Source organism: Papaver somniferum, chromosome 10 (assembly GCF_003573695.1).
Source record: "Papaver somniferum cultivar HN1 chromosome 10, ASM357369v1, whole genome shotgun sequence".
NCBI classification, from domain to species: domain Eukaryota; kingdom Viridiplantae; phylum Streptophyta; class Magnoliopsida; order Ranunculales; family Papaveraceae; genus Papaver; species Papaver somniferum.
Genome location: NC_039367.1, coordinates 142,088,197 through 142,160,285, shown reverse-complemented (window position 1 = coordinate 142,160,285; position 72,089 = coordinate 142,088,197). Strand labels below are relative to the sequence as shown.

The window sequence follows — 72,089 nt, the reverse complement described above, 5'->3', positions numbered from 1 at the left end:
TCTGCAAGAGGGATCGGGCGGGAAAAGAGATCCTTAGTGTAGCCAAAACTTTGCCTATGGAACCCTGGATGATGCAGCCGATCACCTTCTCATCCAAGGACGTCCCATCGAATGTTCAAGCACATGGATATCCCTTAGTAGTTACCTTACTCATCGAGGAGTGGGGGGTGAAAAGGATACTGATGGACAGTGGGAGATCAGTCGAGGTCATATTTTACGACACGTTCAAGAGGATGGAGCTATCAGATGACGTTTTGATCCCTTCAACTTATCGGATCTACGGCTTCAACGATACAGTGACAGTGTCAAAGGGGGAGGTCACTCTCAGAATCTCGGACGGACAGGGATACTTGGACACACTTACTACCTTTTGTGTAGTGGATGTCGTATCGCCCTATGAGGCTATCCTTGGCAGACCTTGGATCGCGGGTATCAAAGGTGTGGCATCGTCATACCATCATAAATTAAGGTTCCCATCTTACCGAGGGGTTGTAGAGGTACTGGGCGATCCACAGGCTGCAAGACAATGTATGCAGATGGATATTCAACAAAATGAGGAAAGGCGGTCAAGACAGCGCCGAGAAAAGAACAAAGCTAAGGAGGCTAAAGCAACGGAAGAGTTAGAGAAGGTAATCTCACAATCCATTGCGGCCTATAAAACAGGCGAGCTAGAAATTTGGTAGCAATCAAAGGAGGCAACGTCGGTCGAGGAATCAAATCCTAACTTATCGACCATAGAGGCTACCCGACAAATCAACTTAGGGACCGAGGAGGAACCTAAGATAGTAAAAATTGGAACCTCACTATCATACGAACAAACATAACAACTAATAACCTTGTTAAAGGAACACCTGGATGTGTTCGCCTGGCAGATGCATGATATGGAGGGAATCGATCCAGAAGTAAGCTCACACCACTTAAGAATAGATCCTAAATTCAAACCAATCCGACAAAAAATGCGGAGGATTGCACCCGAGTTGCAGGCAGCGGTAGAGGCCGAGTTAAAAAGGCTACAGATAGCGGGGATCATTCAGAAGGCTCAATATCCCCAGTGGATATTTAATATGGTGATAGTCCCTAAAAGGAGTGGAGGGGTCAGAATATGTATCGACTTCAGTGACTTGAATAAGTCCTGCCCGGAGGATAGTTTTCCCCTCCCCAGCATCGATCAATTGGTAGAGTCCATAGTTGGGTACAAGTCGATAACACTGATGGACGGGTACTCGGGATATAATAAAATTTCCCTAGCTCCCGAGGATCAAGAACATACGTCTTTATTCACACCTAGAAGGCTATATTGCTACACCAAAATGTCGTTCGGATTCAGGAACGCCGATGCCACTTATCAAAGGTTGGTGGAGGACATGTTTGAGGACAAAATACACGACACCGTCGAAGTCTATGTGGACGATGTGTTAGTCAAAAGCAAGGTGGCAGGCAATCATATTGATGATCTTAAGAAAATATTTTGAACCATGAGAAAATATAAGATGCGAGTAAACCCGGCCAAATGCACCTTTTGGGTTACCTCGAGTAAGTTTCTGGGATACATAATCACTGATAAAGGTATAGAAGCCAATCCAGAGAAGATTAGGGTTGTGTTGGAAATACCGTCCCCGGTGACGATCAAAGATATACAACGGCTAAACGGAAACTTGGCGTCACTAGGGAGATTCATCTCACGATCCTCAGATAAATGTAAAGATTTCTTCGGGACGTTAAAGAAAGGAGAAAAATTCAAATGGAGAGAGGAATGTGAGGATGCCTTCCAAAAGATTAAGCAACATCTCACAAGCCTACCAGTTTTGCAAAGACCCGAGCCCGATGAAGTGCTTACCCTATATCTCGGGGTAACAGGTTACGCCATAAGCGCAATTTTAGTCAAGAGTTTGGGGACCGAGGAGAAGCCTGTGTACTTCATAAGAAAACCCATGAACCCGACAGAGAAAAATTATACTAGAATTGAGCAGTTAATACTAGCCTTGGTATTTGAAACACAAAAACTTCGAACATACTTCCAGACCCACAGAATTCGAGTTCTTACAAAGTCTTCCATAGAGTCAGTGCTCGATAATGCAGCGAGGTCAGGACGGATTTATAAATGGAGTACTCAAATCAAGTAGTTTGATATCTTTTATGAGATGAGAACATCAGTAAAGTAACAGGCAGTGGCCGACTTCCTGGAAGATTTCCCTTTAGACGATGAGGAAGGAGTTGAAGATATCCCGGGCATGGAAGAAGACCGAGAAGACCCCTCCGAACTCCTTGAAACTTGCATCCTGACGCCATGGGAAGTCTTCGTCGACGGGTCGTCCAACAAAGATGGGTCAGGCCTAGGTATAGTCTTCACCACACCAAAGGGGAAGAAGATGGTTCATTCTTTCAGGCTAGAGTTTAAGGAAACAAACAATGTCACCGAGTATGAGGCCGTGATGCATTCTTTACGAATGATAGTGGAAATGGGTATCCACGACGTGCGACTGACCAGCGACCCCCAGCTAGTCATTAGGCAGATCACTGGGCAGTATGCTATACATGATCCAGTATTGCAGAAGTATTGGGAGCTCGCCCAATTCTATATCGGCCAGATACCAAACATCAAATTCCGACATATTTGTAGGAAAGACAATCGACATTCAGATGCACTGGCGTATATCGTCTCCATGCTAACAGACTCAAGTATTGTAGGCATCATAGTCATGAGAATCATGATGCCATCTGTCCCTGAGCCAGTAGACACAAAAGAATATGTAGCGGTAACTACAGCTGATAAATACGAGAACGGCGATTGGCGAAAACCCATTCACCAATATTTGAATACGAGAGAATTTCCCAAGGGACGACCCTAGATAAATAAAATTAAAAGCAAAGCGGCGGCATACGAATTACGAGACGGCGTTCTGTATAGGAAATCCTACCTATGACCACTATTGAGGTGCCTAAGCAAAGAAGAATGACACTCAATCTTGAATGAATTGCATTATGGGGCTGCGGGCAATCACAGCTCGGGTCGAAGCCTGGCATCCCGAGCTAAGAACATGGGATATTTCTGGCCATACATGAATGACGATACAAAACACATGGCATTAATCTGCGATGAATGCTAAAAATTTGGAAAAAAGATACATGCACCTGCGGTAACTTTGAACTCAGTAATCATCTCTTGTCCCTTTGCCAAGTGGGGGATCGATATCGAGGGGCCCTTACACGTCGGGTCGGGGCAGAGAAAATACTTGATCGTGGCTACTGACTACTTCACCAAATGGGTGGAAGCGGCACCACTAAGGCACATTCGAGCTAAAGACGTCTTTCGCTTCATCTGGGAGCACATTATCTGTCGTTTTAGCGTGCCGACGGAAATTGTCTCGGACAATGGACAACAAATCCAAGGAAAGAACATTGACCTGTTATTTAACACCTATAACATCCGCAAAAGCAAGGCTACGCCTATTTACCCACAAAGTAATGGGAAAGCTGAGATTACAAACAAAACCATAGCCGACAACCTAAAGAAAAAGTTGGATGGAGAATATGGCGAGTGGTGAGAGGATCTCTACAATGTCCTATGGGCATATAGATCCACCCGCAGAGACGCAACCGGCTTATCACTTTTCATGCTAACATATGGGACTGAAGCCATCCTGCCAACTGAGGCAATGATACCCACTACAAGGACCGAGGCATGGAAAAGGAAAATCTCGGCAGACCTCATTTTGGCTAAGCTCGATGATTTAGAAGAAACTAGAGAAATGGCCCTACAAAAAATGGAGAACTAGCAAAGGAGATTACAACGCGAGTACAACAAACGAGTTCGACCAAGAGAATTTCAACCTGGACAATTGGTATTGAAGGAGCTACCCAGTTACGAACGTTACAAGAAGGGTGGGAAACTGGCGGTCGGCGAAGGGGCGTATAAGATATTGAAACCAGACGGAACACCCGAGACAAGACCGTGGAACACTCAACATCTGAAGTTATATCACCCATGAGAGGTGCATAAGCAGGTATGATATTCTGTCATTTATTTCCTTAAAAATCCACGTGGGGTAGGGAAGGTGACAATTGCGTGTAATGATCATTCGTACTCGGGGCGACGACGGTGTGCAAGTGCCGAGGTAACTTACACTCGAATGGACATTCGTACTCGGGGCGACGACTGTGTGCAAGCGCCGAGGTGTCTTACACTCGACTGGCTATTCGAACTCGGGGCAGTGGCAGTGTGCAAGTGTCGAGGTAGTCTAAGGGCCCTGGTGGTTGGAAACCAGTGGCCGATTGTCGGGGCTCGAGTACCCGATAGTCGAGAATACAACATTTCTCCCATCGCAAGTGGCCGAAATCACTTGCCCAAGCTAGTTAATTGTTAACTTCTTGGGATATCGAGCCAATAAAACCTAGGAATGACCGAATACCCTACCACTATATCAAAATGACGGTGATAAGATACCTCAATCAGGACATGGCATTGGGACCGATGACCCTCCCTGTTGAGTGAGTTCGACAGAAATGGACTTTCTACTAACTACTTAAAACCATTTTCATGCAGGAAAACGTCGACATATTATAACAAAACAATGAAAGGTAATCGTAGCAACAAGCATAAAAATGTCAGAAACTGATCAAACAAACCGGTTGGCGACGCAGCACCCATTGAAAGAAGATGTTATAAAAAATAAGGATGTTCAAACGATTTACAGCCCGACATAAGGAGCATAATAGTGGTGCAGCACTACAAAAGATCTACTCAGGCCTTTGGCGGAACTGATCCCGAACCAGCCTTCTTAGCAGCAACATCGGCTCGCTTCTTATCCATGACCGCCTTCACACCATCTTTTACCTTGGCGATAAGCTCGGTGTTGAACTTCTCTTTCTCGGACGCAATATCCTGAGTCAATTGAAGCGATTCCGCCTCGGCAATGGCTACCTGCCCGAGTAGCTGGGTCTCCCTCTCCTTTAGCCGAGCGGCTTCCTCCTCCAACGACTTCACTTTTCCTTGTTCAACTTCAAATGATAAAAGATGATTAATAAAAGGGGCACCAGCATCATAACATCAAAACATGAGCAAACACAACACCATGAGGGCTACAACACCTTCAAGCAAGGGAAAAACTACTTTAATGGTTTCCTCGGACTTAAGTAGACTACACTCAAGAGATGAAATCTTGGAAGTTAACTCATGATAACGTTGTTCATTAAACTCATTTATGGGGAAATATTTCTTATGATCACTCCAATTGGCCTTCTGTCGAGCATGTGCCATCTACAGACCCAACAACTGAGCCCGAACCCATTCTAACTCCTCGGATACTTGGCTAAAGTTTTGAAGTCGCCCTTGTAACTCTTGATTTGACCTATCAGCAACGTCTTTTTCCTATAGAATGCGCTGACGATCAGCACGCAAGTCCATGTTCTGACGCCTTCAACGTTCACACTGGCCTTCCAAGTTATCGACCAACAGAGCCCTATCGGAGGCAATACCTTGGGCTCGGGAAAGACTCGCCCGCATATTATCTAACTCCTCGGGCATATATTCAAAGGTCTCATAGCGGTATAGTTTATCTCGGAGCTCCTCAAGTTCGGCTTCTTGACGATCAATTTTGTCATCCTTGTTAACGATTCTTTGGCGGAGATTCTCAACATGGCTCAGCTCAATATCTAGTTTTCTCTTTAACAAACGATATTTTAAGAAGCTGCATCGGCATCTATACTAGACATCTCGGCTAACAAGATAATACTAAGTTCAGGATATTTTCACTACGGAATCAATCATAGCTACTTAAATTTTGAACAAATACCTTGAGTCTCGGCCAATCATTTATCTAACTCTCGGGCTCGATACTGCTCTTGCTTTAATTGGATACAAAGACTCTCTTTCTCTTCCAGCTCCCTTTGCCGAAGAGCAGCATCCAACAACTCCTTATTGGCAGTCTGAAAACATTATGAGCGTTAGAAACCACCCCATGTTATAAATGTACGAATAAAGAAACACAACTCACCATCTGATCAAAAGTGCCCTTCAGACCGGCAGAGTACATAGATACAACACTGATCATCTGATCATCAGACATATAGGCAAAATCGGGAGAAGTAAGAGCCCCTAGAGAATTGCACATCAGACCTGAGATATTAAAGAAGGTAGTCCCACCCAAGCTCGGGGAAGAGATAACAGGAGACACATTTTCCAACAACACGCCCTCAGAACCAAGATTTTCTTCACCAGCACCAGACCCTTCTGCCAGCGTCGGATACTCTTTTTCGCCCGCACCACCAGTACTATTCTCCTCTTCAAAAATATCTTCATCTTCCTCACCATCAGAAACAAGGAACACAACACGATCGGAGAGGGTGACACTCCTACCAGCAGATTGCTGGGGCATAACTTCCCATGGGGCAGATTCATCGCCTTTCGATTCTTTTCCCCCTCCACTAGGCTTTCCACCTACAACGGTAAAAGAAACATCATAAGATTTCTGAGAAAACTTCATCAGAAAATGAGACAAGGGAAGCCGCTCGTCGGGGTCCTCACCCTCAGTCGCTGAAGTACTCTCCACATCTCCCTGACCATCTTTCCATTTCTGCACATGAGTCATCGTTAGATCCATTCAAGGCAACAAATAGGGGAAAGTACATGTATTGTAGGTAGAACGGTATATTTGTTACCTTCCCTGTCTCTCCCTCGACTCCTGTGCTAGGACCCCTATCCCTCTTCTTGGAAACCTAAGCCTTAAATTAACTACTTTGAGACTGAGACTGCAAAACAACAATGAATCAAAACATAGCCCATCGGGATACTCGGGCCGACAAAGTCAAAACAAACAAGGCAACTTACTCGATCAATATTGACTACCCAGAACGGGTAGGACTCGGCTGGAGAAGGAAACTTTCCATTGAGAAGAGGACCATGAATAGCAAGTGGAACTCGGTCCCAAGCTACGTCACTGGTATGTCGGGCATGATTGTTAGTCGTCTTCCCCTCAGGGTCCTCGTCCAAAAGAAGCTTCTTGAAACCTTCAGGGATAGTCTTATTACGGTGAGGACTAGAAGCAAAATCGGCAAGTTCACCATTAGTGGAAGTCCTACTCCGGTATTTTACAGCGAAACTGGCGGGAGTATAGTCGCCTGCAGCGGACGGATCATAGGTTGACCAGGTGGTAGGAGTACACTCGCCCCGGCTTCGTCTCTCCCACTCGTTTATAAGGAGAAAAGTATTTCCATTCCACTGAGCTAAGGCACGATGAGGACGAAGCTTCGAAAGAGTCTCATACATAAACGTACAACTAGGGTTTTATAGAGGGAAGCGTAGCCCAATCTCCAATTGACCTTTGGTGATGACGGTCGCCTCGGCCGAGTGAGGGAAATTCATAACATCACTTTTCTTCAGAACGCCTTTTTGGCCCGACAAGAGCCTGATGTCATAACCGTGAAGATCAAAATCATTCTTCAACTGCTTGATGAACTGATCATCAGTCAAGTCCTTGGAAACTTTCTTGTCATTCCTACATAAAAATGAAGGAGAACCATCAGAGAGGATATAATTAAGGGCATAGGAATCATGATTAGAAGGACTATCAATAAGAAACAAAGAATCAAGAGGAGCGCCATCGTCATCAGAAAAGGTATAACTCACACACCTCTTTTTTGTCATGGAAGGGGTTGAAGAAGCCATTGAAGAGCAGAAACAACAAAACTTGGACTGAAAAATATGAAGACAATCTGCGAAAACACAACATCAGCAATAAGGGGAGTCGAGAGATGAACGAAGGATGATTCAGTTTCTCAAGGAAATTAGAAAATAAAGAAACAATGGAGGTGCAGTTGAGGGAAGAAAGAGAAGGTGGTTCTCTGAAAAAGGTGAAGTGAAGGACTAAGGGTTTAAGGGACGGATTTATACCCTCAGTAGTGGTAACCTACGGAGAAGGTCAAACAGGTCATAAAGACGACGGTAGTGGGGAACATCATGGCGTAAAATGCGGCATGGGAACGGACGTGGAAGACGAAGAAGTTTCTTCCCCTCGTGTCGGTCACACGAGTGAAAGAAGGGGTATAAATGTAGGTGTAAATAATCCACAAATCCAGGTGGGAAAATCCTAGGTAGTGAAGCATCAATAACAGATGAACCGCGGAGCACCAAATCACCTTACTTGGCATTGGCGCGAGAAAAGAGATACCAAAGGAACCCGTGAAGACAATACGTGTAAAGGTCGGAGGTGACTGAAGAGACGACCATCGAGTACAAGAGAAATAAATGCACTGACGAAGTAGTTGAAGAGATAAGAATAATTTGGTCAAAGTGAGACTCGGCTAAATATATCAAGGGCGACATCGGCAGCATTCATTAAGTAGACGACATCGGGCAAAGTAAAATCAGGAGAAGGTATTCTAGGCTCGGCCCAGAATCTCGGGCCAAACTCCATTCCTAACTCGAGAAGGACATCAAGAAAGATGCACACAAGGGATATAAATAGAGGGCTATGTAGAGAGTTGAGAGGAAAGTAATCAGTGAGGGAAGAGATAATACTAAGAGCTTGAGAGTTAGACTTGTGATCTTGTAAGAAGAGACATCCTTTGTAACCTTGAATCAAGTAATAAAGATCATCCCTTACCCCCGTGGACATAGGTTATCATACCGAACCGCGTATATCTGGTGTTCTTGTGCATCTCTTGCTTGTTTACTTCATTAGCTGTGTGTATGTGTTTCTTTGAACGTAGTTGTAGGATTTTCCACATCTACAGTGATATTGCAAGTCAATTATGTGTTTCAGATACGTGTTTCATTCAAAGGACACTAACATTTTTTTTAATCACGTAATCCAAGTCATATTATGGAGATCAAATAACAACATTAATGAATTTATAAAGACTTGATATTTGAAGAAAAAACAGCCAAACATGTTAAAAAAACAAAACAAAAAGAAACAAGACGGAAGGTCATCTTCTAATACTTAGTGTCGTCTAAGTGGTTTAGGGCTTCCGTAATTATTTATTAACTAGATTTGTGCCCGTGCTACGCACCGGACATATTTTTTTTTAGCTTGGTGTGTGTGGGGCTTCGTCCCGCCCGTGACGATGTATTTGATTTGGTGTGTGGCTTCGTCCAGCCCCGTGACGATGTATGCTTTGGTGTGCGGGGAGCTTCGCCCGCACCATAGCTCCGCATTTTTGATCCGGTGTGCGCAGGTCTTCGCCCCGCCCCGTGGAAACGTATTTTTGATTTGTGCGTCGAGAAAAATACATTAAATAGGTGGAAAATATATGCAGACTTTATTTATTTTTCTCTTTCAACTTGGTGTGCGCGGGGCGCGGGGTAAATACATTAAATAGGTGGAGGATATTTGCAAATTTTATTTATTTTTTCCTTTTATTTTCATAGAAAATGTATGGATTTTTTTCTTCTTTATATATTAATTTGAAAAAAATAGTCATAGTATCAAAATTAATGGATATCCAAATTGAATTTGGACTTCCATAAAATTTTAAACATGGTAAGTTATGTTTTCCTTTTAGGTTTATAATTTTTAAACGAATCATACGGTTGCCAAGTGTCCTTACCTAAATATTGTCACTGCATGAATTCTAAATTTAATTTGGTCTCCTTTTTTTAATTTTTTTTCTATTCTTTTTAAACCAATCATACGTTGACAAGTATGCTCACCAAAACACTCGTTTCACAAAATTCAAAAAATCCTATTTCGGCCAATAGGAAACAGGACTTTCCTCATCATTCAACGTGAAAATTTTATTTGTCTAGACCTTTAAGTCTTTAGATTCAATGCAAGGTGTACTTGAATCTTCTCTATCTTCTATGTCATCTAATTGAAAGCCCGGCTCATAAGTTTTCTCTAGCTAGCAAACATCTTCTTCATTTATAAGTATCAATTCACATCTATAAAACTATTCCAGAATAGTGTACTCAATGTTATTGTTTTTCCATTAACAGTTCACTCCAACATCTCAACTTTTATCTGATCCCAATGCTTAATTTTGCATAAGGTTCTCGAATCCACGTTTTGTGAATTTGTAGCTACAAACTTGTTGTCTCAACTGTTTTTATATGGGAGAATTAAAATAGATGCTCATCCAATTTTATTGTTCCAGTGGTTGTTATCTTTTCATGACTGAGCCACATCTAATATATGTTGCCAAAATGACGCCTACATGTATGGTTCAACTACCCATCTAATACCTTTAAAATCCTAAGCTCTTTAAGCTCCACGTTGAACGGTGACTCTAACCCTCAAACAAAATTGCTCTTTTCATTTTTCCTTAACAAAACTAGTCAAATAAAACCAAGGTGACCAAACATGTGGTACAAAAAATTCAGCCATATTATTTTTAATAAATGAAAACCATTTAATTAAAAAGTGACACAAAAACTCCAGGTCAAATAATAATGTGCAAATTTAGTTTTTATTACTTTAAAAAAAGCCAAACATACCCTTTTTACCTTGTCTTCTTCTTTCTCTCTTCTTTCTTTTTTCTATTTATGCGGTCTTCATCTCCCCACCACCATTAACACCAGCAACAACAAATATCTCTCCATGAACACCATCGCAACATCTCCGTCACCACCAACAACAACACCTCCGTCACCACCAGCAGCAACACCTTCGTCTCCTCCACGAAACCTTCGTCTCTTTTTCTTCTATTTCTATTCAGATCTATCACCAACAGTAGCTCCGCCACCATCAAACCAACCGATGTGTCCAGATCCGCCACCAACAGAACCTCCGTCTCCTCCATTAACACCATCATCACCTCCTTCTCCTCCATTAACACCATCATCACCTTCTTCTTCTCCGTCTACAGATTTTCCATCAACAACACCACCTCCTCTTATTTATTTTTTCCCACCAGTACATCAGATCCGCCACCAACACTACTTCTACCTCCTCCTTTTATCATCTAAAACCACCACCAATACCTTCAAATCGGCCACCAACAACACCTCATCTACAATCAACACCAATACCTGCAGATCCGCTCCCAACATCACCTCTGCCTCCTCGGTCAATCCTCTACAATCACCACCACCACCTTATGATGTTTTCATCACCAGCAAATGATGGTACATCTTCAAAGTCGAAATCAGTATTGTATTGGGAAATGACAGATTTATGATGAAACCAAAATTGGTTTCATCAAATTCTGACAGTCTTGGTTGGTGAAAACAGTAAACTAATGATGAAACCAAATTTGGTTTCATCATAAACTTGCCTATTTTCTGTCATGAAATCAAAGATTTTAATGATGAAAATTAAGTTTATGATGAAACCAAATTTTGGTTTCACCTGATTTTTGTCTAGTTTATTCGGTCTGACTTGGAAGACGACATGTTTGGTTTCATCATTGATGTTATGTTGGTGAAATGACAACATGTGGTTTCGATTGTATGTACAATGGTGGTTTTGATTATATGTGTGTATGAATTGGGAGAATGTGTATAGCAGGGTCTGGTACTGGTACTCCAGGTATTGATGAAGAAGTTTTGTTGTTAGTGGTGTCCTTAACTGAAGTTATGGAAGTGATAAAGAATGGATTAACTGAGTAAGGGTGGTGCTAATGCAATGAGAGTTGTAGTTGAGCTTCAGGTGTTGCATAAAGGACTGGTATGGGTTACAATTAAAGAGGTGTATGTCTGCATTGTTAAAAGTGTAATGAATTGGCTGATGTTGATGAAACCTAATTAGGTTTCATCGTATTTTTTTCATTTTGTTGAATATTAATATCTGTGAAGCCAATTTTTGATGGTGGGATACAGGTGGATTATTTTTTGTTGAAACTAGTTGTAGTTGAGGGGGTAATGGTAGTGGTGGTTGTGGTGCTGGTGGTTGTGGCAGCGATGGGGATGGTGCAGTTGACGGTGGTGGTAGGTTTCATCTTATTGTGGATTGTTTTTTGTTGAAAGTAGTCTTAGTTAAGGAGGTAATGGTAGTGGTGGTTGTGGTGATTATGGTTGTGGTGGCGATGGGGGCGGTGCAGTTGACGGTGGTGGAAGGTTTCATCTTATTGTGTTTCATTTTTTCTTCTTCTTCTTTCTCCTTTCTTTTATGATGAAACCAAAGTTTGGTTTCATCTTATTTTGGTGAAACCAATTTTTGGTTTCATCATTTTTCTGGTGGTGGCGCGGTGGTGGTCGGTGGAGCCGGCGAAGGTGGTCGGTGGCGGCGGCGACGACGGGCGGTCGTGATGTTGCTGGTGGTGGGTTGTTGTTCGTGGTGATAATATAATAAAATTGAAAGGTTGGGTTGATTTTTGTTTTTGTTGGGGTGATTTAAATAATAGAAGGGTAATGTAGACAGTTTATGTTAAATGGGGTTTTTGTGAACATTTTGTTTTGATGGAGTTTTTGTGCATGGATGTGACACCTTTGGGGTTATAACTCGCGTACCGTTCAATCGGTGAGGTAACGATCATCCTTACAGAAATCGAGTAATCTTTGAATCTTAAACCTATATTGATATTCGTTCATCCTAAACCTTCCCTCTACGTTTCTTCTACAACAAACCATGGATCTTCATCATCAAACTAACCTAAACCCAATATTACAGTCTAAAATCTGGTAATATCCTTCTCTTGCTTTCTCTTTTTCGGAGCCCTAACAAAATAAAAAAAAAACTTTCGCTGTGTAATCTAATTAACTTTTATTTTTCTTTCGCTGTCTAATCTAATTAACTTTTATTTTTCTTGGTTTATTGCAGAGACCTACAACATGTTATAATCGAGTTTTGCGTATATACATAATCCGACAGAAAAATCCATGAAAACATGGTCTAATCTCTGACGACCAAGGTACTGTTAGGTTTTTTTTTCTCATACATAATATTTGATATTTACCTGCAAACACGACAATTTCTTTATTCGAGTTACTTTGGTTTGATAGTGATAGTGTTATCGTAGTTCCGATTTATGTTGCTGTGTTGGTGATTATCATCTGCTAAATGTGTGTATCTAATCTAGGTGTTCTGATTTATGTTGCTTTGTTGGTGACTATCTTTGCTGGATGAATGTACCTTGGTCTGACCAAGTTTCTTTTCGGATTTGTACATGTTTTGTGGGTTTTAGAACTAAAACTCATTGGTCATTGCAGCAAATCACAGTCCATGAGATTCCGGAGGATCTGTGGTTCAAGAAACGTCTCAAGCCCCCTGTGTTTGAGGGGAAAGCTTTTACAAACTTGGATCATGTCTATGCTGCTTTCGAGGGCTTAGAAGTGTGTCACAAGAGGCTTTGATGCCAATTCATGTGGAAACTTTATAATCAACGTTAGGAGAGACGTTAATATTTTTTTTGATTGATTGAGTGGTGCTATTATATTTGTGGAGACGTTTTGCTTAGCTCCACCACCGTACTGCTCATATGAAACACAAATATGTCGATGCAGTGGAGGTAAGCATCTGAACTAATTGAAACAGGGAAGAATAATTGAAGCTAAATGAGCTTAGATGAATGTTAGGATAGGTGAGAAGAAACTGGTGGAAGTATTGCAATGTTTGTTCTTGCAGTGGGTTGAACTGAAGGCTTCAGAACAACAAGAAGATGATGGTACAGAGAGTGCATTTTCTGTTGCAGTTGCAGTCAATGGCAGAGGTTGTTTTCAATGGTTCAGGGTGGTATTGATGGCATGAAGAAGAAGAAGTTGATGCTGCCTGAGTTAAGAAGATAAAATGAGATTGCAGTGGAATTTTTCACATGGTAAACATGCTTACTTTAAGGGACTCTGACATATTATTATATGAAATTTCTAATAACCATGTCGTTTACACTGATTACATATGTTCTGACACCATTATAATACTGCACATTGAATGCTTAATGAGATGCACTACAAAAACTAGAAAAGCACCACGAATATTTGGGACTGCTTTTCAGTGGCATGTTAAAGACTGACCAGTTGTATGTTTATGTCTTTTAAAAGATTTATTGCCATTAAATCACGTTTTAGAACAAATTCCTTACTATTTAATAGATGTGTGTAAGCAATCAGATTTCTTAGCTAATGAGATTTCTTGGCAACCATTTTCTACTATCACTACGGGAAAAATATACATCTACAACTGGAGATTTACATCGTAGAAAGTCATATGTTTTACAACTGGTTTCAAAGGAAGAGTTGCCGTATATCATCACTGCCAACCCTTAGAAACAAGGGGTTGCGCTAAGAAAACAAACGACAACTCCTTAAGCAAAAACGTTGTGGCAACATTTAGCTATAACAACTCTGTTCCATAAAGGTAGTGACTAAGCCTATCACAATTTTCACAAGAGTTGTTGAGGAACACCAAAATATGATGATGAAAAATAGTGTTAGAGGGGAGATTCGAACATGAACCTACTGCATGGAAGTCTGGCTCATCAACCATCCTTACAGTTCACAAGTTTTTTTTTTCTTTTTTTTTTAATAAAAACGTATAACTGAAGTAAAAATATAGAATGTTGGAAAAAATGAGATTAGAAGGGAGATTCGAACATGAATCTACTGCATGGAAGTCTAGCTCATCAACCATCCTTACCGTTCACAAGTTTTGGGTGTTTTTTTTTCTTAATAAAAATGCATAACAACACTTATAAGTGTTGTTGAAGTAAAAATATAGAACGTTGGCAGAAATGATGATGGGGGGATTTGATCCTCAGCCTCCTGCATGAAAGTCTACACCACTAACCATTCCTACACTATCACAAGTTCTGTCAAGTTTGTGGTTCTTTAATATACTAATTTTAAGATAACCCTTTATAAGAGTTGTGAAACAAAATATAATGTCCAAAAAAAATGCTCAGGTGACTAACCCGCAAAATATTATGAAGGAATCTTACTTGTAAATGGATGGATTCGTCGTTCTTACCAAGTTTCCGACTTAGAGTAGTCCACTCACGGCCAGGTTTCGATCTCGGAGCCTGGTTTGCATACAATATGGAGAAATAGGGTTTGTTTAAGGTTTCGTAGAATATTCCGAAGGAATCTTACCTGTAAATTGATGGATTCGTCGTTCTTACCAAGTTTCTGACTTAGAGTAGTCAACTCGCAGCCAGGTTTCGATCTCCGAGCCTGGTTTGCATGCAATATTCATAAATAGGGTTTTTTTTAAGGTTTCGTAGAATATTCCGATAGAATATTACCTGTAAATGAATTGGTCGTTCGTAACAAGTTTCTGACTTAGAGTAGTCCACTCCTGGCCAGGTTTCGATCTCGGAGCCTGGTATGCATACACTATGCAGAAATATGGTTTGTTTAAGGTTTCGTAGAATATTCCGAAGGAATATTATCTGTAAATGGATGAATTCGTCGTTCTTACCAAGTTTCATACTTATAGTAGTCTACTCCCAGCCAGGTTTCGATCTCGGAGTCTGGTTTGCATGCAATATGCAGAAATACGGTTTGTTTAAGGTTTCGTAGAATATGACGAATGAATCTTACCTGTAAATAGATGGATTCGTCGTTCTTACCAAGTTTCTGACTTATAGTAGTCAACTCACGGCCAGGTTTCGATCTCGGATCCTGGTATGCATACAATATGCAGAAATAGGGTTTCTTTAAGGTTTTGTAGAATATTCCGATGGAATCTTACCTGTAGATCGATGGATTCGTCGTTCTTACCAAGTTTCTGACTTAGTAGTCCACTCGCGGCCAGGTTTCGATCTTGGAGCCTGGTTTGCATCCAATATGCATAAATAGGGTTTGTTTAAGGTTTCGTAGAATATTCCGAAGGAATCTTACCTGTAAGTGGATGGATATGTCGTTCTTACCAAGTTTCTGACTTATAATAGTCCACTCCCGGCCAGATTTCGATCTCGGAGCCTGGTTTACATACAATATGGAGAAATAGGGCTTGTTTAAGGTTTCGTAGAATACTCCCAAGGAATCTTACCTGTAAATGGATGGATTCGTCGTTCTTACCAAGTTTCTGACTTAGAGTAGCCCACTCGCGGCCAGGTTTCGATCTCGGAGCCTGGTTTGCATCTAATATGCAGAAATAGGGTTTGTATAAGGTTTCGTAGAATATTCCGAAGGAATCTTACCTGTAAATGGATGGATTCGTCGTTCTTACCAAGTTTCTGACTTAAAGTAGCCCACTCGCAGCCAGGTTTCGATCTCGGAGCCTGGTTTGCATAAAATATGTAGAAATAGGGTTTATTTAAGGTTTCGTAGAATACTCCCAAGGAATCTTACCTGTAAATGGATGGATTCGTCGTTCTTACCAAGTTTCTGACTTAGAGTAGCCCACTCGCGGCCAGGTTTCGATCTCAGAGCCTGGTTTGCATACAATATGGAGAAATAGGGTTTGTTTAAGGTATCGTAGAATACTCCCAAGGAATCTTACCTGTAAATCGATGGATTCGTCATTCTTACCAAGTTTTGTGTGTGTTTAAGGTTTCGTAGAATATTTCCATGGAATCTTACCAGTAAAATGGTTGGATTCATCGTTTTTGTGGACTTTCAGACTTCTTGTTCATAGTTTGTAAGTCGTTATACCGAACTTGAAGTTTGGATCGACACTGAGCTTCATATTCATCAATTTCGATGATGTATCATGCTAATTTTGAAGTCATAACCCTCTCAGAGCTTCGTGGTTCATAGATTATAGGCCATTATACCAAGTTTTAAGTTCGAATCGACATTGAGCTTCATATTTATCGATTTTGATGATGTATCATGCTAAGTTTGAAGTCAGAACCCTCTCAGAGCTTCTTGGTTCATAGTTTGTATGTCGTTATACCACATTTGAAGTTTGAATCGACATTGAGCTTCATATTTATCGATTTCGATGATATATCATGCTATTAATGTGAACTAAAGCTACTTCATGACATGTATGACTAGTCAAACTTACTTCATGACCTATGTAACTAGTCGAAATTCAAACCGGAAGCACAAAGAGAAAGCACAAAAGCACAAAGAAACACACCAATTATCGGATTGATTTCTTATTTTTCAACTTTATTCTTATACATTTTTTGGATTTTTTTATATCAAAATGTCGATAAGAATGTGCTACATTTATTCATATTTTTTTTGGATTTTTTTCGTGTCGAAGGTTGATAATCAAACCGAATACATGAGCTCGTATTAGCACAAAATGAAACACATACTTTTTAATCCGCATGAGCATCCTAAATACAATCTCAACCGTCAAGATCTTTTCTTAATCCTTATGAGCATCTCAAATACAATCTCAACCGTACACCATTTTCATTCGGATTCACTCTTTTCTTCTTTCTTTTTTTTCCGAATCATAACCCTCCTTCAACCACTAGAACCTAATTCCTATCTGTTTTTCTCTCAATCACCACCGCTGAAGAACACCTCTACTCCACAGATGACGGCGGCGCTCCATCACCACCGCTTCTGTTCTCTCGACCCCTCTTCTTCATCATCTTCTCTCAATCTCTCTCTTGAACTCCCCCTTTCTCTCATCCGCAACAGTCAATATTAGCAGTTCATCAAATCCAGATCTGAACCAAATTCTAATCAACCCCATCACTGATTCAAGTTACACAAAACCAAATTTCTTCTCGGTAACAATCAACGGCGGCCCTAACTCAAGTTTCCTTCAAATCTTCATCACATAACTCAATTCTTCCATCTCTAGAAGTTCTCGATTCATCAAAATCTTCTTCTCAAAGAAGTAGGATGTGATGCCGTAACATTTGCTTATGGAGTCTGGTTTGATTGCAGGCCGTTTGGACTAGGGTTTGTTGATGATTGAGATCTTCATCTCTTCATCCCACTCCTAACATCATCTTCTTCAGTAGGAGAAAACATGTTGGACTCAACCAATTTCGAACTCACCACCGATCCTTTATTACTCTTCCTCCGCTCAGAGTTTCTGCAGCATCATCTGTACAAGAAGAAGCATCTCCTGTCTCTCCTGGTAATCTCAACACAGTGATTTTATTTAATTGTTTTGATCTCTGAATTCGAATTGAATTTGAATTTTTGGAGATAAGTTAAAGTGTTGTTGTTTTGGTTGTACAGATACATATGGGGGTGTGGAAAATTTGGTGATTATAGGTTCTGGTCCAGCTGGATATACTGCTGGGATTTATGCAGCTCGTGCCAATTTGAAACCTGTTGTGTTTGAAGGGTATCAAGTTGGGGGAGTTCCTGGTGGACAGCTGATGACTACCACTGAAGTCGAGAATTTTCCAGGGTTTCCTGATGGAATTACTGGTCCAGATTTGATGGATAAGTAAGTAGACTCAAGTATAGAATGTTGGAGTTGTTTGCTGATGGATAAGTAAGTAGACTCAATATAGAATGTCCATTTAAAATTTATAACCATTTCGGAGTCCTTAAAATTGAGCCTCCTACGCATTTCAGAAAATTGAGTCTTTTCTTTTATTTTAATTTTTTGCAGATACCATTTGCAGATACCTTGAGGATGTTCTGTATTGGATTCACCAAGAGGCGAGAGAAACAGGTCAAGAGAACCTGTAATGCTCAATCTAGCCAGATCCGACAGGTAGAGTTATATATTTCAATTTCAATGTTTTCTTATATTTTTCATGTTATTCATTTGTGTAAATAGGTAACATCTGTACTTTGTTTTGTCAGATTCGTCGCAAGATGGTTGAAGTCATGGTAAACCAGGCCTCCTCGTGTGATCTTAAAGAGTTGGTGGAAAAATTCATTCCTGAAATGATTGCAAAGGAGATTGAGAAGGCTACATCAAGTATTTATCTATTGCAGAATGTGTTTATTAGGAAGGTCAAGATCTTGAAAGCTCTAAAGTTTGATCTTGGAAAGTTGATGGAGGTATATCTCACTCTTGTTTTATGCTTTCTTAGAAGACGCTTTAACTTAAATCTTTACGTGATTTATGGTATTTTTGGAGTGGCTGTTTAAGTTTCCGTACGAAGAACTTTTTTTTAGCACATATATATTATCTGGAAGTTTAGAAAATTTGAAGTTGTGAAAGAATAGACGGCCTCGTAACCTTGTAGAGAGCTTTCTGAATAATTATTCGAAAGTATCCAGTAAAATAGAAGTTTACGGAATGCACCTGAAGTTTAAACTTCAGTTCTCACTCTGAACTCTCTGTGAAAGGTTGCAAAGCAAAGCTGATGTGTATGCGGTGATTGTTTTATTTTCTAGGTTCACGGTGACTACTCTGAGGATGTTGGTGTGAAGGTGGATAGGCCTGCTGAGGAAACAGTACTAGAGGCTGAAACTGAAGTTGTTGGAGCTTAGGTTCATGGTAACTTGTGCAATAACATTTTGATTAAGACAAGTAAGTTTAAGCAATAACAGTACATGAATGGTGATTGCTTTGTCAGTAAAACATTTCTAAGAGTCGGGTTCGATGAGAATGGTAAGAAACAATCCACCACTTGTGAAATCTACGTGAATGTATTACCTACATGCCGACATAAACTTGTAAAAGCTGAAGGAAGTGGTCACTGACCTATGTTCTAGTTCTATGTGAATGCATTGTGAGAATATATTTGGCGATTAGCAACACTGAAAATAATCTAGTGTATTTGGTGAATAATTACATTGTAAATTGTTGAATTTTTGTTGTTTATTAAGCTAGTTCAAACTGGTGGAATATATTTGTTTATTTGGTTCAATCCTTTAATGGGTGTGGCTTGTCTTGTTCTAATTTTTAGCTGGAGCGATTGATCATGAAGTTCGTGGATCTCTTGCGTTGCCTATAATCAACCCTGAAGACCAATCTTGTCGCATTGTCCTTGAGCTTGTCACTGTGAACGAGAAGCCTAATTTGATCCTGAGTTTGATAATTTTGTCGCGCTCTTCAGGTCTGTTATGCTTTCCTTACATTTATGTATCTAGTTTTTCTTCTTTGTAGTGATGTTTTTCTTTATTTTTTCTGGTTCATTGATTTAAAGTCTAATCCAATAACAGATTCTAGATTTATTAGGGTTAATCTACTAGTTGACTTGGAAAGATCAGAACTATAATTGTATTGGTTTGTCCTCGAGATAGTGAAAATATGGTGTCATTTGATTTGGCGTTTCACTAAGATCATTCTCCTATGTTCCTTTTGCAGAAAACTTGATAAAGTTTCCCCAGAACCAGCGCTTTCCCCGGAGGAAAAACGCTGCTACATATGGGCATCAAAGAAAGCCCTGCCGAGGCTGTCGTAGCAAAGAAAGCCCTGCACCTGCAGCCAAAAAGAAAGAAGAGCCCAGTGATGATAGCTCTGATGAGAGTGATTCCAAGGATCTTATTGTTTTAATGCAAAAATCTGATTAGGTATTTTGATTCAATTAAACATGAAGTGAGAGGGATAGTCTTGAAACTTCTGATGGACATGTATTTGAGGAGAGGTTTCTGAGGTTTGAAACCAAACATCTATATCACTGCCTTTTTTTGAATGTGTGTTTAACACTGGCAGGTTAACTTGAATGAATGTAAATGTATTACACTGGTAGGTTAATGTGAAAGTGAATTATTTTCTGAAATTCCGTTTCAGCTATGATCTTTTTTTTTTCAAAATAGTTTTATGCACACAACTTCTAACAAATATTGTTACTTCAAATATTACAACCTCTAGGGATTTTGTGTTAGATATTATGACTACACAAGACAAAGGTTGTGACAGAATGTTCTACAACTCTAGCAAGTGTAGTGACACTAGTATACACAATATTAATAGATGTTGTGTTTCCGTTTTCAACTATACAAGCCAGATATTGTGAAAAGGTTTTCATTTACTTTACAACATAAGTTTGTGTTGTCCAAGATAGTTCGACAATTCATACAAGTGTTGTGCAAATATTATTCATAATACTGGTAATTGTTGTTGTATATGTTTCTACGATATGCTACTTATGTTGTCCACGATTGTTCTACAATACAAGAAAGAGTTGTGTTAGGTTATCAAAAAAAATTGAAAGAGAATCACAACATTGACAAACTATTATCGAACCATGAATCACATCACCCTTTACAACACTTGTCATCCATTGTAGAAAAACTTGGACTTTCTACAATACCCCCGTTCCACAATGCATGAAATGGAGTTGTCGTAGGGGTACTGCAACTCTTATCTTGTGTCGTCAATGATGATTTTTCTCGTAGTGTATTATGTGTTGCAGGGGCTGTTACATTGCCTTTTCTTAAGGACACACTGGATTTCTTGAAAGAACTCCTGGGAACATAATCTGGAATGAGATATTCAAAATTTAGAGAATTAATTAGGGCATACAATTTGACGTTTGCATTGACGTGGACGGGTGGCGAGATAGATAAATACAATTAACGATGGGAATGGTCATGCGTGTATAGCATGGTCCTTTGAATGTTACTGATATTTAGTCTTATAAGCAATTTCAATGACGACCTGTTGGGACTAATGATCTGTGGAGTGTGTTTATCTAAAAATCGTTGTTTTTATTCATTTTTCAGATTTGAGATTGGTACCACTTCATCTATTAATAATATGGAGTTGTAGCAGTGCTGGATTTAGGCAGTCAAGTGAATGTAAAATGTAAGCTATTGATGGGAAATGGGCTACGAGTGTATGGAAACCATGAGGCTTGCCGTCATGAGTGAAATGTTTGGATCTAACTTTTATATGTAAGTTAAATTTCAGCCTAAGCTTATGTGCTTTATTCAAGTTACCAAGGTGTTTAAAAGGATCAACGTTATTACCTTACAACTCCTAGCAATTCCATTGGAACTAACTCGCAAGATGTACCAATGCACACCTCGTGAAATATTGAATTTCATGGTGCAGAAGTTGCGAGAGAAGAGTGAGAAACCCAGTTCCACGACATAAATTGCAGCTCACAGTGACAGACAGTACCACATCAGCTGTAATAATAGTTTCGGGACCAGCTGCAGAACCACTCCTTGATAATGTAAGAGTAGCAAGACTCATGGAAATCAACAGCATTGACATAAAGGTATGAAATACATTCTCTCTTAGGTTCTAAGTAGATCGCATATACTAAATTAATCTAACAGTTGCATTGCAAAAACAGGAAAATATGGCAGAGTATGTTCCCGAAATATTGGATACACTGGGGAGGTCATTCATATTCGAAGTGCACCTCAGTGAGAAATCTTTTGGCTACAGTAATGTTTCAGTCAGGAAACTATATCCGATAAATTATGATCTGTAAGCTAAATACGAACTCCGCAATATGCAGCAGGTAACAAAATTCAAACACAAATTATAGTTCTAATCAGATATAAGGAAAAAAAACTAACGGATTAAATTTGGCTCAGGTATTACCAACCAATGAAAGTGCTAACATGGATGGAGATGAAAATATGGAAGAAATAATAGCATTGGCGGACTTAGCAGCAAAGGGATTACAAAATAACGGTGCCGCAGAGACTGGAAAGAATGGTGAAAATGAAGACAAATGCTGCTACAAGTGCTAAAAAGTGAAATTTTTTCTTAACCGCGTCTGTTCGCAAGTAAACTTAATGAAACTATACTTGGCTCCCTGAACTGAGACGGCCTGATGACTGCTATTATGTTAAGTATATACATGCACCATATACCAGCTGGCGCAGACAAACAATCCCTAACCTTAATCTTATCTACGCAGACAAATAAACACAGCCTGTAGTTAAATCAAAATGTATTAAACTGAAGCTATTTCAATACATTTTCAACAAATCCATACACAATCTTATTCTTTACTTGGTTTTTAAAATCAAAGTACTTGAAATGACATAAAACAGAAAGTCTTAATTCTCTTTTTGCAATATGCAATCAAATGCACTTGCCAATAACTTAAAAAATTTTGTTAACTTCCTTGGGTTGAGAAACAGAGGACTTCCAAACCGAGCACAATTACAGATGATTCTGGTGACTTGCCTGAAAGAGAGAAAAGGCATCAATTACAAATGATCCGTTTAAGACGATGTGGTAGAAAGCAACGTGCGACTTACCAAATCAAAAATTCTAAGCATACATTGGGACGGGGCGAGGCGAAGCCGAGCCAAGCATGCATTTGGACTGGACAAGGCGAAACCGAGCCACACCAAATCAAAAATCTTAAGCATGCATTTGGATGGAGCGAGGCGAAGCTGAGCCACACCAAATCAAAAATATGGTTAAAATATTAAGCATACATCCGGACTTACCAAATCAAAAATTCTAAGCATACATCGGGACGGGGCGAGGCGAAGCCGAGCCAAGCATGCATTGGGACGGAGCGAGACAAAGTCGAGCCACACAAAATCAAAAATCTTAAGCATGCATTGGGACGGGGCGAGGCGGAGTCACATCAGACCAAACCAAAAATACAGTTCAAAGTAAAAAAATTATGGTAGATGATTTTCGGGTCTACCCGGACGTAGCACGGGCACAAAATCTAATTAGTATGTGAAATTCTAAAAGATTTTGACTGAGATGTGAAAAATTAAAATTTCCTGGATCCCATGTCTGACAATAAAGTTCATAAACGGTGAGAGTCAAACTCGTGAACTCTCAACGTTCCCCAAAGAGAAGGTGATGGGATACCACGGTACTACAAGGTGGTTCATCTCTTCATCTTTTTCTTCAATTACTGAATTCAAATAAACCAAGAGCTATAGTAGCTCATACAAACCCATCATAGACTTCAAACCGGAATTCAAAATACATGCAATATTAATACCGGAAGCTAAAGGAAACATAAATCCTAAGAAAACTAGAGTAGTACTTAAAAGGTGATGTGAGGAAGCATGGAAGCTATTTACTTAGCGAAATAAAGTATGCGGATTCCCTCAAATGACCGGTGGCTTCGACCAGCTCATGATATGAAGACATTCTCATGACATCTCTTGTGTGAGTCAAGTTGATGTCTCTGACTCAAATGGATTCCGAGCTGCATAATTAGTTCCTGCATTATTAAACAAACTCCAAACATTTGGATCGAATCTCGCCTTTTCTTTGTTTGGAAGCAACTCCGAAACATTCACAAGTACGATGGAATATGCCATGCGGGCATTCAACATTCCTCGATAAAAGTAGCTCGTTTGGACGTTGGTTGTATAATATACTTCACCAAAGGTCGGAGTAGTGCCTGATGTTTTAGTGACAATCAAAGGTCGTCTAGTGCACGGAATTACTTGATCATTGAGTTCCTCGAAAGGAACGTATGTGCTAGGAAATGCAGTTCCACTCATCCATGTCTCTCTGTCAGCTGATCCACCTCCAGCACCACAACACTCTTCAAGTTTAGCTTTCAACTGGAGAACTACTTTCTCAAGAGACTGTTTATCCTTCTTCTCTCGGTCTAGTTGTTGTTGTACATTTGATATTTCCTCTTTCCATATATCGAGATCTTCAATCAACTCCTTATTCTTGTCTCTAAGGCTAGCAATTTCATCTTTAGAGTCAGAAATTGTTTTCTCTAGAGATACTCTCTCAGCCTTTACTTTTTCTAGATCATTGATAAGCGCGTTCTTCTCATTCTTCAACTTTATGACTACATCATCGATTATAGACTTCTTATTATTCTTCTCTCTTTGCAAATCGGCATTTGCGGCTTCTAGAGCTGAAACTCTTTTCTCCAGATCAGCTTGTTTCTGGTTACCAGCTGCTTTCACCTTTTCAACTTCGTCTTTTAGAGCGGATAGCATAGCTTGTAATTCTTTAACTGTTTCTTCCGGATCTTGTTTCTCTGTATCTGAACGTCTTTTAGCTAGACTCCAGATTGGCGAGTTTGGTTCCTCATGGGACCAGGTACCAGATTTGCTCTGATCATCCCAAGTGGCCGCCAAACCTTGAGAGTTTATAAACTTCCAGATCCTGGCATTTTCAGGGTAGGCACTTATTAAAGGATCAAAATCGCTCATTTTATACCAAAGAAAAATGTTTAGTGAAATCTAAGTCTTCTCTTTCACCAAAATCACTCATCTGAAAAGGGCTACGAGAGTCTTTCCTAATCCTCCATATCGAGAATAAATTAGCATTAGGCTGATAGTATAAAAACAACTGAGGATCGGTATACCACGACATAATTACTCACTTTGGGACTGACAAGGAAGAACTTAGTTTGTGAAAGAATAGAGGTAACGATATGAAAATTTCCTGATCTCCTAAGAGCAAACACTATGATATGTATGGGGAATATGTCAGCAGACGCTACGTGTATACAGCTCAGAATACAAATTAACAAGTATTAACTTGCCCATCACGACATGAAGTTTGTTCCTATGATCAAGCATTTTGGTGGTATCTGATGATGAAATCTGATGCACTCAAGTGCCCAACAGCTATATGAAATTAGTATTTTTCAACTGGTGGAGAATGGATGAGTTTCTCTTGCATATCTTAATTATATTTAGGGCCGTCTCATACATACATTTTAGTAAACTCAAACATGCATGCATGATCACCATACAATCCGTATTGGTCACCGTGATGCTTACATGATCAATTCAGCTCATATTTAAGGTTTTTTTTTTTTTTTTTGAAGCATTCATATTTAAGTTTTAATATGTGCATCTTAGTGATGAGGTAGTTGAGGCGCGCAAGAACGTGCAACAAGCTTCTCGATCGTGATAACCATGTTATTGAATGATAACGAGAAAATGGACACATAATGGACGGAGGGATGTAGGGACAAATGGGTCCGCAACCCCACTTGATTATGAAATCTCATAAATTTAGGCTTATAATTTTTGTAATTTACATGTCTTGTGGGAGTAAACATGCTTTATAAAATTGAATTTTATTTTTAATGGGGTCAAAATTATAAAACTCATGTAAAATCAATAAAAATACATCAAACTAGATTTTGTGCCCGTGCTACACATCGGGCGAACCCAAAACTATCCATCACTTCTTTTTTTTCCTTTTAACCATATTTTTGGCTTAGTGTGATGTGGCTTAGCCTCGCCCAGTCGTGCATTTTTGATTTGGTGTGGTTCGGTTTCGCCTCGCCCAGTCGAGCATCTTTTTCTTTGAGCCATATTTTTGATTTGGTAAAGCTCGACCTCGTCTCACTCCGTCCCGATATGATTTGGTAAAGTTCGGCTTCGGCATCTGCTTCGTCTTCGCATCGTCCCGTCCCGATATGATTTTGTAAAGCTCGGCTTCGGTTCGCCTCGGCCCGTCCTGATTTTATTTGGTAAATCTCGGCTTCGGCTTCGCCTCCCCCGTCCCGATTTAGTGAATTTGGCTTCCGCCTCGCCTCGCCACATTCCGACTCATATCCTTGGTTCATTACACATTGCTTATTTGACAACTTAGATAAATACCTTAATTACTTTTCAAAATTTAGATTAACATTATCATCTTAATTACTCTTTGTTTAGATAATTCATATGAAATGGTTTTGAAGTTCAGCTACATGTTAGTCTTTGAAACATTAGAATGTTTCAAATAATGCATAATCCAAGTCTTTTCATTTGAGCACCTGAACAATTTTGATAGTTTTGTGAAACTAATTCAAGAAAATTTGCTTTATATTGACTCACGCAAAGAGTAGCGTATCAAATAGAGATATTTTATCCAACAAAAAGACCTAATTTGGGTCCTTTTACACACTAATATTTAAACAACCAAGAGATAAGCTTTATTTTCGTTAGCAGCAACACCAGCCCGTGGAAGTCATTCGGTTTTTTAAGTAGACGCACCACCAGCATGTCTACAAAGACATTTAGTTTTCTAAATAGGCGACGTGTCCGAACTTTTATCCAGGAGGTGCATCATGGTAACACTACTGGCATGTCAAATACCATGGTGGTTGCCTCTTCAACTAAATTAGTACGTGAGCTGCCATATTTTCTAACAGTGAGAACTACAGGTTGACATATAATAAAAATACTGGTATTTCATCATCCACAAAAACTAATGACTTACATAAGTATCCATATTTTTCCACTTTTTCAATAAATTGATCATAGAGCTCTTAGCACAAACTCAAAGCCAAGTACAACTTGAAGGAGGTTTCTAACTAATATGAAGCTGCGAAGCAATCAACATTTAGGAGTCTAGGACCATAGAGTTTCATTGTTGCTTCTACCCACATCAACAACTGAAGCAATTATCAAGCTGCACAAAAATGAATGTTAATTTACCTGGATTCAAAATATCTCGCCAAAGTACACACAGTAAAAAAAATATCTCGCCAAAGTATACACAGTAAAAAACGGAACATCAAAAGCAAAGAGGATAGAAAGAAACCCAATTCATAATCTATCTGTAAGTATTATCACACATTGATATTAACCTAATCAAATTGATATTACTCCTATTTGTAGGAACGATCGGCATTAACCTAATCCAAACCACAAAATATGGAAACCCTCCTCTCTGTTCCTGCAAACAAAAAATAATTAATTGAAAATCTAATAAAAATGTATTAGTTTTTATCGTGGTATCGTTGAAATTTCAGCAAAAAATAGAGAAACTCAAGAGAAAGAGAACAGAGGGAGGAAGAGGTGTGGCAGAAGATTAGGGTTGTAAAACAAAAGAAAATAACGAAATCAGTGAAAATATTTTTATTTTCTAAAGTTTAACCCCTAGACCAATAAAGTCTCGCCAAGTGTCCACACCATGTTAGATATTGAAACTCTTCTCTAAGCGAATGTAAATACTCTCTTCTAAGCGATTCTCTTCTCTAAGTGAACGGTGACGCTCCCCATTCAATGTGGGGCACATATGAGTAAGGATTTTAAAGGAGTTAGTGAAAATCTTTTTATTTTCTAAAGTTTAACCCCTAGAACAATAAAGTCTCACCAAGTGTCCACACCACGTTAGATATTGAAACTCTTCTCTAAGCGAATGTAAATACTCTCTTCTAAGCGATTCTCTTCTCTAAGCGAACGGTGACGCTCACCATTCAACGTGGGGCTCATATGAGTTAGGATTTTAAAGGCGTTAGATGTACGACGTAAAAACAAAAATACGATCTAAATTACCATATCTCATTTAACTAAAATATTTTGTAATTTGATTTTCACTTAGTGAATATTAAAAAGTCAATAAAAATGTCAAAAGAAAATCGAGCCGGCTTCGGCCGCATACCGGGTAATATATATAAATTTTTACCATATTAGTTTGCCCCCACTTGGGAAAATGTCTGGCTCCGTCAACAGATGCTTACTCACTACTAATTTTACATTTGTTGGTGTTGTTTCATGCCTGAGACATTATGTGTGGACTTTGGGGTTGTTGGATTTCAACAAAATATGAAAAATAGAATTTTCGTGGATAAAATAGGAAATATGTGGCAAGACACATGGGAAAGGGTTTGTAAACGAAAAACCCCTCGAAACAAATGCTACCTAAAATTGCCGACCCCTTATAATAAAAACATCTCAACTTCTTCTCCAAATATTATTCGGGAAAGACATGATTATTATTTCATATTATTCATTTTATTTAATTAGTAATCAAGTATTTAAAGAATAACAATAATTATTTTGTTGATTAACATGCTGTAAATTCTCATTTTAATAGTGTGTACAATACATGTATAACATTTCCCCATAACCCGCTTTTTGGGGATTTGAGATGTCGTCGTAACCTAATCGTGTCGTAGTGAAAATACGATGTGGTCGGTCGCATACTCCAAATATGTGTTGGTCGGTCTTAGTTTGTTAACACGTCTTGCAAATTCGTTATTTGTTGTTTAAACTGTTATGCGGGGTTTTTCATCTACAAACTTTTTTCACTTTTTCCAATAGTGGATGCTGATTTGAGGATCTAGACGAGGTTGTTTTCAAGGAAAATCTTTTAATGTGAGAAAAACTAGGAATTTATTTTGTTAAAAATTAATTTGTAAACGTGTAAATAGATAAAGAGGGTATATATCCGACTACATTGTAACATGAACGCTGAACCTTAAAATACGTGGCTCGACTACATTGTAACCAGAAGGTTCGTGTCTTACCTGTGTCTCGTATCCGTGTCCGTGCAGCATAATGCTCAAGTTTCAAGCATTATATAAGAACGACGAATTAGGCAAAGTAGAGATGTGGGAGAGATCAAAAATATCTGGTTATATCCTAAACTTTGTGCACAACCAAACATGAACCAAAAATAATTTATGTGACATGCCATTCAACATATGAACCTTATGATTTTAAGATACCTACGGTTACTAAGAGCATCTCTAATAAAGGGTGGAAAAAAAAACTCATGACACACAAGATTTTAGACCCTTATTTAGCATAAAGTCAACTCGAATAGTTGAGTCCTATCAATTAGGAGGGATGTAATATTAAATATGGATGTGTTAAAAAAAGTTTTAAAGGTGGATAAATATGACATTTGGATTCACCTTCATGTCATATTTTTCATTAATTTATTTTTGGAAAAGTACACGTCTCATGGTTATGGTTTTGGGACTCTTGCTTTTACCACCTTAGGTGAGTTGGGTGATGGTACTATAGACTTTCTGAAACGCTTGCACAACTATATATTGCTAGCCATGATGACAATGTTCGGGTCGGAGAATTTCTTTTTCATAGGTTAGGTGTAGTTATTCAAAAAGGTGTAGGAACTCAGCTTGTTGCTAGGCTTCCGACGAATTTCTTACCAGAAGATAGTCTTTCTGAATTGTAAGTAAAAAAAATAATTAATTATTTAAAGTAATACTTTTGAGGGTTAAATCTTATACCATTAAAACTTACATAAAATTGGTCAAAAAGACCAATTGCAACAAATCCTGGGTGAAATATATTCTTAGGTTTAGATATTGTTCATATAGCCAAAAAACAGAAAAATATTGTTCATTTAGCCAAAATGGATATTTCACCCAGAATCTTTTTTATTAATTAATTAGAACAAACCAATATGTCCCTATCTTCTACAAATATTTACTGGGTTGTTTAAGAACAGAGTACAACAACAAAAAACAAAAAATAGAGTACAAAAAAAAATTAATTGCTCTGTTTTACGAGTTAATTGCAAGCAAAACAGAGTACTAAATCAGACCAAAAAACAGAGTACTAAATCAGAGAAAAAAACAGAGTACATAAAACAAAGTAAAAAACAGAGTATGTAACACAAATACACACATAAAACAGAGTACATAAAAAAGAGTAAAAAACAGAGTTAATTGTTCTGTTTTTGCTCTGTTTTGCTGTACAAGCAAAACAGAGGTTGTACATCAAGCTAACATGAAAACTACGACGATTGTTATACACTTCCAGATACCCATAATCACTTCCAGATACATGGTTATACACTTAAATCATCTCCTCTAATCGATTCTTCAAATACACTGGAAAAAAAAACGAGTTCATACACAGTTAATAACTCCTGTGGTTGACCTGATATGATTAGGATACATATGAAATTAGCTTTCTGATAACAAGATAAAAGGTTATGGAAACATATATTTTACCCTCAGAAAATTTTGAAAGAATTTTCAGCAAAAGTGCTCCTGGCCAGCCTGCAGATAATTAGTGAATCAACGGTCAATGGAACTACTCGGATTTGATCAAATTGCAAGACATTTAAAATGCAGCCGATTTAAAAGGAAAATTTAATACATACTTTTGATTCTGTTATTTCCCCATAGCTAGCATGCTCCTTCGCCACGGCCACTGGTGAAGAACTTATGCGTGACTTCAACTTTGGAAGTGCTGTTTTAATATGTTGCACTAAAATCTACAAGTAACCGATTGATAAGCATAAGGTATAAATTGGGATTGAAACAGAACTAAAAGATGTCAAGAACCTGATATGTACAAGTTCAGATGCACTAAGACTAGCACTATGAAACTGCTTCACTATAAAATGAGATTGCTGGTTAGTAAACACACTACTACTACTACTTAAACACGTACTCACACATTAAACCTGGATGAAACCAGTTTCATCCTAGTTTAAAAGTGCTGAAACAATATACACCAAAAATTAAACCTAAATAGAACTGATATCACACTAGTTTTTACTATACTAAACCTGGATGAAAACCATTTTCATCCTAGTTTAAACAAGCTGAAATTATATACAACACAAATTAAATCTAAATGAAACTGGTTTCATCCTAGTTTATATTATATTAAACCTTGATGAAGCTGGTTTTCATCCTAGTATAAAGATGCTGAAAAATATACACCACAAATTAAACCTGGATGAAATTGGTTTTCATCCTAGTATAAAGATACTTAATTACATCAAATAACATGAAAACTAGGACGCGGACAAATAACAGAATCAAATAACATGAAAACCAGTTACATCCTATTTTTATGCTAGATGAAAACCAGTTACATCCTCCTTATTATCATCTTTATTAAAACTTCAAATATGCATGTATCATATGAAAACCAGTTACATCTTATCTTAAATCTAGATGAAAACCAGTTACATCCTTAACCATTTAGCCATAAAAACACACTTGGGCATTTCTTACAAACACTTGTTGCGGCACGACTTCGATATCCAGCTACAAACCATACAATACACATAACCAGATGAAAACCATTTTCATCCACAACATAAACTTTAAATTCATTACAATAACCAACTAAAATCCAATTACACTAAATTTGAAATCAATTACAATCAAAAACACAATTAAGGTTAAGAAATTCACCAATTGATTAATGGCATTTCAACTGACTTCAATCCAACCAAAAATTCCCCAATCACATCACATCTTTGCTGATTTCAACATTACCTCATCCTACCAGCATAAAGTGAAGATGAGAAATAGAATATCGATGAAGAAATTTACTTCCAGAGAAGGCGCCGTTGAAACTCATCATGACAGAAACAATCAGAAATTAGATTCAGAATTGAAAGATAAAGAGGTATCGATGATTAGGGTTTCTTAGGGTAAAGTCTTTTAACATCTTTTCCAAGGGGATTCAACCAGAAGAGATTGAATTGAGAAAAGGTCATACAACACCGGGAGTTTTCATAAAATAAAAAATCCTAAATCAAACATGCAATTAATAAGTAGTCAATTCTCGTTTAACGAATTCAAATCAAACATAAGAACCCTAATGCTATACCGCCTTTACCCAAAATCAGATGAATTACCTCTTGTTGTTAGTTTCCAAAATAAACAAAGACATCGAGTGGTCATGGTGTCGCTGTGAATTGGTTGTGGTGGTGTTTCTGTGAAGAATGAAGAAGAAGGATACGTTGCAGACGCTGATGGAGAGAGAGATGGTAATGGTTTTTTTAGATCTGGTTATGTGGAGGCGGAGAAGACGAGAAAAAATGTTAAGTAGCAGTGATAGAAAGGGTAGTTTAGTCTCTTCACACTAAAAATATTCCACTGGCTATTTGATCCAGGCCGAATCCTAACTGTCTATATGGCCCAGAAAACTCCCTTTTTTGGTTATATAACCCATTTTCTGTAAAACTTATCAGGTGACCCGTCAAATTAAAGGTGAGCCCTGCTAAACTCCCAAGGGGCGGGCCCACTGGGAACCACAAGATCCGAAAATCTATTAGAGACGGGTTTTTTCGTGATTTTCTTGACGGTTCGTCTAGAACCACTAATAAAAAACATGGTTTAATATCACGAAATAATAATGGGACCTCTTAAAAATTAATTGTTTTCTTTGCCTTGTGTGAAACACAACCTAGCACCTCCTTTGGTTGGAAGAATTAAAATTTTGAGAATGAATTAAATTCCAAAAGACTAAATTCAAATCCAAAAATTTAGTGTTTGACCAATCCAATTACCGTTGTTTTTATTGTAGAACCAATTCCATTACACTATTAAACCAATACAATAAATATGTATTATTTTGGAAAGAATTGGATTCGTAAGAATCAATATTTCTTAATTACACATGGTTGATTTATTCAAAAAATTGGTCACATTCCAGATCAAGAATGCAATTCTTTGAACCAAACATACGGCAAGTGTGTCGAGGCTGCTGGGAACTAGTAGCCGTGACTCGCACCATTGTCCTAACAAAATGTGTTCATCACATGACACGTTGTTCTGTCATCTCCTACTCCCAACCGTCAACGGCCTGTTAAAAGTCAACAAACAATGTCACTGACCATTTCACTGAAAATTCCTCCTTTATTAAAGTTAAACCCCAGAAGAATCCTCTCTTGTACAATTCCATTACCAGAAAAAACCATGAGTACTTCATCTTCAACCAATGTAATCCCACAAGCTTCTTCTTCATCTTCATCAATAGATGTAGAAACCCTAAGAAGAAATCGAATCCTTTCTAGTAAACTCTATTTTGATGTTCCACTCAGTATGGTCCCTTTGATTTACTCATCTTCTTATGATATCGCCTTCTTGGGTATTGAGAAATTGTAAGTATTTAACTGTTTTCTTACTTATTAGATCAAAAATTGAAGAAATTGTGATACAAATCTCATCTTTTTGTGGCTGAATTGATTTTTTTAATTTTTTAAATGAATTTGTGTATAGGCATCCATTTGATTCATCAAAATGGGGTCGAATTTGTAAGTTTCTTGTAAAAGATGGTGTATTGGAACGAAGTCGGATTGTTGAGCCTTTGGAAGCTTCAAATGATGATCTCCTTGTGGTAATTTTTCAATCTTTTGAACTCTCGTTATCATTTCGTCTTTCTTTTTCGTTTTCCTGCGGTTCTTAGTGCTAATTACACTGAAAAGGTAACAAATTCATATTTTTAGAACTTAGGAATTGGTAAATGTTGATTGCAATTTGTAATTGTAAAAGCCCCTAAATCGCCTTCAGAGAATTGCTTACTTCAGATACTTGTAAACAGGTACATACCGAATCATATTTGAGTAGTTTGGAAAGCAGTTATAAGGTTGCTGTCATAATTGAGGTATGTGGAACTGCATATTATCCAAAGCTGTGAATATTTTAGATGTGGCAAAATGATGTAATTTGTTTTAGATGTTTTGTTTTGGCAACATGATGTTGCATTATACATATTGTAGTTTGCAGTGGAGCTTGATGTATTTTGTGGATTCAAATACTTTTCTTGAATGAGCAATTAACCGATCTTATTGATAACTTTCATGTATTCTTTAGGTCCCACCTGTTGCATTACTACCAAATTGTCTTGTGCAGCAAAAGGTTCTCTACCCGTTTCGCAAGCAGGTGAAACCCCATTGTTTTAATGATTTTCCTCTATTCCCTATTTTGTTAAAGATACTGATAATACGTTACAACAGGTAGGGGGAACTATTTTAGCAGCAAAGCTCGCAAAAGAGCGGGGATGGGCAATTAATGTTGGTGGAGGTTTTCATCATTGCTGTGCAGATAAAGGAGGTGGATTCTGTGTCTATGCGGATATATCTCTTTGTATTATATTTGCATTTACCCGGTTGAACATTTCAAGGTAATTACCAGTTCCAATCTTTCATAAAGTTGAATTAGAGGCCACTAACTTACAAAGTGCAGCCTTAAGTCTTATTCTTTCTATTAACTGTATTCCTTATTTTTGCACAGTCTGAGTCAATATCTATCAATTGCTTCCTCACATCCTATTATTTATCTGCAAACTTGTGCAGGGTGATGATCATTGATCTTGATGCGCATCAAGGGAATGGACATGAAATGGACTTTGGAAATGATAGTAGGTTTCCTTTAATTTTACTTCGAAAGATATTAATGGTTCTGTTCATGAATTTTATTGATAACGTGATACCTACAGGTAGAGTTTATATCCTGGACATGTACAATCCCGATATTTATCCCTTTGTAAGACATTCCCTATTAAATCATTGTTACATATAATCTTGGAATCAAATTACAATTATTCCTTTCATAACTATAATCAAGCAAGTCAGTTCTCTTAAATGACATTGACAGTTACTTGTGCTACCTTCTGATTACTCATTTTAATGTTCATATATCTGTTTTTCTTGCTACTGTAGGACTTTAAGGCAAGAACTTACATTGATCAGAGTGTCCAAGTACAGAGCGGGACTCCAACAGAAGTGTATTTGGAACAATTAGATAAAGCACTTGAGGTATGGATGTGCATTTAATCATTATCACTATCTATACTTCTTGTTAATCAGCATTTGCAAAATATGTTACTTGCCTTGCAAACATGGATAGTGAGACTTGACATGATCGTTCAGTTTGCTTGGTTGAAATATTAAGCTCTTCTATTTCATTATCTTGTTTTGCTATTCTAGTCAGCAAAAGACTAGAGTTGATTTCCAAGTGTTCTTATGGAACATGCTATGACCATGATGAAGTACCGAAAATTGCTTACTGTTGGATAAACATAAACCAATCAATAATGAATTATCTCTATTGTCTTTAGTTGATCGACAGATGACTAATAGAAAGACTTCCTTACATGCAAATGAATATGTTGGAGTTTTTCATTTTCGTAGTAAGTATGTTTTACCAGACACTGGGGCTTTACAATGTAAATTCCAGGTTGCTGGGATTAACTTTAATCCTGAGTTGGTTCTGTACAATGCTGGCACTGATATCCTCGATGGAGACCCTCTGGGACAGTTGAAGGTAATTTAGTCTGCTACACTCCACGTTATGTGCGTTCTCCAGGATTCTCTCTTCTGACAATAAATTATCAAGCTGCCCGATACATAAACTTGATACTCTCTGATTTCTAACTTTCTTAAGTTGCAAATACTAAACTAGATTGAAGATGAAATACAGTTTTGTTAGATCATGTGACAACATTCATTAATATGATCACTATTCAACTTTTAGGTGAGCCCTGATGGAGTAGCCAGTAGAGATGAGAAGGTGTTCAGATTTGCTAAAGAAAAGAACATTCCTCTTGTTATGCTTACATCAGGTATATTTCTATTCAGTTCTTCAGTAAAAAGCTTGCAGCATAGTGGGGCCATTTCATCATTTCCATCCTAAGGCATATTTTTTTTTTTGGGGGGGTGGGGAGGTTTGATACATTCGGCATGAATACAGTCCTGCTTGTGTCTTTCTTATCTTGAAATGCTTTAGGGACCACATTGTCTGAGCATGGAATTGGAAGTGATTTTACATAGATTCCATGTCAACTTACTTGGCCAGCTGTTCATGTTAATAATCAAAGTTTAATAAGCATTTTCAATGGACGAGTGGGATTGGCTAAATCATTTCCTTCACATCCATTTTCATTCAAAGTTTCGACTACCAATGATGAATGATCTGCTTAGGGCATGTAGGTTATTACTTTCATAAACCCCAATTTCTAGGGCAACTTCTTTCCGTCCTATGTTTTCTGTTCGGTCTCCCTTTTTGTTTTCATCAAACTGAAACGCGTGTTTGTTTACAGGTGGTTATATGAAATCAAGTGCTAAAGTTATCGCAGATTCATTAACGAACTTATCAGTTAAAGGGTTGATTGATTTGGCGACTCCTCCTTTGGGAACCTAAAACCCGTATACACGAACTTTTTGTTTACATATGTGAGGGTGCAAAGGTAAATATATCTTTCCTATGGTGTACAGCGACAGTACTTTGGTTCACAACTTCGCACTGATGTATAAATTCTTAACAATGCCAGATAATCGATATTGAAATGTTTTTGTACAATAATTGTACTATAAGATGTAAAGCAGAGCCCACCCATGCAAACATTTCCATGCTCATGTTCACTCCATCCTCTTGTTCGCCACAATAATTGTACTATAACATTTCCATGATCATGTCCATTTTGCATGACATTCATGTTTAGTTCGTTTAAGGTATGTCAAACTGAAACTTTTATCTTCATGAGATACAGATCATCCTGGATGGAAATGTGATGAGTATGACTTGAAGTTGTTAAAAGATTTAGGAATTGATTGTACACTCTATACCAGTAATAACAAAGTCCATTTGGCCATTTTGGTGTATAAAGATGGCATAGATACCATACCATTGGTGTATAAGGTGCTCAAAGTTCAAGTAACTTTCTTCATGGGTCACTTGGTCAGCATGGATTTTTTGTGTCTCATGTGGATGGGTGCACCAGATGAAATCACTATCATGAAATGCAAGTGAATTTCAGTTGTAGTCTTGTAGATTGAGAGGAGGTATAAAAAGCCGGTGTCTATTAGTGATATATGCACTAGAGAATTTTATGAAAACTCAAGTCAGGCAGAACTGACATTCTACAAACACTAGTATTCAGGTAGGATGTGTTGTACAATAAGTCAAAGTGCCGTGTGATGTCTCTTATCATTATTTCGGTATAAGGTGTTGGAATAAACTATAGGGAATAAATTCACCACAAAATTGGAAATTTATCAGCAATGGAATTATCCCGAAGATTTTCCATCGCAACAATTATAAATTTGTTCTTGAAAAATCAGCTGGGCTCAAATTAGGGACCCATGAAGTTAAGGGTTCAAGCCTGGGTGTCCGGTGGTGGTGGAGAAAGTTAGAGAAAAAAGATAAGAACAGTGTTGTCGCAAAAATGATTATTCAGTACAATATTACACGCGGGATGCATGTATTTTTATTTATTTTTATATAAGAAAAACTAAGGTAAAACACTTTACTAAGAGATTACAACTTCAACAACTCAATTATAGGGAATCATTACAGAGATAGTTCTCATCAAGAATGGCTAATTCAAGTGAGTAACAAACTTTCACAGAGATAATAGAGAAACATGAGCAAACTTGAAAACTAAACCGACTAACAATTCTAGAGTTGCAGCAAATGACAATACACGCAGATGGGTCCTCTTCTTGTGAAGCTTAGATGACAATGTTTGGGAAGGACTATTTTCTCCCAAACCAAATAACAGTCCGGTAGAAAACAAGAGAGTTAGGATCAAAACATGATCCATCCATCTCTTAAGGTTTTTATCGTGTAATAAAGAACTAATTTCTTCCACATATAGCAAACCTTTCCTGGGCAGGTAGTTATAAGACAGATCTGAAAGAACTGATTACTTTCAAAACTACTAACACACCTGCAAAAAGCTCAAGAAATACAGTATAATAAAATGCTCCATTTTTAAGTAACAAAGTAACTGAAAAGATTCCCAACCATGTTTGCTCATTAGAGATTTAGTCTTGCTTGATCTTGGAGTTGAATCTGTGATTGATGTTGTTGTTTCTGTGATTGTTGTTTGAAGGTACATTTTGTCAAGACATAACAGTACAAGACTGAGCCAGAACAGATTGACATATGCTCCTAAGTCCTAACACCTCCTCAAACTTATAAGACATACATTTGGAAAGTTTGAACAACAAGAAGTGACATATTTAGAAACTATTATTACATACCTAGAAATCTAATCGGACTGTAACCAATACCCTTTCCTACTTGAGGAGAAGAGTAAGTTCGATTAATGTATGAGGATCTTCCTCTTTTTCGAGAAAAAATAAGTGTGAACAACAAGAACAGAACAGAAACGAAAGCATTATGTCAGTTTGACCTTTATAAGAAAAAACACCCCCTCAAACTGAACATAGCACAAAGTCAGTTTAGCAACACAGATTGACTAAGCAAGAGGAGCTGGAAGCTGTCTTATGGAACCAGAATTCATAGAAAAATTACGACAATCTGAACATTCAATGACCAGTTTAAACTTTGAAGATGGTTGTAGACAAAGTCAAGAAGGCAATGAGAAACAAGTTGGGCTAAGTTTAGTGTTTAGAAAGTTATGAACTGGTTGCATATGAACTATCTTTATCAAGCATAGCACGTATTTACGAGTTTGAATATTTGTGAATGAGTACTTCAAAATTAGTTAAATGAATAAATTATTAAATTTGTGACTTGCAACAAGCATCCGACCTTAGCTCAGTTGGTAGAGCGGAGGACTGTAGTAGTTTGCAGATTAATCCTTAGGTCACTGGTTCGAATCCGGTAGGTCGGATTCCCTTTTTTTGCACTTAACTTGAGTTATTGGTTCTGGTTCGAATCTTTTACTAACGAGCAATGAGCATTTCTCATGGAAATGGTTGAAAACCAGAAGAAATGTTCTACAATCCGATAGTCATTTGGTCCCATAAAAGGTGAGCCTTTTTTTATATACTTGCACAATTTTAAGGAAAATAGTAAAGAGAATTAGTTTTTAGTATTTTTCTGCTCGTCCCCTATTTTGTGTTAAAACTTCGAAATAACATGTCCCGTAAACTATAATGCAGATAATTAAATGATTTATCATTAGAAATTTTTTGAAAAGACCTACACAACCAATATCAACATGACTATCAAATTCTACATATTTATGAAAGAAACTTTAACAACACCAACTACTAGTTACGATTTAGTTGGAAAAAATTATACAAAGGGAAAAGATCATTTATCTTGGGACAAACAATAAAAGGGAAAAACTCACTTCGAGGGATGTAGGGAATGTTTTCTTAGTCGGTGATGTTGACGAGTTTCAGATATGCTGGTTAATTGTTGTCCAATGAATTTACTATTTTATCCGAGAGGCAAGCGCACTAAACATTAAAGATTCATTTTTAAATGATACAAAAACACATGAGAATGCGAGTGGCACGGACGCGCCTAAAAATGCCATGCGTCCCTGTTAGACTCGTGTTCGAATACTTGGACACACGCGTCTCTGGGCTGGGACTGACATACCAGTGACATCACATGCATATGTGATATGTCACACACCATCTTAACATAAATGTCTACTAAAAATGCCTGAATTTTGTATATGTATCCTTTATTAGTATATAAGTTTATTGTTGCACAAATTTGTTATTTATTAATGATTCATTAACTTTGTTGAAAAAACTTACATTCATAATATATATATTTTGGTGAGACATATCACTAATTTCATAACATGTCCGCGTCCTAGTTTTTTGAGAATTTATTCTTGTCCGCTTCCGTGTCGAGTCGTATCCGCATCGTTATGTATGCGTCCGTGCAACCCAGATGAGAAGAGATCGTCTTCTATAAAGTCGTTAGATGTTTAGCCTTCCGTACGCGAACATTCTTTCACCTTTGTTACTGGGTGAAAGTAAAAAGTCATTTCTTCATAGGTTATTGGGTGACGGGTATTCATGCTTTTTATCTGTCTCATACAATAACAAAGGTGAAAGACTGTTCAAGTAGTTATAAACAAGATAGCAAAAGTATCAAGAGTATCTGTTGCAAGTTGAGGGTATAAAAGCTAGTGTCTACTGATGTTACGTTACTCAAATATTTCAATAAAACGCAAGACAACTTTAAATGGGGTTATACAAAAAGTTTAGCCAAAGTTCAATTGTATTTGCATGGGGTGGTAGTACGATTTATTTAAGATATTGGAGCGAACTAACACATAGAGAATGAATAATACTTTCGATATGTTTCAAATCCAACTTGAATGTGTACGAATAAAAATACACAGCGAGTCACCAAAGGTAATAAACCATGGATGAGTGTTGATAATAATTTCGGCTTGTTATATTTAAATTTGGGAGCTCTCAAGCTGGTAAAGACATCATGTGTTGACTTATTATGTGGAATTACCAAAATTCATGTTGTTGTTATAGGGCCTATGGCCCATGGATGTGCGGTCCATTAGACTATTAGGGTTTTCCCTTCTACTTGTATAAATAGAACACTAAACCTATGTAATGGGGTTCCTCTCTCTGGTTAATAAAATGTCCTTCTCTGTTTTGTCTCTTTCTTACTCAAATATGTTATCAACACGAATTGCTATGAACTCCTCTCTGTTATTAAAATTTCCTTCTCTCTGGTTAAATTGTACTATTATCAGTGTACTATATTTTCTACATTTTGTTTTCTTTTCTCTTCTAAAAATTGCTATGAACTCCTCTCTGTTATTAGTATTTAGTATTCAATGGGTCACCAATAAAAACCATAAAGAGACTTGGTTTTTCCCAATCCATAAAGAAACTTGGATTTTGGGAATATAGTATCAGAATGGGTCATAACAATGTCCTTTAATCTTGTCTTATGTAGATGAGTAAGACGAAATATATCCGACAAGAGTTTGGACGGTTGGATATAGATGGACTTGAGTATCACCGTTGGGTGGCTGATGTGAAGATCGCTTTGTGGCAAAAGAATGCACCCACACCATCAAACCCTCTATTGACAAAGATGTTGTCCCAGCAACTGAAAAAGAAAAGGTTGAAGCCCTCCGATATTTGAAGGAACACATTGACCCTAATCTCCTTTGGGGATACCAACACATGATGTGTCCTAAAGAACTGTGGGATGCACTAGCAAGCCGCTTTGGGAGCATTGAGGATTGCCTTCTCCCACATTTGAATGAACAGTGGAATGACATCTGATTTCTTGATTATGTGAAGGTAGGTGATTTCCAAAGAGATACGCTTAAGCTACAAGCACACCTCAATTTCTGTGGGATAAAACTCACAGATAAAGATTTGATTCAAAAGACATTGTCTACTTTCCCTTTGTCATCTGTTATTCTAGCCAACCAATACCCCATAGAGGTTGATAATAAAAGAATAACAACTTTTAGCAAGTTGATCAACTTATTGCGGGTGGCCGAAAGGCACAATGTAGTTCTAGCAAACAACAATGCTAGAGCCCCTGGGAAGAATAAAATTCCTGAGGATAACTATGACAAGGATAACAAAGGAAAACACCCGAAAGAAAAGAGGGTTAAAAATGTTGATTCATATTCTCATGCTCCATACTCACGTGGGGATAACAACCCACGTGGAAGAGGACAAAAGGGTCATCGTGGAAGGGTCCATTGGCGTGGAGGCAATTCAAATACCTGGTATAGATATGTTACTTCTGTACCTAGTGGTAGGGGCAACACTGTTGAAAAAGCACATAAAAACCCTACACCTAAGAAGGTCGAGAATGACAATGCACCTTGTTACAGGTGTGGAATATCCGCACATAAAAACCCTACCAGCAATGCAAGGCTAGTGCCAAGGTAGCAGACAGCTACAAAAAGTACCGGGAATCTATAGATCAAGAATCTCACTGTGTGGAAGAACATGATCATGCCCTAGATGTCAACTTCACCATTTCAGACTTCCAGGGAAAAAAGAACCATGCCCTTATGGAAACACCTGACTTTGATTGATTGTTTTTTTAGTCATCTTATGATCCTAAAAACTTGTTTATTTTCTTGCTTTGTGGTTTATCAGACTTTGGTTTAAATATTTTTTTTGATGACTTAAACTATGTTAGGTAGTCTAAAATTATCTTTTTTTTTTGTTGATGGATCAGTGGTTTTTAATTTTATGGGTACTTATATACTTTGGATTTAATTTTTACTGTGATAATCTATTGCATGATTGAATTATGTGACCGAATTCTCTGAAGTACTATTTACTTGTAGGAATGTCATCCTCAGAAGAAATTGAGTGCCTAGCTGATAGTGGCACCACACACACTATTTTAAGAAATAGGAAATTATTTGTTGACTTAATTCCTTATAAATCCTTTGTGACTACGATGATTGGATCATCACAAGTGATTATTGGGCGAGGTAATGCTCAATTTTTGTTCCCAAATGGCACAATAATTAAAGTCACAGAAGCTCTATATGCACCAAGAGCTAACCGTACCTTGTTGAGCTTCAAAGATATCCGTGCAAATGGTTATCACTTGGAAACTCACTGTGAAAATGAAATTGAATATATAAATATTATCTCTAATACACGTGGAAGAAAACGCATTTTAGAGAAATTAATGATCCACTCTAGTGGTTTGTACACTACTACTATTCGGATTATCGAATCACATGTTGTTACCAACGATGAACTGTTGAACGGTGACTTATACAAGCTTTGACACGACCGCTTGGGGCACCCAGGTCGTGATATGATGATCCGTGTTTTAAAGAACTCATATGGATATCCTTTCTTTCGAGTGAAAAGTAAAATGAGACAAAAGACAGTTACAATGCAAAGTAACAACGTCTGTCAATCACTTCCATCTAAAGCAACTGATGTACAACCTCTCTCTCATTCTACTAAATGGACTTTGTCAAAAGCACACCACTCATTTTGCAAAGCTTGTTCTTTAGCAAAGACATGAGCGAGACCATCCTATGCTAAAGATATAAAACAAAACATTCCATTTTTACAAAGAATACAAGGTGATATTTGTGGACCTATACATCCAGGTGCGGACCATTCAGGTATTTTATGGTTCTGGTAGATGCTTCGACCCGTTGGTCAAATGTTGCATTACTGTCCACAAGAAATGCTGTCTTTGCAAAGCTCCTAGCAAAAATTATCCGTTTGAGGGTTCACCACCCCGATTACCCAATCAAGTCTATCAGACTTGATAATGCTGGAGAATTTACATCTAAATGATTTGATGATTTCTGTATGTCTATCGGAATTGACGTAGAGCATCATGTACCCCGCGTACACACTCAAAATGATAGCCAGGGCATTGGTTATGCGTTCCAACATGCCTATTACTGCCTGGGGGTACGCCATATTGCATGCAACATTACTTATTCACTTTAGACCCATTATTAGCCAACCATTTTCTGCGTACCGGTTGGTAACTGGATATGAGCCTGATATTTCACATTTATGCATTTTTGGTTGTGTTGTTTACATGCCTATTACGCCCCCACAGCGTACTAAGATGGGTCCCCAAAGACGATTAAGTATTTATGTTGGATATGAATCCCCAACAATTATCCGCTATTTGGAACATTTGACAGACGATCTCTTTACCGCTAGATCTGCGGACTGTCACTTTGATGAGACAACCTTCCCGTCGTTAGGGGGAGGTATGGAAAAGTATTTCCTAAGGGAACGGCATGAATTGTCGTGGTGTTTCCCTACTTTGTCTCATCTTGATCCCCGCACCTCATGATGTGAAAGTGAAGTGCAAATAACTATTGATCTTCAGAATGTGGCAAACTCAATGCCTGATGCATTCACTGATATTGCTAAAGTGACGAGATCACACATACCAGCTGAAAACGTGCGTGCAACGTTAGAAATCCCTAACATGGGAAAAGGCACCTTATATAGAGGTGTCAAACCTACACTTGGTGGAAGTGTAACTGAGGCCGTATCCCCCCAAAGGAAGAGGGGAAGACCACTTGGTTCGATGGATACTCACCCAAGGAAGAAAAGAGTGAGTAAGGCACAATACGATCCATTTATCATCAATACAGATAATCCCTCTCATGAAATTGTCTCTGATTACAGTTATGTCCATGAATCAATACTTGAGGACGCTCCGATGTTTGAAATGATTCCAGAGAACAAAGAAATATCTATGGATTATGAGAGTGCATACGTGTTGATAGAAAGATCATCCACACATATTGATGATGTATTTACATACACTTTTGCTCATGAGATCATTGAGCACGATGACATCGAACCACGCTCTATTGCAGAATGTCAAAAAAGAGCTGACTGGCCTAAATGGGAAGTTGCATTCCAGGAAGAATTAAATTCATTGGCAAATAGACGGGTATTTGGTGCGGTAGTGCTAACCCCACTAGGTGTAAAGCCTGTATGACATAAATGGGTATTTGTCAGAACGCGTAATGAAAAGAATGAAGTCTTGAGGTATAAGGCTCGCCTTGTGGCGCAAGGTTTATCATAACGCCCTGGAATTGATTATGAGGAAACATACTCTCCCGTAATGGATGTCATAACGTTCCGCTACTTAGTTAGCTTGGTAGTTTCAGAAGGACTTGAAATGCAGCTTATGGATGTGGTTACAGCATATCTCTATGGGTATCTAGATTCAGAGATATACATGAAAGTGTCTGATGGCATTCCATTTCCCGAATCAAGTAACTCTAAACCACGGAGTGCGTTTTCGATTAAGTTGAAACGCTCACTTTACGGATTAAAGCAATCCGGGAGGATGTGGTATACCCATCTAAGTTATTATTTTATTGGGAAGGGATATACAAATAATGAGTTATGCCCCTGCGTATTTATAAAGAAAACGAGTTCCGGATTTGCAATTATAGATGTTTATGTTGATGATATGAACATAATAGGTACTCTTGATGAAATAAGAGAAACCACAAGTTACTTGAAATCTGAATTTGAGATGAAAGATCTTGGGAAAACTCGGTTTTGTCTAGGACTTGAGCTAGAACGCCGAGCCTGTGGAATAATAATCCACAAGTCTGCATATCTCCATAAGATACTCATGAAATTCAATATGGACAAGGTACATCCTGCTAGCACTCCCATGATTGGTCGAAGTTTAGATGTACAAAAGGATCCATTTCGTCCAAAGGAAGATGGCGAAGAGGTATTGGGAGCTGAAATTCCCTACCTAAGTGAAATAGGCGCATTATTGTACTTAGCATAATGTACTCGACCTGATATATCATTCTCAGTGGACTTATTATCTAGATATAGCTCAGCGCCAACGCAGCGTCATTGGAATGGTATAAAGAATGTATTCAGATACCTTAAAGGAACCATTGACATGGGTCTATTTTATCCCTATGAGGACGAAAGGAGGATTGCTGAACCAACACCCTACACTGAAACCCCAAATAATGTTTTGGTTGGTTTTGCTGATGCTGGGTACCTCTCTGACCCATATAAAGCTCGATCCCAAACTGGTTATGTATTCACTATAGGGAACACAGCGATATTCTGGAGATCGACCAAGCAAACTCTTGTAGATACCTCCACGAACCACTCGGAGATCATTTCCCTACATGAAGCGGTTCGTGAGTGTATATGGTTAAGGTCTATCGTTACACATATTCGAGGGGATAGTGGTTTGAATTCTACCACTGAAAAGCCAACATGCATTTATGAAGATAACGCAGCTTGTATCGAACAGATGAAGCAAGGATATATCAAGGGTGATAAATACGGAACATATTTCACCAAAGTTCTTTTACAATCAGCAACAACAGTGTCTCTTAAACATTCAAGTCAACAAAGTACCATCTGATGAGAATGTAGCAGACTTATTTACTAAGTCACTTCCTAAGGAAATTGTCCGAACTCCCTTGATTGCAATCAGGGGGAGATGGCGACATTAGGGGGAGTATCTAATGATATGATGTCGACATCAGGGGGAGTGTTTGTTGAACTCTTTTTCCCTTTACCGAGTTTATTTTGTCCCAATGGGTTTTGTTACTCGTCAAGGTTTTTAATGGGGATAATTAGGTTTTTTCCAACACTAGCCTTTGGTCTAACATTTGTCCAACGTTAGGGCTTGGTACCTGGAATGGACGTTGACCCTCATTGACCATTAAAATCTTGACTTCTGTTTACCAACTATTAAAAAATAAAATAAAATTTGATTATTTAACGTTGTTAATAGCGTCGTCAGCAGTGTACGCTTTTCTCAAGTTCGACCACCATTAATAGGGAAGAACCAAACAGTGGCATTTGAAACATTTCCAGAAGAAAATAAGAACCCTAAAATTATATCACTAATTTTCTTCATCAAATCCAATTGAAACCCTAATAAAATCCCAACCAAAATTCCTATTCAAACCCATAATTAAACTTCTGTTGAATCAATTCTATTGTGAAGCAATTGAAACCATAAATCCTAATAGAAATTCCAACTCAAGCCCATAATTGGACCCCTATTAAATCAATTCTTATTTGAATTTCAAATGAAACTGAGAGAGGAAAAATGGAGGCAGTTATTTGAGACCATTTTGTCTGAAATTGACGAACACAGTGAAGAGGAAGGATGGCTTCGATCTATATAAAGAAGAAGATGTTGTGTTGCTGTGAACTGAAGAATCAATTGAGGTTAGGTTTTGATGTGAGATTGAAGTTGCAATGATGAACAGGATGAAGAAATAAAGTTAGGGTTTGGTGTGATTCAATTTGACAGAGAGATTAAGGATCTGTTGGTTTCTAACAAGAACAGAAAGTTAGGGGTTTTTTGCTAATGGAAGATTCAAGAGATGGGGTTTTGAGCAGAAATTGGAAGATGAATCTGTTATTGATCAGAAGAATGGTTCGAATTATGAATTAGTAATGCTCTATGGTTAAATCGGCTTGTGGTAATAACTTGAAACAGGTTAGAAGTTAGGCTTTTATTTATGGGGTCTGATAGTTGAATTGAGATAAAGATGGAGTTAGGAAGAAGAATCAGTGAAGACGGAGCTGAAATGGGTTTGTGTTGAATTTACTTTTAATAGCAAGCGAATGAAGAAATTGAGATGAATTTGATGGTTGATAGGTTTCTGGAGAAGGAGAAGAATGAACTGCTGCTGTTTCAGATCGAGAAGAAATTCAAGATGGTAGAGAAATTGATTGTTTGTTGTTATTTTCAAGGGTTTGTGATGATTCTGTGCCTGAGATGTTTGGTGATGAATTTCCATGAAACTGAAGTGTTGCTGCAGAGAATTGGTGTCATGGGTATTGATGCTTAGATGAATGTATTTATAGAATGAATTAAACCCAGTTAAGAATGAAAACCCTAACTGAAAACAATTCTAATCATCTCTGCAACAACAAACGTTAGGGACTTCACAGTTCTTTGTTACAAAAGTCACAACTGAATTAGTATTTACACATTTAAAAACTAAAAAATTAGACACGTTATCACTTAACAAAGTCAGCACAAGTCAATGTCCAGTCCAGGTACCAAACCCTAACGTTGGACAAATGTTAGACCAAAAAGGCTAGTATTGGACACAACCTGAGTACTAAAGTCCAACAATTATGCCTTTTTAATGAGACAACAACAACACCATGGTTATGACTCCCCGATTGAGATTATCTTTTTCCTACAGGATTTTTATATTTTAAGTTTTTCTGAAGAGAAGTTGCCAGCTTTATCAACACGTTGTACTCTTTTCCCTTCAACAAGGTTTTATCCCATTGAGTTTTCCTTGTTAAGGTTTTAACGAGGCAACACATTTGAAGTTCCGCTTTTGAATCGCACAAGGGGGAATATTATAGGGCCTATGACCCATGAATGTCCGGTCCATTAGACTATTAGGATTTTACTTTCTACTTGTATAAATAGAACACTAAACCTATATAATGAGGTTCCTCTCTCTAGTTAATAAAATGTCCTTCTCTCTTTTGTCTCTTTCTTACTCAAATTGTTGTTGTATATTTAAAACAGTTCGACCTCTCTGTTTCTATACTTTTTTACTGTACTAATGTACTTCCCTCTCTTTTTTTCGGTCCACGAAAACACAAAAGAAAATGTAATTAAAAACTCGTTGTTTCTATGTTTTCTATTCATTAACTTATATTCTGTTGGTGATTTTTTTTCTATGATTTTTATTTATTAGTTGATATTCTATTGACAAAAGAAAAAAAAAACTTCACTTCAATTTTCTTAAAAAGCAATGGAAACCTTTACGTGTTGAACAAACCTATTATATATGGAATATATTCTCCCACTTGATGATATATATTTTCCCACTTGATTATTTATGAAGATAATTTAAGGTATAATTTACAAACTACATGAGAAAATTATTGTCTTCCAGAGAATCGATTTATCTAGCGGTTAGATGACTTTTATGCAATTGATCTCAGATCCAACTGTATGAAGTAGATGAAAATATTATAGATCATATACCCGATCCCCTTAATTGGAGTAAAATTAAAGATTCCACGGATACTAAAATGAGAAGGTATTTCTTCATGAGTAATTGTTCCTTCATGTATTTTATTAGATTCATTTAATAAAAAACGTAAAAGAGCTAACAAAATATCAAAACTACCCAGAATATTTGGTGAATGTATGTTGCATTTGAAGGATATAAAACAGGGACGGAACCAAGAAGTTTTAATTTTTTCTCGACCTGGGTTAATAGGCTTGGTCCAGTATAGCATTTCAATTTTTAGGTTGTTGGACTGTGACGATTACCTGGACTAAAGCACGGATTAGCCCAGCTGTAGGTCTGTCAGTGATATAAAAGTTATCATCTAGTGTCTACTTAACAATTTTAGAAAACTTAACTCGGTCTCCGATATGTGATCCTACAAAATGTTGAAGTGTATTGGATTAAACTATATACAATAGATTCATAACGTAATTAATTGAAAATATAACATCCACCAGCTTTTACATCAATGGTTCAAAGTACTGGGGTTTGATGAAAATTGTTTGTGAAAGGAACAAAAACCATAATGTAATATTAACTTTTGGTTCTTTCTTGAGTACCAATGTTTCTCGTGCCGCCTTTTCAGTCTACGTAGCAAAAATAATATATTAAAATTGAAGGATATAAAAGTTGGCGTCTAATGTTTAATCGTTTAACAACTTTATTAAATTTAACTCACCAACTGAAACGAAATGAGATTTTCGCAAAAAGTTGAAGTGTACTTTTTTGTAGGGTTGCCTGAGACTATTTTGCTAAAGTGTTGAAGTAAATTATATAGAGGAAAATGATGATGAAATTGGAAACACACGACTTGTTCAGGTAAAGAACAAGAATCGTAATACTAATGAACTAATGAAATTAAGTGCATCTCTAAACCTTTCAACAACTTCCTTTGTGGTATCTAAATAGATCATTAAAAACTTAATTTCCTGTTTTAGTCGGTAACTAAAAAAATGATTTTGGTTATATAGATTGTTCTTATTATCACTTATTTATCAACAAATTTATTATTTTATTAGGGTAGTATATGGACCTATGTGGTCTTAATTTCCAATATACAAATCCAAATGAGAAAAAGTTCATATGCTACATAGAGAAATAGCCTAAGAACATCTCCACCAATGGGTGTTAAAAAATTTATGCAGAGGTATTTTTTAAACCCTTATTTGTGAAAGTTTACAAATTTATACCTTTTGGAAAAATATTACTTTTTGGCTTATAACCATTTTCAATAATGTGAGTTTTTAACCTTAGAATTTATAGGTGGTTGTAACTAAATTGATGCCATGAAAATCATTCTGAAGGTCTACATAAGACTTTCTTGAAAACCCTTGTATTTAGTTTGTCATCCTACTTTGTACGTAAAACTTACCGATGGAAATGCATTTATTTTAAATTAGTAAATAATTACACTTTTTTTGTATGTCTTATGTGACTGGGTAAACATGATAAAAATGATATCATCCAATGCAAGTGATTTTATTTTATGTTTCCGATAGAGGGGACATATAAATGCTAATGTTATCTAAGAATCGTATGAAATTAAACACAAAACCAAAAAGAAATAAGATCCTACCGAAACTTAAAGTGCAATTTAATAGGATGAAACGGTAACGCAACTAATTTTTTTTAAGACATTGGAGTAAACTATCAAGAGTGCAGTAAAGAAAACTTTTATGTTTCTTAATCAATTTTTATAATGGTCAAGAAAATTAACCATAGTAACCTCATTCTGTCCTAATGAAAAAGTTATACTTCTTTGTTTTTATTTTTCTTCCTTTCCGACAGTTCTAAAATTGCTCTTTTCCATTACCAGTGTATTGTATTTTTTATTATAAACATCTAATTGACATGTGAATATAATCTTTTCAAGATGTTAGAGTTGCCTCATGGTCTAATGCCTTGTAAATTGTTTCGATGGAAATACACATGAGTGTTTCAGAACTTTTGATTGTATAATACGTATGCAATTGTATGTGTTCTAAATTTCATGAAACGAGCTGTAATATACTTAGAGCATCTCCAATAATGGATCAAAGTCTTAAATCTGGTAGCTAAATAGAATTTAAAATCAAATTTTCTAAAAAATTCATCTCCAATAATAGGATCCTTAAAGACGAGTGGTATTGTCAAAATCGAATTTGTTAACAAATTCATTTGATGACATAGTCTTAACTGGACTTCTGACTAGGCCTCTAAATTTTTTTCTAAAACTATTTGATGACATAGTCTTAACTGGACTTTCGACTAGCTAGGCCTCTAACAAATTCGATGTCATTGCTTTATAATTAACAACCCAACCGTTGGATTTTGAGTTAGACAAAGTATTTAAACTGTTTTATGTTAACCACCTACGATTTAATTGTCTTCGGTTTTTTGCATCCTGGAATCGATTCTGTAAGTAGGATGTAGCAAATTTTTAGGAAAATCTAAACTGTAATTAACATCCCCGGGCATTAGAGATGACTATTCAAATATTATAGTGTCGTCATATATGAAAACCTTCACAAGTACGGTTTTAGGAAAACCTCTGCCTAAGATTTTCATAACCCACTATGGGAGATGCTCTTATATTCCTAGAAAAATTTGTTTCTTAAACCATGATGTAAGCCGCTTTTTCTTTTGACGCCATCCACAATAACGTAAGATAAAACCTAAATTTAAAGAAATTATTAAAGAGAGAAAGCAACCACAAAATTTATGATAATATCAAAGGAAAAATAATTGGGTAATTAATTTTCATTGTCATGTGTATCTCGTCGAGATTATTCGTCCCATATAATATATGAAGTTTGAGAACCTAAAGTTTATAAGCATTGGTTAATCCTAATTTTGCAAGTCTGTTTTCAAAGTTGGTTAGGCCCATGACTTCAATATGGTATTAAAGAAGGTAATCAGTAAAGAGTCATTTGACCGCACCACTACTTCGTGTTACAGATATAATATTCACGTGTTAGTCCCAACGAGACTACACGTGAGGGGGCATGCTATTAACCCCACATAACATGGGAATCTTAAGTTCATGCAGTTTATATCGGTAACCTTTAGGTTAATTAGTTAGGCCCATAAACATGATACATATCGATGAGGACGCTTTTTGATGAGGACATGGGAAACAAGTGCTATGTTCACATTTCCCTGCCTATTAATTGTTCGACAAATTATATTTCCAACAATATCAAATTAAAATATAACATAATCAATTAACATAACAAGTTTTTTCTCTAATTTTATATTTTTGGAAACTGAATTTTATTGAGATTAATTAATAGGAAAGACACATGTCAACATATCATTTTTTCTCAATGCCACGTCGGGAAACGTCCCCATTAAAGAATTATCCCCATAAACTTCGATATTCTCTCTTTAATTGGTTTATTCATATTATATGGTTTTTAAAGGTTACACTCTGAACACCTTAATTTGTAATCGGGAAGATGTCAGAAGTAACAACTAGCTCATTTATTCTTTTCTCCATGTATTTTTTTACATTCACCACTTTTTTGTATGATTTTTTTTCGAAAAAAATTGCATATTATGTTAGTTTTGAGATTACCGGTAGGAAATATCCGCGAACAGGCTCAATTCCTTCATAATTGTAAAGCTAATTCTTAGATTGAACCCCGTACCAAGCTCGAAATTGGTAGCCTGGATAGCCAAAACCATTTTTAGAACATGTTTTAAAGAACCCCACTTTACCAGAAAAGGGTTGAAGGAACCTCATTCTCATAAGGAGTCCGTTTATATATTGTAATAGCTTCTTTCAAATGCCGATTTTGGCGTTCCAATTATAACATCTATCTATATTATAAGGGACAATGGTGTTTTTCTATTTGGACGGAGATCTACAGTTTGGACAAATAAAGAACGACCCAGATTGAGGCACATATTGAAGTTATTCAGTTACATTTCTGGCATATAAAGAATGGTCCAGATTGAGCTACATATTTAAGATTTTCAATCTATATTTTAGGCATATAAAGAAGGGTCTAGATTAATTCACATAATATTAATTTTACCTAAGATAATGAATTTAAATTGATTTTCCATTGATTTAATGTCATTTATTTTGGAGTTATTCCTCCCATTAGGCATATAAAGAAGGGAATTGTCTATTTATTTAGGAGTTACTTTTATTCCTCCCACTAACTCCTCCCATTAACTTAATTCTTAATTTAATCCTTTTTATAATCAAAATACTTTCCCAAAGGTTCATCTTTGCACAACTCTATTCTCAATGTATGATTCACTATTGTTTTGGGTGATTAAGATAATTGTTGTTAGATTTTCTCTTTAATTTTTTGTTTAACGTCAATGAATTCATAGCGCTTCACGCCTAAGTTTTATGTCATTTATGCAGTCAAAAGATACTGATCAAATACAGGTCCAGATTGAGCCACATATTTAAGATTTTCAATCTATATTTTAGGCATATAAAGAATGGTCCAGATTAATTCACATAATATTAATTTTACCTAAGATAATGAATTTAAATTGATTGCCCACGGATTTAATGTCATTTATTTGGGAGTTATTCCTCCCATTAGGCATATAAAAAAGGAAATTGTCCATTTATTTGGGAGTTACTTTTATTCCTCCCACTAACTCCTCTCATTACCCATTAACTTAATTCTTAATTTAATCCTTTTTATAATCAAAATCCTTTCCCAAAGGTTCATATTTGCACAACTCTATTCCCAAGGTATGATTCACTATTGTTTTGGGTGATTAAGATAATTGTTGTTAGGTTTTCTCTTTAATTGTTTGTTTAACGTCAATGAATTCATGGCGCTTCACGCCTAAGTTTTATGTCATTTATGCAGTCAAAAGATATTGATCAAATATTGTATTTGATCAGTTTAGTTTCTCATTGATTCTTTTAATCAATAATTTTTTTATCCCAGTTTTGTTTTTTCATTTGCAGTCAAAAATACTAATCAAATATGATTGTTATCTATTCGTTCTCATTCTTATGTTAGATGTTTTTTAATACCATACCATTTAATTTCTATTTTTTTACACATTTTTTTATTTATTTTTCTCTGGGCAGGGAATTGTTCAATTAGACTTTGACTTCTTCAGGCCAAAATCATAGAATTTACATGGAGTGAAAATAAATGACGAAGAAAACGGCTGTTTCATTGTTATGTCCTTAACTTGGGTATGTAAATAACATTTCTTAACTGTTCATACTCTTAGTTGGATCATTGTTGTTGGCCTTTCTTTTTAATTTTTTGTTTAACATCAATGGATTCATGGTGCCTTACACAATTTTTATGTCTATGCAGTCAAAAGGTACTGATCAAATATTTATTATATATTATAAGGGACAATGATTTTTTTTTATTTGGACGGATATGTACAGGTTGGACACATAAAGGACGGTCCAGATTGAGGCACGTATCTAAGTTATTCAGTTACATTTCTGGCATATAAAGAATGGTCCAGATTGAGCAACAAATCAATTAACATATTGTTTTTACCTAAGACAATGAATTAGATTTTTAATGTGTATTTATTGGGGAGTTATTTCTCCCTTTTAATGTCAAACCGTTACTTTTATTCCTCCCATTAACTTCTCTCATTAACTTAACTCTTAATTTAATCCCTTTTATAATCAAGTTCCTTTACACAACTCTATTCCCAGGGATCATTGCTTCGGTTGGGATGGTCGCTTTCGAGCCATATGTGAGAGAGAAGGGAGTCATCCTTATTGCTTCTCTCCGAGTGGTTCGGTAGGCCCAAAGAACGTTATGCAACTGATCGCACCAACTGGCACCGTATCCATCTAGCTTCTTCTTGAGCATGTCAACAATGGTTTTATTAGTTGCCTCTGCCTGGACATTGCTCTCGGGATAGATGAGTGTGGATTTATTTTTCCTGATCTTGAAACAGTTTAAGAGAAGATCAATATTTTTCCCTCAGAGTTGGGCGCCATTGTCTGATACGATGTCGGCTGGGATACCGAAACGACATATGATATGTTCAAAAAGAAACTTAAAGACATCATGGTCTCGGATGTGTCTTGGGTATGAGGCTTCTACCCATTTTGTAAAGTAGTATGTGGCAACGATTAAGTATTTTCGTTGTCCTGTTCCATCTCGTAGGGGTCCAACGATGTCGACTCCCCATTTGGCGAATGGCCAGGGGCTTATGACAGACTTTAGATCCGTTGAAGGTACATGCCTTCTTTTGCCAATTTTTTGGCATTATATGCAGGACTTTTCCATTTTCTTTGAGTCCTCGTTCATGTGAGGCAAAAATCATCCTTGCAATCTCGCTTTGTGAGCTAAGGATCGTCCCCCACTATGGTTCCCTACGTAACCATAGTGTATCTCCCTTAGTATCTCTTGGCCTTCAGCAAAGGAAAGGCATTTGAATAGGGGTCCTAGTTATGACTGTTTATATAGAATTCCATCCCTGAGCTGGTAATTCCCAGATCGTGATATTATTTTGTGTGCGAGATGCTGGTCGCTTGGGCGATCGACGTTGGCTAGGTAATTCATGATTGGTGTTCTCCAGTCGTCCTCGGGCAGGGCCTCTGCTTGGGTGGCTGAGCCTACATTGAGTATTTCCATGTCTCCTTCTAGGGGGATGTAGGGGAGCATGACCCTTTCAATTCGAACGTTTGTAGCCTCCGGGTCTACTGTCATGGAGGCTATGAATGATAAGGCGTCTGCGTGCCTATTGTTGTTCCTGTTTAAATATCGGAACGTGATATTTGGTATTTGTTCGATGTAGTGTTTGGCCAGTTGGAGATATCACTACAAACATGGGTCAGCAGCCTGATATATTCCGTCGATCTGTCGAACAATAAGCTGTGAGTCGCTCGTAAGCCTGACTTCAGTGATTCCGAGCGTAATCATTACTCAGATGGCATGTATTACTGCCTCGTATTCAGCTATGTTGTTTGTAGCGTGGAATTCTAGCCTTAAGCTGTAAACGATCCTTCGACCTGTCAGGGTCGTAAAGACCATTACGATGCCAGATCCTTATGAATTGCATGATCCGTCCACAAAGACTTCCCAACGTCTTTGGTTGTCCGAGTGAAGTAGCTCGGGAGGATCTTCTAGCTCGTCCTCCATTCCGGGTTTTTTTTCGATTTCGTCGGCATCGTCTAGAGGGAAATCGTCTAAGAAATCTGCAACCACCTGGGTTTTTATTGCTGTTTTGGCTTGGTATTTCACCCCAAATTCTTTAATTTGTGCTCCCCATTTGGAGATTCTACCTGCCCTGTCGGCATGGTCTAACATAGATTCTAACGGAGCTTTTGTGATGACTGTCACAGTATGAGCATAGATAAGACTATCTTCTCGATATTGGAATAGTTCTTATCTGCCGATGTCAGAGTCTTGCTTATGAAGTAAATGGGATGTTCTACTTCTTTGTCTATCCGAGTTAGCACCGCACTAATCGAGGTGTTAGTTGCTGACAGATAAGTGCAAAGGTTCTCGCCTGGGTTAGCATTTTGTAGAATTGGTAAAGTAGATAGATGCTCCTTAATCCTCTGGAAGGCTTCTTCGCACTCAGCGCTCCATGAGAATTTTTCTCCCTTCTTCAAGGTGTTGAAGAAGTCTTTGAGTTTATCGGACGATCTGGCGATGAACCTTCCCAGGGACGCCAATCGACCGTTTAGCCTCTGCACGTCCTTGACCGTGGCGGTCGAGGGCATTTCTAGTATGGCCCGTACTTTATCTGGGTCAACTTGGATGCCTCGTTTGGTGACTAAATATCCCAAGAATTTTCCTGAGGTTACTTCAAAGGTGCATTTTGCCGGGTTAATTTTCATACTAAACTTTCACATTTGTTCGAATATCTCTTTGAGATCGCTTGCGTGGTCCCGTGGGAGCTTGCTCTTGACAAGCATATCATCCACATATACCTCTAGGGTTTTATATGTCCAATTGTCAAACATTTTTTCCACCATTCTTTGGTAAGTCGCGCCTGCGTTCTTTAGTCCGAATGACATCTTAGCGTAACAATATAGACCTCGGGGAGTGAAGAAGGTGGTATGCTCTTGATCTTCCTCGACGAGTGAGATCTGGTTGTATCCCGAGTATCCATCCATTAGAGATAGTAGTCCATATCTGGATGTTGCTTCTACGAGCTGGTCGATGTTGGGGAGTGGAAAGTTTTCCTTCGGACAGGCTTTATTAAGATCACTAAAATCAATGCAAATCTGCACTCCTCCATTTTTCTTTGGTACTATCACCATGTTAGATATCCATGTCGGATATTGCACTTCTCGGATGACTCATGATGGCTCCATCTTTTTTAATTCTTTTTGAATTGCTTCGTGGTATTCTGGCGCCACATTTCGCATCTTTTGCCTCACAAGTTTATGTTTAGGATTGATTTTCAAATGATGGCAGCAGACTTCTGGATCTATTCCAGGCATGTCTTCCACGGAATATTCTCTTAGTACTTGCACTAATTTTTCTTGTTCCTCCTTGTCGAGGAGAGTTCCAATTCTAACCATACCCGGATTTTTGGGTGTTCTGATGTTTACTTCTTTTGTTGGTTCCGAAGCCGAGAAGTTTGACTTAAGTTCTCCGATATCAGAGAGGTTTCGTATGGGGCCCATGGGCGAGTCCGACATGGGCATATTATCCGAGATTTGTACATTGTTTGAGCGCCTTGCTTTGTTTGTTACCGCTATGTAGCCATCGATTTCAGCGTGGCTCTTAGCATTCTTGGCCCTTTTCTTATTTTCCCCCGTGGAATTTACTTTGTTTTCGCCATTCTGAACGTCTATCTTGTAGCAATATTTTTCCTCACCAGAGTCTCTGCTGATTTCTGCGACTCCATCGGGTGTAGGGAACCTTAGCCTCTAATGGTAAGTCGAGGCAAATCCTTTGATCCCATGGACCCAGGATCGCCCGACAATAGCTGTGTAGGGTGAAAGCACATCCATTACACAGAAAGTGGTTAAGGTGAGGATTTTTCCTACCCGGATTTCCAATGTCACCTCGCCCCTTTGGCGGTTCGACGAGCCGTTGAAGCCAAATATGTTGTAGGTGGAGGGTATTAGGCAGTCATCTCTAAGACCCATCTGTTTGAATGTTTCATAAAATAAGATCTCTACAGAGCTTACTCCATCGATCAGGATTTTAGGCATGGCCCATGGCAATGCCTTAGGTTTTTCTTCCTCGCCTTTGTGTTCGAGAAGTGCGATGGCCATCGTGACCACTAGCGGATCGTTGTGGTTCCATCCTCCATCAGGTGCCTCCGAGGCTGAAAATATAATAGGCAATTTCAAACACTCCTCAATGGGGGGCTCTCTAACTATACTAAACACTTCCTCACTTTCGAAGTTTCGTTTGTGAATTCGTCATGTGATATTTCCTTCAGGAGTGGGAGCAATGATAACTGAGTGCCATATCGTATTGCATCCTAGATATTGTGTCTCACGAGGGATTTCCACACGATGTATGGGTGCCCAGTGGCTGGTTGGATCGCTGGTTGCGCGATGTACTCTTGGAGCTTACCTTCATCGATCATATCATGCACCATATTTTTCAAGTCTCTGCACGAGTCTGCCGTGTGACTATGGAATTGATGGAACTCGCAGAAGTCAGTTTCATTTTTGGCCCGCTCGGGCTGCTGACCTCTGTTCTATGGGTAAGTGATTTTGTATTTTTCGCCGATCTTCTAGAGGATCTCATACACGGGGGTGTTTAGTTTCGTGTAGACTGGGTCTACAAACTTTCGCTTATTTTGTTGGGCTTGGTCTCGCCCTTTCCATCCTCCACTCCGATGTTTATCGCACTGGGTTGACCCGTTGTTGGGTCGCCCTGCTCTTTGGGCTGGCACCTGAGGGTTCTGCAGTTCTACCACATTTGCTCCTCTGTTGGTTCCTTTTACCAGTTTATCGTAAGTACCGTCTTGAAGTTCTTCAAGGGCCACGTAATCCTCCTGGATTTTTCTCAGCTTTCCCAAATTCTTTGGCATGGTTTCATATGCGGACGAATATGGGGTCTGTCTTTCTCAGACTATTTCTGAAGCCCAAGATCGCGTAGGCCTCAGAGACTCTTCCGATCTCGGCGCATAATTTTCTCCATCGTGTTACCAGAGAGCGGAGTGACTCATTTGGTCCACGGGCAAACTGGAACAGTGCGTCAACTTCAGGTTTGACTCTGCTATTGTGAATGTATGTTTCTAAGAACAACTTGGAAAGGTGAGCGAATGATTTACCGATCCTTTCGATAAATTGTTGAACCACATTAGGGCCTCTAATTTTATATTAGCTGGGAAAAACTTACACAACACCACATCGTACTGATCCCACTGGGTTAGCGTCATGCGGTAAGTTCTAAGATGTTCAATTGCATCCCCGATCCCAGTGAATGGACCTGTGAACGACGGAAGGGAACATTTCCTTGGAAATGGTTGTGTTAATAGGTTCTCGGGCAAGGGAGATTGTCCTGCCTCCTGCATTACCTCTGCAAACTTCTTGCTTTCTTGTTTTTCTGTGGATTCTCTACACATAGCCTCTAAATGGCAGAGTCGGGCCTGTAACTGATCGTCTATGTGCCTCGTGTCGGTCTTCTTCTTTCTTCCCTGTGCTCTCTCGGGTGAGAAAGAGATTTCCCGACGGCGATATATAGATCGCCCTGAGTCTTAATCGATTGTTCGGTGTACGATACAATCTTAGAACGAGTTGACTTCGAGGTCTCCCCTCTCTTGGGATTAGCGGTGGTGAGATTCTCGACCACGCATTTGGTTTCGTCATTTTTATTCCTTTCTCGCTTATGCTTGGGATCAACATCAGATGGTCCCTCGGATGGACTATCCTCTTCGTTTAGGACGTCTTTGCTTCCCTTGGGAAAGTGATCCGCTGTTTCCTCGTTTGAGGTGTCAGGGATATTGACTCGCTCATCGTCTTGCAAGTTTTCAAATGGATTCTCCTCCTCGGGGGTCTCCTATATGGTAGCAAGTGGCACCCTTTTCTTTGTTTTGCGCTTCAGCCTGCTGTTTCTCCGTTCTAGCCTCCTGTTACGTCTTTCTAGCTTTTTCATTCTCTCATCCTTCGCCTCATGCGATTTCAGGATGGCTGATATGGTCGCAGTGGTATTACCATGGTTAGAAGGTTCGTCCTTCTTTGTTTCATAGTTCACCGTTTGCCTTAGCAAACCGTTCAACCCTCCTGGTTGAGTTAAATGGATATCGTCTTGTCCTTCGAAGGGGTTTCCCTCTTCGTCAGAGCTGGAGTTATTTGTTAACCCCTCCCGATATTGATTATCGGGTTGTCCCTCTCCAGGTAGTGCACTTTTGTGCATCGTCTCGCCTAGCTCCATGTCGTCTAGACCTTCTTGGTGGGTTTCACTAGTTTCGCCTTGGGTTGCACGAGTAGATCATCTCGTATCGCCTTAATTGCGATATATGCAATAATGATTAATGTGTCTATTCTTCTAGAAAAGTGGGACCCTAAGTTTGCAGGTCACGTGCAATTACTAAGTCATAGTTCAGAATGGACAACTTTTGCACGGGAAGACTTTTTAGTACATTTTGGAGACATGTGAAGATTTCAAAACATTCCCTACTTGCATGAGGTTTTAAATGATGGAGAAAATGTGTTTTATTTGTCTCTCTTTTTGAGAAAAATACCTCCTCTAACACGTTATACCTCTATTGGGAAAAAACGAAATTATGACGATTGAGCATATCTTCCCATTCTAGGAAATATTTCTCATCATCTTTAAACTTTTGATTTTGAACAAACTTTGAGTTTGATGAATGATTATGTACTCATTAATCCTTCCCCTTGACTTAGAGTTAGGTTTCTATGAAGGAGATCTTGGATTATTGTGAGTTTTATGATGAACATCATGAAAAATCTGTATTTCAACTTTCACAGGGTGATATTTCTCTTATGAAGTTTACTGGCTAGTATTTCTTCCCAGCACTTTCATGGAGGAGATCGTTTGAGCACCGAAGTGTTTAAAACTCCATTTTTACTCTGATCTACAACTCTCCTGAGCATCTTGAGGAAGACATAGAAATCTTGAAAGAACAAAAATCTTAAAGAAAATCGATGAAAAGGATGTAGATCTGTTGATTTTGAGGGTCTTCAAGACTCCACAGATCGCATGGATCGTGATTGAGCCCGAGCTCTACTCATAAATTCTAACAAAATTCTACACAGTGGTATGAAATCCACTTCTCTCATGGAGATTATGAAAATGATATAGAGCTGTTGTTAGGGAGGTAGAATAGATCTTCATACCTCTCTGTTTCTAGAGCCAAAATGTAGTTCCATCTTTTCTGATGACTACACCCATGTGAATCTAAAGGCTATAAACTACTCAAACATTCAAGATTCAAGATGAACAAGATGTAAAGAACATGAAAAGTAAAGATTAACACAAGCATATAACGTGGTTTGGCCATGAATACCTACATCCACGGGAAAGAAGATGTTTTATTTATTGATTATAAGGTCTTACCCTTGAAAGAACTACAAATGTCACTTACACTTCTCATTCTCTCTATCTCTAGATCTCTCTCAGGAATTCTCTGTAGAAAGACCATCTAAAATGTTAAATAAGTTGTCAATCTCCTTCTACATGGACTGGTATTTAGAGGCAAATTAGACTCGTGAAGGCCTGGTCTTGCCGAGCTGCCTTCGCCGTTTCGGACTGGTTCTATACTATCCCTCGTGATGGCTTGCTTGGTTCTCCCTCCGAGTCGTCTCGCTCTGCTCGTCATCGTGTAGTCCTTCTCAGGAGAACCTGTGCTCTATCACCTCTGGGTCGTAGTATAGATCGCCCGAGGATTCCATGGCGATGTAGATTCATCCACGCCTGTCACTTGACCGTCTGAGCGGATTCAACCACTCCTCACACGCGTCATTCATGTGGCGTTTGTAGCAGGTGGCTCGATTCAGACGAACCTACCTTTTTAGAGTAAGATTCGGTGTTCCTATCCCATCATCTTATCATATATTCATCCCTTAGGATGTTGACACGTGGCCGTCGGAAAATTTACCCTCACAATTACAGTTAATCGTCGATTTGGGGTAAACAATCGTGTACGTTAGGACTCGGTGGACAGTTTCATAAAGTAAGTAGTCATTTTTTACGAGTTAGTCATGTGTTTTATTATCATCATGATCGTGTAATAACATAGGTAAAATATTGTTCATATAGCTAAACAAGATTATAAGACTATGAGGAAAATTGATTTGAACATTTTACGCAACTCGAGGATATAAAAGCCAGTGTCCAGTGGTGAGCTGAGACGTCTACTTAAAAGACTGGATATACTTAATTTCATTAAGATATATGCCACCCTAAATGAGGTTCTATTAAAACAAAATTTTGGCTACTTAATCTTTTCCGGTGAATCTAATTCCATTTGAATAGGGATAGATGGGTGTTCTTGAGCTTTTTTCTATTGGCAGGTTTAGTTAAGCGTTATAAGTTCAAATCTATCATAAAGCAAACAAGATCTTTACACTATACGTACATATTTGACGATATCTGAGTCTCGCTGTTTTTCTTTTATCATCCATACTCTTTTGACAATAAAAACTCTAAATTTTCTTCTAAATTATATTATACTCCCCTAGTTGAAGGAAATATAGCACATTAAGAAAATGATCCTCTTCTAGAGAATTTAACAGTTAGATGACTTTTATTTCCATGTTGTCCAAAATTTATACTCGTTTGCCAGTACTTCTTGTGTCAACTTGGAGTAAAAGATACCATAGGATCATTGGGCCTTGAACATGAGTCTCACATGTTTCATTCAATAACAAACATAAAATTGTTAAGTACAAGATAACAAACCATGATAATTGAGTGAATATTTTTTTGCAATTCAAGGATATAATGTTGGTGTCTAGGTCTACTTAAACGATTTTATTAAAAATCAACGCAACCACCAAAATGAGGTTGAAGTGCATCGCTTCCTTGACTGGGTCGCTTATTTATTAAGGTGTTGGTGTAAACTAAGTTGCAAGCTGAATTCTTCTTCCCCAACATTGAAGGCCGGGAATCATAAAACTATGAACTCAATGTAGATGGTGATCAGGTGCACAAAATCAGAATGATCAAATTTAAGGGTTTTTTAACTTCAAACGGGAATCCTCAATTTGTTTTTCAACGAGTAAGAATAACTGTAAATCAACTTGATGCATGTATCAATATCTAAGTGAGCGGACGCTATATATTCAGCGTTTGATACTCAAAAAACAAGGTATCAAGATGAATCGATGTGATAAAAAACGAGGTTAGCTTCTTCGGAGCATCCTTAGTCTTGGTTATGTTAAATGAGTATTGATTTAACATATAAATTTGTGCTATTTGGTCATCATCCGACCTTAGCTCGGTTGCTAGAGCAGAGGACTGTAGTAGTTGCAGCTTTAATCCTTAGGTCACTGGTTTGAGTCCGGCAAGTTGGAATTCTAAAAAGTTTCGAATCCGGCAAGTCAGGAATTCATTTTTTAAATTTTATGACAATACAACTTACATTTTCATTAGTACGATTTCTTTAACTGCCGCAGCAACTCATTTGAGGAGCCAGCTACCGGAAGTGCATACCGATCTATTATTCTCTACATGAGTACCGACTTTGTTAATAGGGTCAACTGATTCAATTCAAGCCTTATTAGTACGAAAATGGGTCATTTGTCCAAATATTTTTGAATCACGGTTCAAATGGACGAGTAAAAAATAGTTTGGGTGAAATGGCCAAAAAAAAATAGCAAGGATGAAACTGGATTCATCCTAGCTTAAATTTAAAAAATAGCAAGGATGAAACTGGATACATCCTGTGTAAATTAAAAATAAGAAAAAATAATTGAAAATGGGCACGATGAAACTGGTTACATCCTGCCTATTTTTACATTTTTGTCCATTTAAACAGTATCAAAATCTAACTGTCCATTTCACCCAGGAATTGTTGATTTTGGTCTTTTTAACCAATTTTGTGTTATTAGTAATCCTTAGGTCACTAGTTCCCATCTGGTAGGTCGGAAATTTTTGCACTACAACTAGAATACTTGATGGTTCGAATCATGTAGGTAGGAAAATTCTCTAATCCCGGTCTTTGAGAAATTTTTGCTCAGAAGCGAATTTTTTATGCCCCCAATTCTTTTTCACAAACGGAAAATAATTATTTCTTACTTTAAAATCCTAAATCCCAATCTTTCAAAGGATTAATAGTTTCATAAAAACACCAAAATCAACTAATTGAACACCCACAATAACCCTCTAACAATATTTGGATTAATCATGATAACATAGAGCGATAAAAACCCAACATCTTCTCACCAAAATATAAAACCTATTTGTTCTCTATTTATATGTGTGTTAGAATCAGAAAAGAGGGGAATGAAGAGAAATTAATGAGTTACATTTTCCAATCGACAATACAAGAGATTTCAATAGTTACCTAAACATAGAGCTGTCAAACGGGCAAGCTAGGGTCAACCCGGCCCTAGCTTGACAAGCCATGGACGGGTTAGGGTCAGCCCTAGCCCTAGTACTATTCATGTACAAGCCAAAAACCCCAACCCTAATCCTAGACGGGTTGGTTCTAATGGGTTGCGGGTTGGCTTGTTAAATGGGGTGGTTGAAACTAAAATCACTTAAATGTATAAAAAAATTAGTGGGCAGAGGGATCACTACTCCGTAATCCTAAATCAAATGAAATTTGGATTGTATTAAATCATTTAAGGAAATATGAACTTTGATTTCTAGCACAACACCCTAAAATTCTTAAATTAGTAACTTAAAATTCCTAAATTAGTAACTCACATGAAATTGACGGGTTGACCCTAACCCGGCTTGTTTTTACTAGGGCTAGATATGACAACCCTAACCCGTTTTGTTTAGACAACAAGCCAAGCCGAGCCGGGTTAAAACAAGCCAAACTAGGTCCAACCCGCGGGCCGGGTTAGAAATTGACAGCTCTACCTAAACACCTTTCTTCTTTAGATTTAGGCCCCAAAAGACCAAAGGAAAAAAAACATATGCCAAAAACAAAAAAAAATATTAGTGAGTTTAAAGAAGATTCATTAGCATAAGTCCCCAAACATCTATATCAATTAAAATCCTGCCACAAATGCTTTTGTAGTTTCATTAGTTAGTCCCTATATTTACTTTAGTTTTAAGAATACCCCTTAATGTAAAACTAGGATTTTGCTGTCCCTAGGCTTTGCTGCCCCAAAGTGGGCATTTTCCTGATTTCCCTATGGGGCCAGCCCTGCTCTTATTTGGAGCAAGTCGTACCAAGTGACTAACTATCTCTTCTGATATTCCGTAGTCGCCATTTTTCGTTTGTATCTTTTACATTCCCGCAATTTTGAAGAGCCGGCAAGTGAAAATGCATACACATGTAAAGTAGTGTTCTGTTCAGCCAGGTTAAGAGTGTGCTGATTCATTTTTATCCTCTTAATTGTATTGGGTTAAAAAATATCTGTCCTTAGCTCAGTCGGTAAATCAGAGGACTGTAGTAGTAGTTAAAGCTTTTAATCCTTAGGTCACTGGTCTGGTTCATATCCGACAGTTCGGAAATTTTTAGGATTAGTCTTCACATCTGACCTTGGCTCAGTTTTGGTAGGGATGAAGACTGTGTAGTAATTGTATACTGGTCATGATAAACAAGCACTAGCCATGTTTATATGTAATTTCATGGTGGGAATCACCCGCTTCGTTTGTGTTCAATTTCAGGACCCGTTGCGGTGAAGTAATTAAAAGATTTCGTAAGTATCATGCAATGAGTCAGGACTCTTCATGAGCTTTAGCGTCTCATACGATAAAAATGTAAAACACATATTACGCGAGGAACAAATTCGCTACGAAAGCAGATTTGTTACACATTTTTATACAAAAAGTTTTAATAAAATGCAAGCAAATTACTGAAAGAAGGTTATTCAAGAGAAATGTGGTGTATGGAAGTAAAATGAGACGTTGGAGTAAACTATAAAGAATAAATCATAAACTGGTATATTAGGTTTTTGGAAGAAACTAAGAGTATTTAGTGTTAAAATTTTTAAGTATTGATATCTTTATAGTCATAGAGTCAGATGGTATAAATTTTATGAAAATGTGATTTTTTATTTTTTCAAAAAGAGCGACTCCAGATTGTTACAATTATTACGATTCTTCTACCTTTCAAAATGCTCGAGACACCGAGCAATTAAAGAGAAGAAGAAATCATGATTTTTCTTTCTTGGTCATCTTGAATTAAGTTGAGGACATTGCTACTTGAGTCGTGGGCTGATAACATTGACTAGTCTATAGGCATGAAAGGATCGTTAGCATATAAGAATAACATTGCAGTTATCAATTAATCGTGCATACTAAGCAGTGGACACTAAGTTATTGAGTTTCTCTCTATGAACATTTTCCTCCTGGTCGACATGCCCAGTTCACCCATTCTTCTAGCTCCTGCCTTCATTTATGTTTCCTTTCCTATGACGTTAAGTAAAGCAACACAGTCTAACTTAAAGATCTATTTCCAAGAAACGCTACATCATCCTAGCTCCAGAGTACACCTTAATCTATGGTCACATATTTCTCCAACTATATAAACTTCCCAAAGTCAGAGTTCGGTTTACTTTTCTATGCACCGAATTTAAGTCATGTTCACCTTAGCTCAGTTAGTAAAGCAGAGGACTGTAGTAGTAGTTGCAGCTTTTAATCCTTGGGTCACTAGTCTGGTTCGAATCCGGAAGGTTTTAGGCTTAGTCCTAGGCATGTGACCACCGTGGCTCAGTTTTGGTAGAGCTGAAGGCTGTGTAGTAATTGTAGATTGATCATGATAAAACAAGCAGTAACCATGTTTTGTAATGTTTGTAATCATTTTGTGGAGATCACCGCTTCATTTTTGTTCAATTTCAGCACCAGTTTCGATGAAAATAAAATTTAGTAAGTGTCATGTAATGCGTCCGGTCTCTTCATAGGTTTTAGCGTGTCTCAAATGTGTGACAAATTTGCTATGTAAGTTGATTTGTTGCAAATATTTATACCGTCAAAGCTAAATAGCCAGTGATCATTGTGGAGTTCTATGTGTAAGCTTAAAATGCAAGCTAACCTAAAAGAGGTTTACAAGATAAACACGGTGTATTGAGACGCTGGAGTAAACTATAAAGAATAAATTATAAATTGTGATATTAAATAAGGTGAGGATACCACAATCTCCGGAGATTAGTTTTAAAACTTTCAGGGATGTCTTTGTAGTCATAGCGCTGATCAGAAGGGATGATTTTTGGGAATAGTATATTTTGAAGAAAAAAAATTCACAACCATTTGGGAGCTTTTAAAGGTATTTCTTAAATAAGATTAAGTTACCGCTGTTTATTCATGTTTCATAAAGAAAGAGTTGTTCCACCAATTTTATGATGTTATAGATGAGCCTAAGCGTTATCTTGATCATTGAATTCATCACGATTCTTCAACATTTCAAGATACTTGAGGCACATCTGCCATTAAAGAAACCCACAATTTAACTATTGCATTGAGAAATACTCCTAATTGAGTAGAAACCCACAATTTAACTATTGCATTGAGAAATACTCCTAATTGAGTCTACACGTCACAGTTATTAACTGTGCATACAATGGACACTAAATTTCCCAACTTCCATGCTACACGTTCTGGCAATAAACATTTTCCTCCCGGTCGAGAGATTCCCAGTTAACCCATGCTTTTAGTTCCTTCCTTCATTTATGTTTCCCTTCCCATGACGTTAAAAAAAGCAATAAGTCTAACTTAAAGATCTATTTCCAAGAAACGCTACATCATCCTAGCTCCAGACTCCAGAGTAGTACACCTTAATCTATGGTCACATATTTCTCCAACTATATAAACTACCCTAAGTCAGACTTCTGTTTACTTTTCTCACTCTAGACTCCAAACTGCTCTAAGCTTTATTTTCTCTCAGAATTTGAGTTTGTATAGAGAAATGGCGACTGACCATGAATCAGTACAAACTCCAATATTACCTGAATCAACAGGTGGTTTAGAGCTTCTCTTACGAGCAAAAGACCGACTAAGATCTGATCTAGCAACTACAAGGCCTTGGAAAGAAATGATACCACAAGAAGGTTTCAACATTCCACCTACTTTTAATGATTTGGTTTCACGAATCAAAATCAATCTAGCTTACTTTCGTATGAACTATACCATTCTCGTCTTACTAAGTCTTTTTCTAAGTTTGCTCCGGCATCCAGTTTCGTTACTAGTCTTTGTTTTGATGATGTCTTTATGGTCGTTCTTCTATTTCTTGCGCGACGAACAGTTGGTGATTCTTCACCGGAATATTGACGATCGTGTGGTTTTAGTTGTGCTGTCTGTTTTTACTATCTTAGTTTTGTTGTTAACCCATGTTACACTTAACATTCTTATTTCGGTTTCTCTTAGTGTTGTTTTTATTTTGATTCATGCTGGTTTAAGGAAGAATGAAGATTTGTTTGTTCTTAACGACAACAACGAAGAAGAAGACTAAGAGCAACTTCCTTTGGCTCCAGCTTCTTCACTTTCGTCATGATCCAGTTCCGGAATGTACGAGATTCGAATTCCACTCGGTCGTATAAACCTACATGGACTTTACCACTATGCTACGATGCCATGTAAAACCAAGTACAGTAATGTTAACGTTTTCAAAGTTTTCTTCTTAATGGGAAAGCTTGAATGTTATTGAAGTTCTTGTTAACTCTGAATTAAAGCTTGTTGTGTTGTAATTCTTTTTTACTTTGCTTAATATAATGGAAAGCTAAATTTCTTTTTGATTCAACCAATGGAGGTTTTAATAAATCTCGAGAAATGGTAAAATTTGTCAACTCTAGTATTTGATCGAGAGAGATTGGTGTGCATCTCAAGAATCAAAGGCAATTGAAAAGTTATTTACATGTGGCTCCAATTATGGTTCCGAAGAATCTGGACGTTTCCCAAGAACTGATCTGGTGTTCATTTCAATAGCTAGAAGAGGAGGGCCTTGGCACAGCTATTGATATAGGCCCTGCATTGCAGTAGGAAGGCCCTCCTGATCATCTGCTTTTCCTCGACGTCCAATTGGCTTTAGGATGGTTATTTGGGTTCACATGAGGTTAACGCTTTCTTTGAAAGGGAGATCAATTTTGTGGGCAGTGGCACTCCCTAATAAATATTTAGGTAGTGAATTTAATAGTAATATAGTATATTTTTTATTTTGATCGTTTGATTTGACGATGACAAAGCCAAGAACAAATTCAAGCACAAATGAATAAACGCATGTAAGAATTAAGAACAACAAAACATTCTCGACACAATATCCAAAACCTTCAAAGATGATATTTCTAACTCATCTTTATATAAAATCTTCTTAGGTTATGCGCTCGAACATTTAACAATATTGTCTCGCAAGAGGAATTGCATTGACTTTCCCATATTTCAACCATATTTTGAGAGCATTTGGTATATATGTCATCGCGCCAGATGTACTTTGTGCACTCAAAATTGAGCCATTTCAAGCCTTCGGGACTGTAATTAAGCGCCAAACTAGAGTGAGTACTTTTCAAGTTTCGCCAAACTTGATACTTTTCATGTCTGATGAAACTAAGAGATGTTGTAATATCCGTACTTGGTACATGCAGTTGGCTATGTGAATTTCGCCCTTGCAAAACTTTGAAACACATTATTAGCAGACTCCAAAATTATCGTTACTGCATTGATCATGCAATCGCATGTACGTCGTCGTTTCAGGAACATAAGCACTATTTTCTACTCATAAATTCCTGTTTGGTGTTGCCAAGGACTTTGTGGGACACGGAATTTCACCTTTTATTAAGTCCTAATACGTCAAAAATCTCTATCAAATATAGTGACAGAGGTCAGGTCAGGTCATTCATTCTACTAGTTTATTTACGAATTCTAAACGGCTCCGAGAGTTCTATTAAAGGAGGAAAATGATATTAGGATTCTGAGCTTTATCATCATGAGGTAGTAATGAAATGATCTCTAAGAAAATAATAGAAGATGATCATGATCATGATCATCATAGTAAGAAAGACGATGTACCAGCAATACCAAAGGTTGGGATATTAGCATCACATGGATCCATGTCTGTGTGTGGCAGAAGAAGAGAAATGGAAGATGCTGTTACTGTAATACCAGGTTTGATACCTTCATCAACTCGTAACAGTACACGTGATCATGATTTTAATTTTTTTGCTGTTTTTGATGGACATGCGGGGTACGCTGTAGCAAATCTATGTAGCGAGCAGTTGCATAAGATACTTGTGAATGAGATTCAGTGTTCGTCGAATCTTGATGAGATTGACTGGGAGAATGTTAGGGTGAGTTGCTTTCTAAAGATGGACGAAAAAGTAGTTAGCGGGAAAGAAGTTGAGGATGAAAATATAAAGTCAATAGGATCAACGGCAGTGGTTGCTTTGATCAGTAAAGATAAGATTATTGTTGCTAATTGTGGTGATTCCAGGGCTGTTTTGTCTCGTGCTGGCTCACCTGTCCCACTTTCCCAAGACCACAAGGTAACTAATTTTCTAGCTACTTTCTTTCAAGGTACAGGGGTTAATGGGTTTCACCAAAATGGCAAAATCTATATAATTGAAATGTTGTTTTTGCTTGGTATTTGTGAACTTCGTGAAACTTGGCAATTCTTGTAAATTTTTCATGTGTTTTTTGTTTTTATGATGTTTTAAATATTTTAAGTGTAATTTGTATTATACGATTTCAAGCATGACAGGAAAGATGAGAGGGAGAGAATTGAAGCAGCCCGAGGAACCGTTATCGATTGGAATGGTTACCGTGTGCTTGGTGTACTAGCTACCTCAATATCTATAGGTACTTGAGCAATACTACATCACCTCTCCCTTTCAGATAAAAAAAAAGTTTCATACTAAAGTTTCATTCAGAAATGTTTTTGATATTATTGTGGGCAGAGTACAAAAGAGAGAAAGAAAGAACATGCAATCAAAAAACAATAAAAATTATCAATAAGACCGAGTAAGTCTCGAATAAAACCACGGCTCAATTAGCTACCAAATTATCGGTATAGATGTTTCCTATGCTTCTGCTGCTGCTAACACGAATTTTGATTTTTCCTTTCGCCCAGGTGATCGCTACCTCAAGCCATATGTAACATCCATCCCGGAGGTCACGATAACTTCACGAACTGAAAGTGATTAGTTTGTGATATTGGCTAGTGATGGTTTATGGGATGTGATGTCAAACAAGATGGCTTGCAATATAGCAAGGAGATGTCTCGAAGGTAGAGTAGCAAGAGGATCCTCATCAAGGGGATTGTCATCACCTTCAGATCATACTAGTAATGCAGCACTGGCTGCGGCATTTCTGACGGAAGTTTCTATGGCTAAAGGAAGTAAAGATAACATCAGTGTTGTGATTGTTGAGTTGAAGAAACTAAATTAGCCTAATATTAATGATTCTCATTTAGTTTTAAGATGACTGGCCGGACACTTGGTGTGTTTACATGCCAAGAGGTCTGTGAATTAGGATCCCGCTAATTACATTGTGAGGGTATTTTTTTCTTATTCGTATGGTAGGTATAACAAATCTCTCTTCCTATCAGTGAGGTTTATTGAAATAAAGAACAAACAAGTGTTATTCGCACATTGATTTCATTTTCACATTTGAAACCCCAATTAAGACATGTGAGAACTAAGCAGGCAAATGCAAAACATACTGCATGGACAAAACCAAACTATGACATGTGCATTTTTGGGTACAGCGAAAATTTCTTCCGGCATGACACATGCCGGCTTGTGTGTCGACACAGATGATCAGACCACACGTTTTGTGTTGCTAAGTTATGATGGAGTTGGCTCGTGGAATGAATAAAACTGCTTGATGAACTATGATTAGTTCAGAAACTGCTTGCACTAGTTCAGAAACTGCTTGCTGTCTAGCTTCCTCGAATTCATTTGTTCTGACAAGATTAAGTTATTTCATTTCTGCCAAAATCATTGTCGTGTCTCTACCACATTCAGTTTTCGGCGGTCAAGTCTGAAAATCGGTCAACTAATACACATGTCGAAAATTCCTGAAGGATCATCCATTCAAGTGGTCGCATCTTGATCTTTCAAATAAGGAAGGGTCAAGCCTCTTGTATTAAACCGAATCTCAATGCTTATGCTACAAAACACCTGCACCAACATAACACTATTAAATATAACTTAGCTCGATGCTTATCCTACAAAACACCTGCACCCCAATCAAGACATGTCTAAGCATGTAAATGCAAAACATGCTGCATGGAAATGACCAAACTATATGACATGTGCGTTTTTGGGTACTACGAAAATTTCTTCCAACATCAATCATGCCGGCTTTTCTGCCGACATATATGATCAGACCAAACATATTGATTAGTTTTTCTGTCAGCTTCCTCAAAATTCATTTGTTCTGACAAGATTCAGTTATTTCATTTCTGCCAAAATCATTGTCGTGTCTCTACCACATTCAGTCTTCGACAGTCAACTCTGAAAATCGGTCAACTAATACACATGTCGAAAATTCTTGAAAGATTATCAACTCAAGGGGGTTACCTCATCTGGATCTTTCGAATAAGGTTTCGAGATGGTGCCGGGAAGGTATGCGGAGAAGCTTTGAGAAATGTAGTCCGTTGTGGCTGGAGCAACTCATTCAGAAGCTGTGTCAGCGATGAAGGGTTGCCTTCTAGCTAATTATATGGGTCTTCCACTTGGAGACAATGCTGCCAAATTGCAAAAATGGGAGGAATTCATTGAGAAACGCAAAATTAGATTCTTCGTGGACGAAATGTAGTCTCATAAACACGAACAAGCTAACTCTATTAAAGAATGTGCTATCAAGTATTCCCATCTATA

The 72,089-nt window shown here is 37.7% G+C and overlaps 4 protein-coding genes, 1 non-coding gene and 1 pseudogene across 5 annotated transcripts; all 6 read left to right on the top strand.

The window, feature by feature from the left end:
* Positions 1-18,368: 18,368 nt before the first annotated feature.
* LOC113317718 (40S ribosomal protein S3a-like) lies at positions 18,369-19,183 on the top strand. Its single transcript, XM_026565862.1, has 3 exons — positions 18,369-18,455; positions 18,548-18,748; positions 19,088-19,183. Exons 1-3 carry the CDS (start codon positions 18,375-18,377, stop codon positions 19,181-19,183), a joined length of 378 nt encoding a protein of 125 aa, XP_026421647.1. The 5' UTR covers positions 18,369-18,374.
* Positions 19,184-32,906: 13,723 nt separating this feature from the next.
* LOC113317512 (histone deacetylase 2-like) lies at positions 32,907-36,360 on the top strand. The gene is made up of 11 exons (XM_026565636.1): positions 32,907-33,158; positions 33,277-33,394; positions 33,599-33,661; positions 33,871-33,939; positions 34,014-34,180; positions 34,353-34,417; positions 34,496-34,542; positions 34,719-34,814; positions 35,236-35,322; positions 35,533-35,620; positions 36,098-36,360. Exons 1-11 carry the CDS (start codon positions 32,974-32,976, stop codon positions 36,196-36,198), a joined length of 1,086 nt encoding a protein of 361 aa, XP_026421421.1. The 5' UTR covers positions 32,907-32,973; the 3' UTR covers positions 36,199-36,360.
* Positions 36,361-38,551: 2,191 nt separating this feature from the next.
* Positions 38,552-38,638, top strand: TRNAY-GUA. The gene is given in 2 exon segments: positions 38,552-38,588; positions 38,603-38,638. It is a non-coding gene; the product is annotated as a tRNA-Tyr (tRNA).
* A 1,708-nt stretch (positions 38,639-40,346) lies between these two features.
* On the top strand, positions 40,347-41,654 carry LOC113316370. The gene is made up of 2 exons (XM_026564565.1): positions 40,347-40,490; positions 41,049-41,654. The coding sequence occupies exons 1-2, from the start codon at positions 40,347-40,349 to the stop codon at positions 41,652-41,654; spliced, it is 750 nt and encodes a 249-aa protein (XP_026420350.1).
* A 25,484-nt stretch (positions 41,655-67,138) lies between these two features.
* Positions 67,139-68,017, top strand: LOC113317581 (PRA1 family protein F2-like). The gene has a single exon (XM_026565741.1). The coding sequence runs from the start codon at positions 67,187-67,189 to the stop codon at positions 67,727-67,729; it is 543 nt and encodes a 180-aa protein (XP_026421526.1). The 5' UTR covers positions 67,139-67,186; the 3' UTR covers positions 67,730-68,017.
* A 1,195-nt stretch (positions 68,018-69,212) lies between these two features.
* On the top strand, positions 69,213-70,653 carry LOC113316368 (annotated as a pseudogene).
* The last annotated feature ends 1,436 nt before the right edge of the window (positions 70,654-72,089 follow it).

Bases quoted from the DNA above. Each gene is read 5' to 3' on its own strand.
- LOC113317718 (XM_026565862.1), top strand. From the start codon at position 18,375: ATGTTCTGTATTGGATTCACCAAGAGGCGAGAGAAACAGGTCAAGAGA. The intron at 18,456-18,547 runs GTAGAGTTATAT...TTGTTTTGTCAG, and splicing joins AATCTAGCCAGATCCGACAG to ATTCGTCGCAAGATGGTTGA. The intron at 18,749-19,087 runs GTATATCTCACT...TTTATTTTCTAG, and splicing joins ATCTTGGAAAGTTGATGGAG to GTTCACGGTGACTACTCTGA.
- LOC113317512 (XM_026565636.1), top strand. From the start codon at position 32,974: ATGAGTACTTCATCTTCAACCAATGTAATCCCACAAGCTTCTTCTTCA. The intron at 34,815-35,235 runs GTATGGATGTGC...TGTAAATTCCAG, and splicing joins AATTAGATAAAGCACTTGAG to GTTGCTGGGATTAACTTTAA. The intron at 35,323-35,532 runs GTAATTTAGTCT...TTCAACTTTTAG, and splicing joins ACCCTCTGGGACAGTTGAAG to GTGAGCCCTGATGGAGTAGC.
- LOC113316370 (XM_026564565.1), top strand. From the start codon at position 40,347: ATGGGGTTCCTCTCTCTGGTTAATAAAATGTCCTTCTCTGTTTTGTCT. The intron at 40,491-41,048 runs GTACTATATTTT...GATTATGTGAAG, and splicing joins TAAATTGTACTATTATCAGT to GTAGGTGATTTCCAAAGAGA.
- LOC113317581 (XM_026565741.1), top strand. From the start codon at position 67,187: ATGGCGACTGACCATGAATCAGTACAAACTCCAATATTACCTGAATCA.